General features: G+C 41.8%; 2 protein-coding genes across 3 annotated transcripts; one reads left to right on the forward strand and one right to left on the reverse strand.

Annotated features, from left to right (window-relative positions):
* Positions 1 to 10613: 10613 nt before the first annotated feature.
* Positions 10614 to 28129, forward strand: ALKAL2 (ALK and LTK ligand 2). The gene is made up of 5 exons (XM_090033004.1): positions 10614 to 11257; positions 13996 to 14049; positions 14188 to 14268; positions 17963 to 18028; positions 25153 to 28129. The coding sequence occupies exons 1-4, from the start codon at positions 10996 to 10998 to the stop codon at positions 18025 to 18027; spliced, it is 462 nt and encodes a 153-aa protein (XP_089889130.1). The 5' UTR covers positions 10614 to 10995; the 3' UTR covers position 18028; positions 25153 to 28129.
* Positions 25449 to 57089, reverse strand: ACP1 (acid phosphatase 1). 2 transcript variants are annotated; one of them, XM_090032992.1, is made up of 6 exons: positions 56971 to 57089; positions 44669 to 44742; positions 44285 to 44398; positions 35328 to 35389; positions 29542 to 29647; positions 25449 to 29406 (listed from the first exon to the last, which is right to left on the reverse strand). In XM_090032992.1, exons 1-6 carry the CDS (start codon positions 57011 to 57013, stop codon positions 29329 to 29331), a joined length of 477 nt encoding a protein of 158 aa, XP_089889118.1. In that variant the 5' UTR covers positions 57014 to 57089; the 3' UTR covers positions 25449 to 29328. The 2 variants fall into 2 exon arrangements, with proteins under 2 accessions (XP_089889118.1, XP_089889107.1); XM_090032981.1 differs by lacking the exon at positions 44285 to 44398 and adding an exon at positions 44453 to 44566.
* Positions 57090 to 60948: the final 3859 nt, after the last annotated feature.

Raw genomic sequence — 60948 nt, forward strand, 5'->3', positions numbered from 1 at the left:
TAAATAAAAAAAAAGAATGAATAAAAAATTATTTTAAATGCAATTATTTTAATAAAATAGACCAATATTATTCTAGAAATATAAGGATTTATATATAAAAAAGTTTTTAACCCAGATTTTAACTCAACATTTCCTTCAAAATAAATATTTTTTAGGATCAGCTAGTTCTGAAATTAAAAGTATAGAAAGGATGCTTTAAAATATGGTGATCTTTGGTATATGCCATTTTAACTAAATTACTAAAAACATTTAAAAAATCAAAGATCAGTTTTGCATGGTAATGAATATAAAATCTAAGTTAATGCTTAATTTCAGTTCAGCTGGGCATGAGGAAAACCTAGATGAGGATGGGAATTTTAGCTTAGGATGGAACAAAAAACTGAGATGATGCTTTTAGCTTAGGATGGGAAAAATATGAAAAAATAATGCTTAAAAATCCATAAACATAACTATAATTGTTAAAGTTTTGTGACTGACTGTAAAGCACAACCCCTTCTCTAGTATATGATGAGCAACCTTAAGAATTTTATGTTGAGAGATCATGGCATGGTAAAGTCTGTAGAAAGAAATCACAGTAATAAAAATGTTCAATATGCATATTAGAACCAGTTAAAAATAATGCATTGAGATGTTGAATTATTTTCTGCCTATCAGAGAAATTTTCTGCCTACCAAGATAGAGAAAAAAAGTCATAGCAAATGGTGAAGTAACCCTTTTAGTTTCCATGGGCTAACACTTAAAAATATTAAATACTTAAATACCATATTTACTTATATATCACATAGATCTTTTCCCCCAAAATCAGACCTCCAAAATTAGGGTGCATGTCTTAAGCAGGAAAACTGCTTTTTTTCTTTACTGGAATAGAAACAGGATGGAATAGAACAAGCAGATACTGTGACTAATGGCTGCCAAAATGGCTACCATTTCTTCCTGGGGTTGCAAATAGCAAGAGTGTCCTCTACTTTTAAGGAGCTGCAGGAGGAACAAGACTGGGGGGGGGTTACTTTTTTAGCTCCAATGGTAGATGGCTGTTCTAAAGATGTGGGTATTACATCCTGTTAATGACCCATGTAGAAGATCCTTCTGCATTCATAAAATGGAGTTTATTTTCTACATTCTGTTTAAAAACAAACAAAAACCTCATTTCATCCAAACAATGAAATATCCTTAAAAACAGTTTTATATTTAAATATGTTATAAATGGCCAGTTACTGAACAGTATACCACTTGCCATTATGGCAAACTGTTTGCTAGTATCACATGCTGACAAATCTGAAAATTGAGAGCTAGGTATATGCAATGGAAGAGCCATATGCTTTCTCAAAAATAGCTTGGGATCCTCTGTACACTGAAAGTATGCCCAGAGACATGAATAATTTAGGAAAAATTCCTCTCAATAGGAAACTTTTTCTTCATGTATACTTATTAGAATATCACTTTTTGTGGGACATAGTAAAAGAAGGCTTTCTTTTTCAGGGGATGGAAATGAACTAAGGGCAGTGCCTTGGTCAACTAGGACTGGAGGGATAATTCTGCATGTACAGATATTGTGGAAGAGGACATGGAGAAGGAGCAAATGGAAAGACTGTGAAAAGCTGTTCTGCTGGCATGGTAGATGGAACAACAGTGTCAGATAACCACTTTTTTGTTTCCCTAGGTATGATGGGTTTTAGTTTATTTGCACTGATGCAGCACTACAAAACAGCCCGAACAAAATAGTGACATCTGGCTTAAGGCCTGAGACATCAGCTGGTGCAAAATTGTGTACGGCTTGAACTTACAGGATCAGGTGTACAAAACAGACAGATAACTGCTTTTTAAACCTTCAGATGAATATCACACTACCTAAGCTGGGTGGTGCTTAGGTAGCAGATCAAAGTTCTTTGGCCTTAGTTCCATTTCTAATTGATGGGATTTTAATCTTCTTTGCATTTGTACAGGGTAGGAAATGGGGAAAGCCCTTAATATGCTCAGTTGACTTATGAATCCCTAACATCTGTTAAAGTTATATGTTCTCTGGCTGGTCTCAGCACTGAAGGAATTCTCAGTTCATCTTCTCAGCCTTCCCCAGCAGCTGTCATTGCAGTGGGCATTACTCGTGAGAGTTAGAGACTCACAGGGATGACTGAGCTACACACACAAATCTTATCTTATGCTTATGTACAATGCATCACATTGAAAAAGCATATTCAGTAAGTTTGAATGGAGAGCCTAAAAAATTTAACATATTTTTATTTATTAAAAATGTAATAGTAATTATCATAAATGCTTATACCAATGCAGTGCCTCCTAAAGTAAAATACTCACAGCAGCTGACATGCAAACCTATGCAGCTAAACTTATACTGCACAGAAAATGTGTGTCAACTATGCATGCAGTTTTGCTTTATTCATAAGTTAGCATCATTTTTTTTCTTTAATGAAAGCATTTGCTTTAGTATATGTAACTAGACGTTTGAGACAAAACTAATGTATTTGGTTGTCAATTTTTCATTTTTACAATGAAAGTGACCAAAGCTTTGGAAATCCAGTTGTTATGTCAGCCAGCTGATACCCCACTCAATGAACCAGACAGAGTTACCAGCACCTCCTCAGACTTGGCATGTAATCTGAGGAGGACAAGTATTGCTTTTCATTGGCTAGCGCTGAAACATCTATTTGCTTTTAATCCAAAGTAAAACTTTTCTTTTTAAAATTAATCCCAAGCAAACATGATGTTTTAGGAAAAATGGATTTAAAAATATTATTTTGAGGATCTAGGGTCAAGAGGGAACAACTGACACAAGAAAGTATTTTTATAGTCCAGGCATATGAACATGCATGGGAATTTTCTTCTGAGCATATTCTTGGTTCACATGTTGGTTATGAGTTTGAATCAGCTTTGCTCTGCAATCATTTCAGAAGATGCTGCACTTGCTTTTATTAAATATAGATAAGAACTCTTATGTCAGTTATAATCAGCTGAAACAAGAGCATAGTTAAAATATAAGCCTCTCAGCATGAAAATTTCACTAATCTTGCCAGAGAATATAAAGGAAAAATACATTTTCCTGTCTTCTTGTAGACCAAATCAGTAAAGTATCAAGATTTCTTTTCTTCACATTATAGCATTACATGGAATAACAGAATTGTGCATGTTAGTGATGCTGACACCCAGAAAAGAGTTACTAATGTGTGTTATTTGGTAAAGCTAAAAATACTGCATCCTGCTTTTGAACACAAGCAAATCCCAGATGCCAAATTTAGTATTTGATATGAGTACTTCTTTGCTTAGTTCCCATATACTAACTGAGGAACAGAAAAGAGTTCATCACTTAAATCAGTACACCAAGAAATGTTTGATGATAATATTATTGTTTTTATATGCTTACAAGATTCTTGTTCAAAGGGCATGGGGCATTTCTTCTAAAGACAGGGTGATTTGTTTTTTAATATTATAGATTGGTAGATTCATAGATTTCCAGGGAGAACTGTTAGAGTCCATTCCAACTTTCTATACAGCACAGGCCAAAGGCCTTCACCAAGTGGTTTTTTAATGAAGCCTGTAACTCTAACTGAGTTTTAGTATTCAGATTATATTGTGATTTATCTGTCTTCCTTTTTACATGAATAGCTTCTTACCCATTGAACAGTTCCACTGATATCAGTCAGATTGCTTGCAGAAAAGGATTTAAGTACTTTTAGGTGTTGACTCCCTCAGGGAAAATCACTGCCTTGCATTAGGTGCCTAGTCTCCCTATGTGATGTAGGGGAGAGTTCAGTGCCTCAGAAGGAGATTCACACCAGCCACCATTCTGGCAAAACTATAATCATTGGTGGAAAATACTAAAGACCTCAAATCCCATACCTCTTCAGAGCACAGAAGTAAGGGGAAGCATCTTCCTCCACTTGGGGTGCACAGCCTTTAATTTATCTCCTTAAGTTCATTACCTAAGTGTTAGAAATGGAATATTGTTAGAAATGGAGTATTGTTAGAAATGCACAGCTTGCATCTTGCACCTGATAAGAAAGAAACACTGCCAAGGACTTTTTTCCTTGCCCAGCCTTGCAACAGCTTTTCTTATACTAAATCGCAGCCTCTCCCCCAGCTTCTCCCTAGCCTTTCTCATGCAGATTACAGAAGCTGGAATTCAACTGACTGTGTCCTTGAAAGCGGGGGGGTTAAACTCTTGGTGACCTATAGTAGTCTCTGAGCATACTTAATTAGCTGATGCATATTTACCTCTCCGCCCTGCATACTTAAGTAGTTAATTATAATATACATGCGATGTATGTAGTGATGTAACCACACGTATGCTTGTATGAAACGGAAGTGAGCTGTAAGAGTTCCTGTTTCTGCACACGTGCCCAGGAGGAAAAAGATAAATACAGCCTGCAAAATTCCTTGGTGGGTTCAGAGTAACCTGAGTTTTTGACTCTGCTCTGACCCTATTTGCAAATACACCTTCTCTGCCATCTAATGAGTGTGTGTCTGTGATTTTGGTGGCCTCCAGAGAAACGAACCGCTTTAAGCATCATAAGAGTGAGGATTGTGTGTGAATGTCCAAGTATGAGCGTTGACTTCTGTTCATGTTGTTCTACTTTTCTTTCAGAATTACAAGTAGGAGTCACTCCTTTCAGAAGAAAGCTGACAGAGGAAGAAATGATGCTCCTTTTTTTTGTAAAACTCACTGGATATAGCACCCAGTCATGAATTGAACTCTTACTTCTGCCTAAAAATGTTAAACCCCCATCTCTCCCACACAAGTGCCCTAATCACCGTGCTATAGGATATTTGAAGGGTACTTTCCAAGTCCCTCCTGTAGACCCTACCTTTTGACATGAAATAATCAAACATTAATAGGATCTGTGAAACATGCTGGAAGCATGCATGATTATCTAGTCTAGCATTTAGGGCATTCACCTGGGAAATGGGAAGACTTAGGAGTCCCTGATCCAATGGATTATACCCAGTGCTTGTTTAGTACAAAATATATAAACAGTCATTAGAGTAGAAATTGGAACCCATGGACACCTATACACAAGCAGTGAGGCTGCTCTGATGAGCTGTAATTACAGTGCGCTGGAGCAAACTAAATTAATTGAGTCTGCTGGAGTATGGTAATCACTGCACTCCAGCAGACTCCAGCGCCTCATGTATCAGCATCCCCAAGCTGAAAAGTGACAGCACAGATGCTTTAACTAAAGCTCATTTGGTGGGCTTTAGTTAAAGGATCCCTGCCACCATTTTTCAGTGCGGGAACACTGATACAAAAGATGCTCCCAGCACTTTAATAAGAGGGGATCTCCAAGTCACTCTGATTAAAGTGCTCCCCTTCCCCCAGAGCACTTGTATAAATGCCCCATATTTCTATTCTCCCAAAAAAGTGCCCTAACTACTGGATTAGTGAGTGATGCTCATTCACTTTGTGGCTCAGTGAAGGTTTGAAAGCAGAACATCATCAAGAGTTGACACACACAATTGCACATTCACACATCATTCTCTTCAGAATATACTGTTGCAGGGTGAGGTGGAACCTATGGCTTTGAATCCCCTGGGACAGCAGATCTTCTTTATATATCTATAAATGCCTCTTTCTAGTTTGGGACCTCTCCCACTCACCATGAGTTTTCAAAGATGATGGCCAGTGGCCCTGCACTCACATCAGCCAACTCCCTCAGCACCCTCAGGTGCATCACGTCTGGCCCCATTGACTTGTACATGTCCAGTTTTTCTAAATAGTCCCTAACCTGTTCTTTTACCACTGTCCCCAAACTGTGCTGCCAGGTGCACTATGGGAGCTGACCTTGCCTGTGAAGACTGAGGTGAAATAGGTATTGACTACTTCAGCCTTTTCCACATAATTTGTCACTAGGTTGCCTCCCCTATTCAGGAAGGGACCCACAATTTCCTTGATCTTCCTTGTTGCTGACATACTTGTAGAAGCTCTTGTTATCCTTCAGGTGCCTTGCTAGCTGCTATACCAATTACACTTCGGACTTCTTGATTTCTGCATGCCTGCATGCCTGAGCAATACTCCTATACTCCTGCCTAGGTGTTTGTCCAAGGTACCTTTCTTGTAGGATTCCTTTTGTGTTTTAGCTCATTGAAGAGTTCCCTACTAAACCAAGTTATTTTCTGCCATATTTACTAGTCTTCCTATGCATCAGGAAGTTTTGTTCCTGTGCCCTCAGTAAGGTTTCTTTAAGTTACAAGCAGCTCTTCTGAACCCCTTTCCCCTTCAGACTGGCTTGCCAGGGGATCCTGCCCATCAGTTCCCTGAGGGAGTCAAAGTTGGCTGCTCTTCTTCCTTCTTTTCCTTAGGAGTCTGAATTCAATCATCTTGTGGTTGTTGCTGCCCAAGTTACCATTCACTTCTACGCCCCCACCAATGCTTTCTGGTTTGTGAGCAGCAGGTCAAGAATAACACCGCTTTAGTTGACCAACATTTACACCAGGAAGTTGTCCCCAACACTCTCCAAAAACTTCTGGGATTGCCTGTGCACCATTTTATTTCCCTCCCAGCTTGTCAGGGTTATTGAAGTTCCCTATGAGAACCAGGGCCTGTGACCTGTAAACTTCCACTAGGTGTTTAAAGAAACACTCCTCCATTTTATCCTCCTTGTCTGGTGATCTACAACAGACACCCACCACAGCATCACCTTTGTTGTGTTCCCCTCTGACCCTGACCCAGAGGCTTTCAATAGGCCTGTGTCCAGTTTCATGCTGGAGCTCTGAGCAATCGTATAACTCTTCTACACTGTTTATACCCATCCATGATAACACCTCAGTAGGGCCGGATTATGACATGCTGGGGGGCCTAAGCTAGGGGTTCCCAACCTTTCTATGCCACGGCCTGGAAAACTGTGGCCCACCGTGCAGAGCCCCAGAATTTCCAGCTGGCACACAAGTAAAGATACTTCCACCCCCCAGGCAGGGGAGCAGGCCCAAACCTCAACTACAGCTGCCACAGGCCCTGAAAGAGGAGTTGCAGCCTCTCCTCTGGCTCTGTGGGGCCGCAGTCTGCCAGTCTGCAGTCACTTCTGGTCCACATCCAACCCTTCACAGCCCAGGGGTTGGTTTAGAGGCCCATCATAATGTGAGGCCCTAAGCTGAAGCTTACTTCATTTATACCTAAATCTGGTGCTGCACTTCAGTTATATGAACTGTCCCATCAAGTCTCTGTTATTTCAATCATAGCAAAGTTCTATGACTGTGCAAGGACTTCCAGTTTTCCTGCTTGTTTCCTAGGCCCTGTGCATTTGTGGACAGACACCATAGGTAACTAGCCAGTTGCTGTACTTTCTCAGGAAGAATGAGGAGGCCTCCCATGTTGCCCTCTCCTACTCGCTCTTCCTCCAGGTCACCCACTTCCCCACTTACTTCAGGGCTTTGGTCTCCATTCCTTGATGAACCTAGTTTAAAGGTCTTCTCACTAGGTTAGCGAGCCTGTCTGTGAAGATACTCTTCCCTCTCTTCATTAGGTGGATCCTATCTTTCCTTGGCAATCCCTCTTCTTGGAAAAACATCCTCTTGTCAAAGAGCCAAAGCTTCTTCCAGTAATGAATGGCCACTCCCCACAGATGAGCTGCCCCAGTTGCAGTCCTGTAGCTTCCCAGGATGCAGTGTCCCCTCCCACACCCTTCTGTTTTGTGTAGACAAACTTTCCACCCCCTGAACTTTACTGCCCAGGAGGCAGTTCTGGCACCAAGCTAACTCCCCCTCTCACCCTCAGGAACTGCTCAGATGTTGATGGGTGTTAGTGCTAGCTTGAGTTTGGAGCAGTCCCACCCTGAGTCTAAAACTTTTCTCTTACTTTATTGTCACTTACAGACTTTACATCCTTAGTGATTGAGCAGCAGCAGAGGGAGAGTTTTGAGGGTCACGGTTTCAGACTTAGACACTGAAAATGGGTTTCACATGAGACTTAGGCCCCTAAGTATTTTGGTAGCTTGAGCTTTAAGATACTATCCAGCGTGAGAAAGGATAGCCTAGTTTAGTCTTTAGTTTCTCTTCTCATCTACACTTGTGTAAATCTGCAAGAACACCTGCTAAAGTCAATGGGGCTATTCCAAATGATTTTGCTTAGAGTGTCCTGTTTTTATTTGTTTGTGTAAGTATGTGTGTGTGGGCATGAATAATACACACACACACACGTAAACGATATATGGATTATATGTGTGTGTGTACAAAGCAGAATCTAACCCTTAATCTCTCTTTGTCTCTGTTTTCCTGCCTACAAACCAAGTAGAAATGTATTTATCTACCTAATTCACAGATGTCTTTTGCAGCTCAGATAGTTTTTGTAAAGTACTTTGAGAGTCTCAGCTGAAATATATATTTTGCATAACAGTTTCTTAAAATATTACTTATGGAACTCAGAAAGGACCAGTGTTCATAAAACAGGGAAATATTGCTCCAGGCAGTTAATTAACTTTAAAAATGTGTCTGACTTACAATTGTATTAATCATGTCCATTTCCAAAGAAACTGATTTCTGTGAGGGCTTGAAATCCAAAAGTAAAAGTTTTCATGGATCCCACTTCTGTGTCCTGTTAAAGATGAGTGACGCAAACTGCTGGAATTAGAAGCTACCAAGGGAGTAAAAACCTCATGGTATTGACTTGCATTCCATTACCTAAGCAGTGCATGCTTCACTACATGACCCAGCACAGTTACAGTATCAGTATTTGACATCAGGGTTCATGGTAGGGGTGATATCTTTTATTAAACCAAAAAGATTTTTGCAAAATGTTTCTTTAATTGCAAGCTTTAGGACACAAACACCTTTCACCAGGCATCAGAGAAAAGATTGTAAAAGTTCTTCTGGGTAGAAATGAAAGTTCATATTTCATAGGATTTCACAGAGGAGTCAATAGATGGAAAGCTCCTCTGGGCAGGCATTTCTTAGCTGGTAAGGAGTCTCTCATCTCTCTTGTGAGGCTCTGTGATGATGCAAATTACCTTGAACCAAGGCAGGAGCAGTATCTTAGGTTTCAGGTGGTCTCAGTTGCTTCCTACTTGGGAAATTATGAAGATTTAATTTTAAAAATTGGCTAAAATTTGATATCTTCCCTGTCAGACATCCTTTTTTTTTTTTTTTTTTTTTGCAAAAATCTTGGTCTAATAAAAGATATCACATCTACCATAAGCCCTGATTGCCTTTTCCTCTAGACCAGTACAGCTACGACCTGGAAACCTGACACATGGAAGATGTTGAATTTTAGCCAATATTTAAAATGAAATCTTCATAATTTCCCAAGCAGGAAGCAATTGTGACCAGGTTTGCAGCAGGAGGTGGAGTGGGGCGGGGGTGGAGGCCAGATGTGGAATGGGGGGGTTGCACATGGCGGTGCAGGGTGGTACGTGGCGGTGGTGGGTTGCATGTAGCACATTTGGTTGGACATGCTACTCCATGGGCTGATGACGGGCCTCACCCCTACCCAATCATAAGCCATCCGTGAAACTGGATGTGTGACCAGCTGTGTGAAAGCAGCACACGGTGGTGCAGGGTGATGGATAACAGTGGCGGCCACTGTGTGTGAGTATTGGGCCTTGGTTCAGGAATCAATCTCTCATTTATACCATTCTTCCTATAGGAGAATTGGTTCTGAGTTACCAAGTTTCAACCTAAGATGCGGATTTCAGGAACCAGTTGTGTCATAAGTCAGAGGGCAGCCTGCATTTTGAGGCAAACAGTCATAAGAAAATGCTGACAGCAAAACCAAAAGTTAGTTCTTGGTCTCTTGTGGGCTAAGATTATGTGTCTGAAGCCCATGACTAAAGAGTTTGGGATGGAGGATGCTTGCCTGTAGTATCTGGGGGCATCTGAATCCCAAGACCTCTGGGTGTGGCCCTTCAGGTAGGATGGATTTGGGAGTGTCTAAAGTCCCAGGGTGATAGGTCTGGGATGGAAGAGGCTTGCTGGTTATAGCACCATACATGGTGTTTCGAACAACTGAGTTCAGCTCAGTCAATATGATTTGGAACTGATCTGGCCAATTCGATCTGGAACGTGATACACACATATATATACATAAACACACACACACACACACACCATTATTTCAAGCCTTGTAAAATGTATGAGCAATTATATGTATCATAACACATATGAGCAATTTTATATATATATAAAATTTATATATATTTTATTATATGTTTTATATATATATATATATATATATATATATATATATATATATATATAAAATTGCTCATACATTTTACAAGGCTTGAAACGATGGTGTATATGTGTGTGTGTAACCCCCCCCCCACCAAAGTTGGTAAAAACTCCTTGAGAGTGACTTGGGTTTTACATAACGCTGCATCAGTTAGCTGCCTCCAAAAATACCGTACACTTGGAGCACTTTTACTACTGTTGCTCCTACACTGTACAAAGCTGGAAATGACGGTCCAGATACGATCGTCATCGTACACCTGGCAGCACCGGGCCTCGACGTCCAGGTCCCGCCAAGCCGGGGCAGGCTCTCCCCGCCCCCCGGGGCGGCCGCGCTCGGCTCAGCCGCGGGGAGAGGCGGGGGCGGGTCCGACTCCTTGCCCCAAGCGTCCGCCTCCGGCCGCCCCTCCGCTCCGCTCCGCTCCGCTCCCGCCCGGCCCGGCCGCCGGCGCTGCCCCGCCAGGAGGCTTCCAGGCAGGGTCCCGGGGGAGGCGGGTCCGGGCTGCCGCCGCTGCCGGAGGTGAAGGCACCTGCCGCTGCCGCGGGTTTCCGGCATGAAGCTCGAAATCAAGAAGTTGCCTGCAAAGTTTGCGGCGGGAAGAGCCCCGGCCCGGCCCCGCGGCGGCTCCGGAGGGGGCAGAGGCAGAGGCAGGCGCGGGCCGCCGGGGTTTTTAACAGCGGAGGAGGGGGCGGCGCGGAGCGGGACTCCCTGCTTACATAAGGCGCCTCGTCCCCCGTCACACGCGTGATTTCCTCGCCTGCCCACCCCGCGCGCTGCCGGCAGTGAAATAGGAGCCCAGCCCGCCCCCCGCAGCGCGGAGCCTCTCCCCGGCCATGGGCGCCCCGCGGGCTGCGCGGCTGCTGGCGCTGCTGGGGCTCCTGGTGCTGGCGGCGGGCACCCGCGCGGAGACCAGCGACTCCATGGATGTAAAGGACCGGCAGAGCCTCCTCGACCTGATCATGGAGATCATCCAGGAGCTGAAGAGCTACCAGCTGCAGGGGGACAGCGGGCGGCAGCGCTTCTCCAAGCACGACTACGGCTTGGACCGCAGGGAAGCGGAGGACTACGGCGGGTACCCGGACGAGCAGCGAGTCGGTAGGTGCCCGGCTGCGCCGCCCCGCCCCGCCCGCTCCCTCCTGCGCGGCCAACTTCGCTCTTCCCGGAGGAGAAGCCGGCGGGCGCGGGCGCGACCCCGCTCCCGAGACGCGCGGAGCTCAAAGCCAGACCCGCTGCGCGCGGAGGGGCGTAAGGAGCCTCAGGACCTCGCATCCAGTTCAGCTCCCTGCCCAAGCCCCGACTACATCAGCCCGGCACACCTCTCCGGGCAGCCGGTCCCAGGGCTGCCCTCTCCTCTTCCTCACAAAGTTTTCCCTAATATCTCTCCTGCATTCATGGGGTGGGAACAGTGAGATCGGGGGTAAGGAAACGAAGCATAAGCTCAGATCAGGTAGCCTGGAGTCTCCCGAATGAGTTTTCCGGTCCTTCCTCCCCTTCCCCTGGCTCCGGGTTTCACAGCCAAGCCCTAGCTGACGCCACACCTGGAACTTTGTTAGCAGGCTTGGGGCTGGCTTTACTAATCCTTTTCATTCTTGGGTGCTTGGACCTTTCAAATATTTGTGACCCTGTATTTATCACCCAACCCAGATTAAGTTATTTCTTTTGGAGCAGAGTGCCTACATGGTCCCAAGAACTGCATTTGCTCTTGATGCTCCCTCCAGGCTGTTCCTGCAAGTCACAGGCAGTGGAAGCAGACCGGAGCAGGGGGCAGCAGTCCGCAGCTGGAGGCTGAGTTGGCCTCGCTGGCTGCCGGGTTTAATTTGCCGCACACTGCCATCCCCAAGCCTCTGTAGTATCACCACCGCCCAGCCTTTCCCTCTCTCTGTCTAGGCCCCATGAGTGAGATTAGAGAAAGAGTTGGAAGGGACTTCAGGAGCTCATTTGGTTCAACCCCCTGCTCAAAGCAGGACCAGCCCCAACTACATCAACCCAACACAGGCTTTGTCTACCCAAGTCTTGAAAACCACCAAGGGTGGAGAATTCCACACCCTCTCTGTGTAGCCTGTTCCAGAGCTTTACTACCCTCCCCTTGTCTCAAACCTAAATTTCCCTTGCTGCAACTTGTTCTGTCATTCACCCCCACTGAGAACAGTCCAGCTCCATCCCCTCTGGAACCCCCCCTTTAGGTAGCTGAAGGCAGCTATTAAATCCTTCCTCAGTATTTCAGTTGTGCCAATTTTCAGTTTTCTGAGAGAGAGGCCATGTTTTGCCTTTTTCTGCCCTTCTTTCCCATCATCTGCTGGCTTTGCTTGGTCCTTCCCGGGACTTGCAGCTTTAACGTTGGAGTAATCAGTGACTCTCATTAAAATGCTATTTATTCTCTTGCATAGACAATTTTAACGAAGGTTTTACATGGGACTACCTCAAAGTGTCCTGGGTCCTAACTCAGGCCAATGTGAAAGTTTCCCTTACTCTGTGCTAGAAAAAAGTTACAAGCAGCACACTCTACTCTGTAACTCTAGCACAGCAAAGCAAAACAAGGTGCTTGTGGCTTGCTGGGCAGAGCTTGTGGCTGCTCAGCATCAGCAAATCCAATGCGCTGGGGAATGGGATCCAGTGAGAATAAAACCGCTAGGTTGGTACTGGACTCCCTGGCTCCTATGTGGGACATCTTATTTTTATTGTTAATAAAAGAGAATGGTTTCCAGCAAAGCTGGAAAGGCATTATTGCTTCCTTAGAGCCTTCCTTTATGTCAGTCCTATCATCAGTTTCCCAGAGGGTCTGTCCTGTGAGAAGCTTCTCAGAGAAACATGTAAGCTTTTAATGCTCTTCATGACACAATTAGGTCAAACATGATAAGGCCAATTTTACTTAGACTGACTCAAGTTAGAGGTAAATGAAAAATGACTTTCGAGAAGCGTTTAACCTCATCAGTGAATCAGATTTGAATGGAAATGTTTTCTGCTTTATATGTGATAAGAGGTGCCAGGGGAATGGAGAAGGCTACTTAGGCATTTATGGTCAAGTAAATAAAGGACCCTACAGCCTATCATACATCATACGCAATCAACACTAAGCTATCACCATGGCGTTAGTAACCGAAAGCAATCAAAGATAACTGTAAATCAACAAGACACAAGCAGGGGCTGAGGCTTAAGTGGATTTCAGTAAACCAGTTTCACTTTGCCATCTTCTGAACACAGAATGCAGGGAAGCAAACCGCAAGGGTAGGGCAGAGCAATTTGCTTGGAATATTCCTTTCCTGTGAACTTTATTTACTGCTAGAGAAAACACATACTGTTTCTATGTTTCCTGTCATCATATTGATCCAAGTTTTGTGTTCCATACTTAGTATATTATTGCTGACAAAGCAGCGGTGGTGCCTGTAGCTAAAAAGGTGCATGAAACAGCCAAAAAAGGAACATCAACCACAGGTATAGCTGTGGACTCTTTGTACTACTGAAGTTGCTACAAGTTTCTAGGTGTCATTGAATTTAAAGTGATACACCAGAACCGGGGGGAGCTAAAATACAGTGCACACTACTCAAATGTGACTTTTTGGTGGTCCTCATCTATATGATTGTTTGCCTGACAGGGAGCATCAGTTCCAGCATTGCAGCGCTCCCCTTTGCAGGGGCTGTGGTTCTTTATGAAAGACAAAGGTGGCTTCAATTTGCTCCCTTTATGCAAATGCCACGTCACCTGCATGCTTCTAGTGCCCTATGGTTCTGCCCCTCAGATGAGCAGAATTTTGGCATGCCTCATAGGTTGCCTTCCCATGTGTGATGCATGTATTTCTAGTAGGTTACAGTGAATGCTTTCTTCTTTCCAACAGAAATAGTTCCCAGAGATCTGAGGATGAAAGAAAAATTTTTAAAGCATTTAACAGGTACATGTACATTTTGCATTTGCAGTCATTATTTCATATATATGCCACTTAAAGTTTGTCTCTCCTTTCTCTAGGAGCTCTGAATCATTTAGGCTAATGACTCTTTCCTCCCTTCCCCACCCCCCCTTTTTATTTCAGGTCCTCTCTATTTTAGTCCAAAATGTAGTAAACACTTTCATCGGCTGTATCACAATACAAGAGACTGCACCATCCCAGCATGTAAGTGACACCAATCAAGGCTAACTCATTTAAGAAACAGAGTGAGGTGTTTGTTTGTTGTTTGAATGGAGTGACTCTAAACAATTCTAGGACATAACAGTTGTAATATTATGCCACTACAGTCCCTTTCTGTTAGAGTTCAGTGTTTATGGATATTAATTAAGTATACATCCTGCTTGAAAGATAGGATAGTATTATCATTCCATTTTTACAGATGGGGAAGCCAAAGCAAGGTGTTTCCAGCATATAATGAAAGTAAAAAGTTCCTTGAAATACCAAATTTGCTCTCTCCCATTGGCTCCAAATCTTCTATGCTAACTTTACAGGGAAAATGCATTTAATGGCTTGTGCTGAAAACTCAACCAAGACTCTGAAAACCAAGTGAAGCTATTTCCATTTCATGTACCATTGCTTACAGTGCAGCCTTTAAAGGCAAATGATAGCCTCTTATGTTTTGGTAACCCATCTTTTTCCTAGTAATGTATTCAGTTGGTTTACAGAAGTGTAACATACTGGAAATTAGTTAATAAAAATCAAATGATGGACACAGGTGAACCACACCTGGCTCACAGCATCCCAGCAATGTTGGTAGTGCAGTGTTAGAAGAAACAAAAAGAGTAAGATTTTTCTTCTTAAAATCTTGGTCAGCTGATATGACTCTACATATGAGGGGCAGACCTGTTGAGTAAAAAGATGCTATTTTTGCCCACTCTTTCAGAACAAAAGTAAACATTATTCTACTTTTCCAAGCTCAGCTAGTCAGTCAAGTGCGGGACTGGAAATAGAACTAAGAATTCCTGACTCACATTTTAAGAATGTTTTTTGCCCACGATCTGTTCTGCACATTTTTGAAGTCATATTTATTAAGCCTATTCCTTTTTTACTTATTTGCATGACATAAGATTGGATGTCTTGGAAAGCCAGGAAGAAGTTTCTAAAACTGGATGTCCAACTAGCAGCCCACGAAGGGTTAATGTGCAGCTCCAGACTCTCATCTGGCTACTGCTACCCTCTCCTCCCCACAATATTGCTTTGGCCACAGCAACAGAGTCTCCAGGATCCTTGCTCCTTCTCTGGCTGCTGCTTCCTGCCTTTACCCCAGGAGGCAGGGTAGCACAGCAGTGCAGAGCTGAGGGTTAGTCTGGGACTACGCTGGGGCACAGTGGTGGGAAAGAGAAGCATCTGTGCGGTATGTCGACACTTGGCCACTAGGGACTTAGAAGTTGGCAGACCTGACATAAATTGATACATATACTGAAAAATAAGCCCTAGCACTAGAATAAAACCTGACCATGTTCAGCCTATACTCAGTGATGGAAAGTTTAGTAACTGAAAGCCATTCACCAGCTTATTTTACAGAATACCTGCAGTCTGCTGCCACAGTAAGGGAAAAGTCTATCTTCTGTCACTAAAGGATGACAAAAAAAATCAACATCATATTCAGCACTAATTGGAATGAGCAACAAAGAAGCTGGGGAACAAGCTTAAATTAGACTTTTCCCCAATGGTAGTATCACACTACAGGAGCAAGGGCAGATACTTTGCACTAGTGTTACCTGTACTGTATCCATCTTGTGCAACAGTTTGCAGTTTCTAGGGATGTCAGTATGACATCTTGCACAAGCTGTAGATTTAATTAAACATGAATAAAATACCAATGGTATAATTGATAATCCATTTGCAGGTAGAATATTGGATACACATATTCCTTAAATAAATTGTTGTGGGATCTTGAAATGTGTACCATGCTTTAATTATCCATGCACAAGAGTCTGAGCTTGGTACTCAGTACTGGATTTCTGCTAATATTTTGATTTCAGGTTACAATTCACCAGTTCATTCTGTGCAGCCATTCAAAAAGAAAATATAAAACACCTGCAGTCTGCTGCCATAACAAGGGAAAAGCCTGTCTTCTGTCACTACAAAAGCAGTGTCCAGCACATTTCCTAGTGCTTTCTGTAATTTAACAGCATGATAGATCTTAGTACTTAAATTTTGTTACCAAGAAGTGTCAATCCTTGAACAATAATCTAGATTGCTAACTGTAGGACTGGAGAGAGGCTTTAAGTGAATATGTGACCAAGCTTTGACCAATTTCTTTTCAATCTGTCCTGCACGCAAAATAGGTTACCCTGCTTAACTTTGTAACCTTGACTGCCATCTGTTTCACTGTTCCCTACACTTTATTCATCCCACTAATTAGTATGTACACGTGAAGATGATGGCTAATCTTCAGAGAAGAGAGGCTTTGGAACAGCCTGTTATTAAAAGCAAGGAGAGCAAAAATCTAACCAGTTCTAAAATGGAACTAAATAAATGTGATTCAGATAATATGACATGGCTGCTTGAAATTGTAGGAGACTAGATCATGACCCAGGAAGCCCCTTCCAGCCCTGTATTTTGATGATGGTAAAAAAAACATTAAGAATAAAATGTAGGAAATCATTTTGCACTGGCATTGGGGAATAGGTATGATATAACAGATCTTTCCTTCTATAATTCTCTGCATAGGAATGCACTGTTTATCTAGTTTTCAGATTAACTCATTGAGAGTTAGATTGCAAAGATGGATGTAAACAAATTGCACATGCAAGTTTAATTTCTACTTGTTCAGATCTAGCATTTGGCACAGGCATGGCTACTTAGAGATAGTTTTTATGCACACAGTCTGCAGGCAGTTGTACCATTTGTTCACAGAAATTAGGTACACAGATCATGCACTCATCTTTGAAAAAAATGGCTTTTCATCACCTTACAGTATGTTTTCAGGCATATGGGGCCAATTTCTACCCTAGTTTAGTAGTTTCATAGTTTCTAGGGCCGGAAGGGACCTGAGTAGATCATCTAGTCTGAACCCCTGCCATGGCAAGAAACAATATTGGGGTCAAACAACCCCAGCAAGATGTTCATCTAACCTTCTCTTAAAAACCAGGGTAGGAGCCAGGACCACCTCTTGGAAGTTGGTTCCAGATCCTAGGCGCCCTGAAAGTGAAGTAGCGCTTCTTGATATCTAGCCTAAACCTTCCCTCTGCCAGCTTGTGACCGTTATTCCTGGTCACTCCTGGCAGTGCACGGGGGAACAGTGACTCCCCCAATGCCCGCTGATCCCCCTCTGACTAGTTTATAACAGGCCACAAGATCCCCTCTCAGCCTTCTCTTGTGGAGGCTGAACAGGTTCAGGTCCCGTAGCCTCTCCTCATAGGGCCTGCCCTGCTGCCCCCTGATCATGCGAGTGGCCCTCCCCTGGACCCTCTCGATGCTGACCACATCCCTCTTGAAGTGTGGCACCCAGAACTGAATGCAGTACTCCAGTTGCGGCCTGACCAGTGCCGCATAGAGGTAGAGGATCACCTCTTTGGACCTGCTCGAGATGCATCTGTGGATGCATGACAAGGTACGGTTGGCCTTCCTGACTGCATCCCCACACTGCTGGCCCATGTTCATCTTGGAGTCAATTATGACTCCAAGATCCTTTTCCGCCTCTGTGCTGACAAGAAGGGAGTTCCCCAACCTGTAGGTATGGTGCCAGTTGTTCCTCCCCAGGTGCATCACCTGTTATAAAATAAGTCTTTAGTTCAAGGCAGTGATTTAAAATTAATAGTTTTAATAGTTTGCACATCACCTTTTTAGTTTTAAAAACAGAATTACATCAGCAGTGTCAACTTACTGTATTTATGATCTTTTCTCATGGCAGACTATAAAAGATGTGCCAGGCTTCTTACTCGGTTGGCAGTAAGTCCAATGTGCATGGAAGGATAAGGTAAGCTTTTTGACAGAGGTAATAACATTCTACTGCACAGCAAAATGGTGGATTTTGCATTGAAGACAAAAAATATTCATGAGAGTGTATAAACAATCATCCTTAGGCTAAGGTATTCCCCTTTCAGTGTGTTTGACGCAATTGTCTTAATCTGGCAAAATACTGGCTATAAATAAGGAGTACCCCCTACTGGAAGGCATTATAAAGACCCATAGACATCAGCTGTGAATTATTCATAGCAGGATGCAGTTAGTAGATAGTGAATTTGTTTTTACAGAACAAAGCCTAACAGCTGTAGCTAATTTTTCTTCAAGAGTTGACTCAGTATACAATTGTATGTATTGTCACTGGCTTCTCTTTTGTTTTCAGCTGTAGAATTATTGTGTACTCTTTAAATATGGATTAATATATATGTAACTATACACATATATATTTTTAAAGGTAGATGCCATAGGTGCTCCTAAGATAATTCATTGTGTTATCACTCTAGTGGTAGCATTGATAAATCAAACTAAGTAGATTATTCAGCTGTCTTTAGATTTCAGGTGTTCATCCAAAGGGCTAGTTTTTCTTGTTGCACTTGCTTAAGTCTTATAAATTATGGCAACTTCATATGCATAATAAATGAAGAAAGTATTCCCAAAATATTTATACCTCTAAAAGCTGACATGCATCACAACTTGTGTTCTGTTCCCATCTACCCTCAGTTGAGACAAAAATACATTTATGTAATCTTTTGTGTGAGAATTTTAAAATGATCTTAGAGAAATTATCAGTTTTAGGTTTTACCACAGGTATTTATTAACCAGTGAAAGCCACCAAATGAAATGTTTAGTTCAGAATTCTGACTTTACATTAAAGCATAACAAGCTTTTTCTTTGCATTTTTATGTCACTGTTTTTTGTATGGGGGAAAAATAGTTTTAAAGTACACCCAAACTAATCCAAATTTGGCTCTGGAGGTTTTTGAAGCCTATTGCCTACAAAAATGAACTTCTATTCGGCAAGTATTACTACGAGCAAAGTAAATATCCATGGAGGCAACTCTGTAATCCAGACTTCGGCTGTTTAGGGAAGCTGTCAGAGAATCTACTTTTTTTAAACTTAACATTAGGCAGTGGTAATAAGCTCCTTGTTCTAGCTGTGTGATTTCCATGGCTGTCTCTAAACAGGGATGTGCGCTTGCAGCGGCGGCACAAATTTGTGCTGCTACTTTGGGCCTCAGTCCATGGCCCTGCAGGTGGACTTTGTTGAGGGACAAGTTGTCCCACTGTCAGCAAACTGCCCTTGCCTAGCTCCTCTTGGCTTTTCAGCCAGGGAGAGCTGAAGGCAGGGGCTGGCACAGGTGCTGGCCCTAGCAATATAAACTAGTGGCATGCTGGAGCAGCAGGGGCACAACTTGGGGAGCATGGAGGCTTGGCCAGCAGCCAGAGCCTTGCTTTGGAGGGCCAGGCCTCTATTTGTGCTAGTGCAGGCTTCTTTGTGTACTTTTTGCCACTTTTTTTTCCTGGGGTTTTTCGCTACTGGGAAATCCTGGTAGCAAGTTTTGCCACCTTGCTGCGTGGCACATGTTTTAATTGTTCACCATGTGCAGCTTGTGGCACCACAAACTGCATGCTCCTGCTCAGCTGTATGCAGAGCACAGGTCCAGAGTGCAATCCAGGAAGTAATCTATTAGTAGGATCATATTATCCCTATACTCTACTGCAAAGAACAGGTAAAGTGTTAGGGCAATTACCAGCCAAACATGATTCATAATCATATACATGGGATCACAGTTCCTTTTCACCTTTTTGCTAGAAAGCCTTTCTGCATCAACACTTCCCAATAGGAGTTTGATTTCTCATGGTAAGAAACAAAGGGCAGTTCCTTTAGGTGGTACTATCTGCTCTGAAACCAGGAGACTGGTGAAGGAAATCCATTTCACAGGGCTCATAGCCTCCAGGTCTCCTCAGAAGTGTGAGAAAGCATAATGTGCAACCTCTATTTATTCATTAGCAGCAGCATAGTTCCTCAGTGAGCTTCAGCATAGGCAAGACGTACATCATGATTCACAGCTGATCTCACAGAAGTCAAAGGATCCGTTTAAGCCTTTTTTTTAGTGTACAGTTCAGCTTCCCCAAGTAATATAACTCTTCCAGTATAGGGGGTATGGTGGCAGCTGCCATTTCCTAGATACAGCCACAGGGAAGGGGTTCTGTTTCTTTAGACCTGGCTGCTGGATCAAGCCTTTTCATAAAAGCATAGGGAAAGATGAAAGATTTGTAGCTTAGCACCAGACTGCAGAGTTAATAATTGTGGGCACTAATGAATAAACAGCATTCAGGATAACAGAATGCAAACACTTGTGGCTTATGTTATCATGTTACTATTTTATTTAAATAGATTTCATAGACATTAGGGCTGGAAGGGACCTCGTAAGATCATCCGGTCCAACCCCCTGCCCCAGGGGCAGGAAGTCAGCTAGGGTCAAAGGATTCCAGCAAGATAAGCATTCAAATTTCTTAGAAGTGCCCAGAGTAGGTGCTTGCACCATCTTTAGGGGAAGTCTGTTCCAGGGGTTGGAGGCTCAGACAGTAAAGTTTTTCCTTATGTCCAGCCTAAAATGGTCTTGTGGGAGTCTGTGACCACTGGACCTTGTCATCCCTTGTGGTGCTCTGGTGAACAGGTGTTCCCCCAAATCCTGATGCACACCCCTTATGCACTTATAGGCTGCCACCAAGTCACCCCTGAGCCTGCGCTTCTCTAGGCTGAAGAGTCCCATGGCTTACAGCTTCTCTTCATAAGGCCTGTTCTCTTGCCCTCTGATCATGCATGTGGCTCTCCTCTGGACTCTCTCAAGCTTCTTCACATCTTTCCCGAATTGTGGAGCCCAGAACTGGATGCAGTACTCCAGCTGCAGCCTCCTCAAGGCCAAGTACAGCAGGAGGATGACATCCTGGGCCTTGCTTGAGATGCATCAGTGCAAGCCAGAGTTTTGGTTGTTTTGCCAGCTGTGGTATTGCATTGGTGGTTCACATTCATCTTATGGTCAGTTATGGCCCCCAAGTCTCTTTCAGTCATGATGCTATCAAGTGTAGCATTGCTGAGCCTGTAAGTGTGATATAGGATTTTATTTCAGAGGTGGAGCACCTTGCATTTCTTTGTATTGAAGGCTATGAGGTTTTCATCCAGCCACCTTGCAAGACTGTTAAGGTCAGCTTGTATCACCAGCCTATCCTCTAGTGTGGACACTCTTCCCTAAAGTTTGGTGTCGTCAGCAAACTTACCCAGTCCACTTCTGACACCAGTGTCCAGATTGTTTATGAACACACGAAAGAGTACAGGTCTGAGAACACAGCCATGGGGGACACCAGTAGTCACTGAGTGCCACATTGATTTGGTTCCATCAACTACCACTTTCTGGGTCCAACTTTGGAGGCAGTTTCCCAGCCATCGGAATGTGGAGTAGTTGAGGCTGCAATTGCCCAATTTTTCCATAACCACATCAAGGGACACCAGGTCAAAGTCTTTTTTGAAGTCCAACTATATGACAACAACCTCTTCCCTTTTGTCCAGCTGATATGTCATCTGGTCATAGAAGGAAATGAGATTGGTCAGGCAAGGCCTACCTGCAACAAACCTGTGCTGGCTATCCCTCAATGTTACCTTCTGTTATCAAACCATTCTTGACAGGCTAATTTTTTCCAAAATCTTCCCTGGGATTGAGGTCAAACTGATTGACCTGTGATTTCCCAGGCCTTCTTTCCTCCCTTTCTTGAAGATGGGCACCACATTGGCCCTCTTCCAATCTTCAGGTATTTCCCCCAAACACCATGAGTTCTTGCATATCCTTGCGCGCTACGATGTCTGCCAGTTCCTTTAGCACTCTTGGATGCAAACCATCCAGACCAGCTGATATGTGGGGGTCCAGCCTCTCCAGATGTTCCCTCACAAGATCAACAGCAATGCTGGGCTTATATTCACCCCTCACCCTTGTCATCCAGCATCATGTTTGGCAGGGTGGTCCCTTTTAGCTGGTGAAAAACCAATGCAAAGTAATCATTGAGCAGATTGGCTTTTTCCTGGGTGTCAGTGGTCAGCTGCCCCAGCTGGTTTAGCAGGGGTCCAAAGTTGCCCTTTTCTTTTGACTCCCCACACATCTAAAGGACTTTTTATTGTTCTTGATTCACGTACCCAGTAGATCAGTTGCAGCCTTGGCTTTCCTAGTTTGTTCCCTGCAGGTGAGAACCAGTGCAGAATACTCCTCCTTATTGGTGTTTCCTGTCTTCCATCTTTTATAAGCCTTTCTTTTTAGACTTAGGAGGTCTATGAACTCCCTGTTGAGCCCTTTTACCACCTTTCCTACAGGTCAGAATCGCTTCCTTAAGGAGTAGCCACTCATCATGAACTCCCCCTCCCTGTGAAATCATGGTTGCTCAGGGCCTCAAGAACAGCCTCCTGAGCTTATGGAAATTAGCTTCCTAATGTCAAGGACTACCACACTGCTGGCTGACTTGCCCGCTTTGCAATGGATAGTGAAAGCGTCAACTTGTGGTCATTGTCACTCAGCTTTTTACCAGCAACTCAAGGGTTACCAGTAATACTGTTTATTCATTAGTTACTTACTGGTACTCCTCAACTTACTGGTAAAACTAATGAATAAAGAAAGGGTTACCACTAAGTCAAGGGTTAAGATGGTACTTTTTAAATATCAGGAACAAAATGTTATTTCATATGCATGATCTGCCTACCAACAGAGATCCATAGCCTCAGAACATTTAGAATTTAAAATGGGGGCTGGACTTGAATTGGAAACTACATCATTAATGTACAGCCCATGTTAATGGTATAATATGTTCTTCAGTCTTTGTTGTTAGTAGGTAATCTGCCATCAGTTCTCTCTGCTGGCTGTTGAGCATAATCACTATACAGCAGCTTTTGTTACCTCCATTTTTTGACTTTTTCTGTGTCTTTGAGTGGAAGACAGTCTTCTGAGCCTTCAGACAGAAAAAGGTTTTTGGCCACTGCCAAAGGCATCTTTAGGATTCTGATGCAGAATTACCACAAACACTGTAGTATTATATAGGAGTCCATGTGCTGTTGTCAAACAAATAAGACCTTTTCTTCATCCTGGGGCATTCTTAATAACCTTGTCCTATCTGCCACAGGAAAGGTTATCCATGTAGACAATCATCCTACATAGATAATGGAACCAAATTAGTTATGCTGACAATGTATCCTTGTTACTTAATCCATGCTTTTAAAAATCTTAATCATTAGTGACTCATTACATTTTTTTGCATTATTTAAGAAAGGATGAATGGAAAAGCAAGTACTTGTTTGCCTGTGTTCCCAGTAGATATTGCAACCAAATGTTTTTCAAAGTTCCCAACAGGGTAAGAGTGCAGTCATTCTGTCATTTGACGGTAGTAGTTATATGTAGGAAAACTTAATTCAGAAGTGTGACAACAGAAAAATAGTTACTAACCACTTTGAGCCTTACATGTGTTTCTGAAAAGGGAGGGAGAAATAGGAATGAAAACGTGACTTCCCTAAGCATGAAAAATCTGCAATCCTAAGTTTCTGACAAAGACAGAAATACCAGTAAATGTAGTCTGAAAACCCCTGTCTATGCCCATTTAAATTGGTAAGCAGCATACCATTCAGTACTTGTGCTTTCTATTAACAACTTAAATGAAAAATAAGCAGAATTATTGAACTATTTAAATTCTTAGTGTAATATATATTTTAAAAAGATGCAACATGTTTAGTTTGAACATTTCTGTAAGTTACTGTATTTACGCCAAGATGCAGCACAAGAGATTTCTGCTCAACTATTTATTTGAATCAGACCCTCAAAATAACTTATTAGAATTAAAAAGAACCATTTTCCACTAGAAAAAGGCAGCTTCTTAATTTAGGATTTGTTGACACATAATGAAACCAATTTATGATGATTATTAAAATTATTATTCTAGTTATTATGGTAGTACCTTGAAATCCCAGTTAAAAAAATAGGGCCCTATTATAATGGGTACCGTACAAACAAAAATGGTCTGTGTCAGGGAGGCCACATTTCTTTCATTAATTTGATGCTTTTATTTAACTGATGAGTTCAAATCAAAACTACATTTCATATTCTGATACAAGAGTGTCATCATGTATACTTGTACTGATATACGTAGGAATTTATGACATATCGCAAAAATCTCAATCAATTTTAAAGAGTTTTTGTATCACTGTTTCTTTTAAAGAAATGTTAATTATTAAAATGCATAGTTATCTATGCATTAGTATTGCTTTCTTGCCTTCAAAACTATACAACTTCAAAATGCTGTCATGAAAATAATGTCAAGTGTTGTTATGAAATTAAGGATACATTTCCATAATCGTAACCATTTTTAGATTTAACCTATTTAGATGCTAAAAGAAATATCCAGAATATTCAAGTCCAGAAGAATCATAATGTTCACTGCCAACTATTAATTACTTGATTTCAAGAAGTTGTTTTGAGAAGGCTAAACACTACGAAGCTTGTTTAAAAAGAACAAAACAAAAACAAATAACAAACCAACCAAACACAATTTCCAGCTAAAAGACCCATTCTTGTCCTCTGAATCTGCTATATTTTTTAACTATTGACCTAGACAGTCCATCTCAAACAAAAATATCCTCTTTACTCCTGATCCTGCTATCAGATTTGTAGGGGGAATACCAATAAAACTTCACTGATACTGAAACTTGAAGTCATACAACTGTTAATATTACTACTGATGTATATTCACATTTTGACTGTGCTATCACATTTAGAAATGTCTTTATTTGGAAAAAAAACCCCAGTATAAACAAATTTGAAATGGTAAGGTATGAAAATACTCTTCATTTTTCTTACTCTAAAGTTTGATGCTTTTCCAAAACTGTTACCTTACTACTGTAGTTAATCTTAACTACTAAATGACTAAGTTGAACAATGTGAACATAAATCAGGAAATCATAAGTGTACTACCACATTTTCCATAAGATGTTAAAAAATTACCTATTTTATTTACTGATTATATTCAATTGACACATGCAGTTTGTTAAGCATTTGGAATATGAAACATGATGAAAGACAACTAATCATTTCTATTTTTTAACCACCAGATGTTATTACCATAAAAAGAGAAGAAACACCAAGAACCAAGAAAAGTGCCTTGGAAACCAACAGGGAAATAGAACTTAAATACCTTTATAACATATTTCATTGTGAACAAGAGATTTATTTTTGCAGATTGACAGACTACTTCCCATAATTCTTTTAACATGTGTTTTCTATGTTGTCAACAGTGTGCAGATTCTTTACAGTAGTATAGCCACCAGTAGTACTTAATGATCCATACTTAAAAACACACTCCACATTTGATGTGTACTGCTGCCAAAAACTACACAAACACACACCCTTCACCAAGAAAATTAGTGTTTTATTGCTTAATTCTGAGACTTCAAGGAATGTTTGTATATTCAGAACTCTTACAGAATCTGCTTTACAGCAGTGGTTGTCACTTGATCTCTTTCATGCTTATGCAATTAAAGTTTGGTTAAAACAAACTTATGTTGGGGTCACATTGTACCCTGGGAGTACACATTGCATGATAAATACAAAAAGACAGTTCTGAGTAAACCCGGGTCCTTAGGACAGTGGAGCGTGGATTTTGTATACACATACAAACTACCATGAGTTTTCTTTACAATATATGTATAAAACATTCCAGCTAATGTGCAATATGTAAATACTGTAAATAACAAACATAAGTAATAAAGTGTTTGGTATTACATTGCCCTCACTGTGACTTTTTCAATAATGATTTCAACAAATTGGAACTTATTTAGATATGGTTACTCATGATTAGAGCTGGGCATGGAATTCTTGCCATTTCACAAAGCTTTATGAGATTAAGGCTCTCCTACACTGGAGATGTGATACTTTTCCTTGAACAGCCACAGCTTTGGCAGTAAAGGCAGTCACCAGGATGTGGGAGAATCGCAAACTTGGGACTGTTGGCTGCCTTGACGTTAAGCTATTGGGTATTTAGTGTGGGTCTCTCTCTGGAATGGTCTAGGACTTTATGCAGGATATAAGAAACCTTTCCTGACAAAAATCTCAACAAAACTAGCATCTTCCCACAAAGGGTACAGTTTTAGTAATAACAACAAAAAACAACATTGGTCTGAACAGGACAGAAATAATTTCATAAAACTAACCATCTCAAATCATGATGTTTTAAAATCGAAATTAATTATATTAAAATCCAACAGTTTTACTAGGAAACTAACTTACGAAGAACTTCAAATGGTGATCAGATCTTGAGGTTTAGATAAGCATTTTATGTTTCTTTAGAAGTTCCATAGCCAAACCTGTTTGATTTTATAATGGAAAAAGACATCTTCCCACCCCTGCTCGCCCTCCACCGAAGGCCTACTATTAAGCATTCCCACTAAGTGCACTCCAGAAACACACTCTGAAATTGAAACTAGTCTTTGTTAAACATCTATTTTTATTCAAATCCTTCATGTCCATATAACATAAGCCTCCAAATAGAGTACAACTAACTAAACCATAAAGGAGCCAAGGTGCTCAGCTTGATGTTAAGAAAATTTGGGTTTAGTTCCCACAAGTCCTTTCACGAATTGCCAGCTTTGGTTTTCATGGACATTAGTAAGAAATCCATGGTACATATGCCATTTATGTAATATCACTAGATGTTAACACTTCGACTATTGCTGGTATTTCCTAATACATTTATGTAAAAATCAGAGAATGATGGACTTCTATAAATGTCACAAATCTCACTGTGCTGTTAGCATATAAGCATGTACATACGCAAGTGTAGCTCGCATTCTTTGTAATCAAACATGCTTGTAACAAGGTAGTTTTCCCCCCACATCTTAGTATTGGAGTTAGATATCTAAGTCACCAGTATTTTGTCTTAGATAAAAACTTGTGGATATACTGGTGAAAAACAATAAAGATTCATACCAACTTGGGCTGAACTTGAGGTTATCCTCTGAAGCCTGAAAACAATCCATCCATCCATCCCTTTTACAGCTTGCCTTCATGGACACAATTATTGGGAGGGGCAGAAAAGAAAATATTTGCTTCTGGACCAAGAAGCATGTCTGTACTTCAGTAATTGAGATGCAAATGGTGCGACTGCCATTTATACATAATATCTTATATTGGAAATAAGAGCCAGTTAAAAAAAAAATATAACTGACAAGATTTTAAAGGAAACCATAACTGATAATTGAGTAAGATAGAAACTTCTTTAAGATAAATATAGAAGGTGCTGTATTACAGCATAGTTTCAATTGGTGCTGTATTATCATCTGTTATTCTGGATTGAAATTTGACTGTTTGTGCACAAACATTTAAGAACAGTCTGAGTTTTATAAATTTACCTGTTTTTCCAAGAAAATGCACGACATAGAATTGAAGAGAAACTTTTTTCCCCTCTGTTAGGATCTCTCTCAGATAAAGACAAAAATAGAAGAAATGTGTGTTAAAATTTTACTAAAGGAGAGGTACAACATGCCTACATGGGATTGGTTTGCTTGTTTATTTGTATATTTTTATGACATACCGAACATTCATGACAGAGTGGTCTTCCTTCCATGTAATGACCTCATATGGATACAAACAAACATGCAATAACCTCATAGGGCTGTATGGGTTCTTTTTAAACGGCTTTTAGTGCATAGTTCTGAAATACCGCCTACATGTCTCCGTACACTTTCTGATGATATTGTGTGGCTACTGAAATAACAGAGATTAGTTATAGTGCTTGGATCTGAGTATGTTGCTAAATTAAAGATTTGCTTTCAACTATATTTTTCCTGCACTGTATTTCGTTTTCCAGATAGAGGAGGGTGTAGGGAAATTACTCTATTACATTAAATGGTACATTTCTTCATGCTGAGATCTCACAAGCAAGTTCACTATGGATTTTCAGGAGGAGGAAGCCCCATCTGTACATAAAGACCTAATATTTCAGATCCAAACTTTACAGAACTTTTTACTCTAGCTAAGAACAGAATGTTATCCCTTTCCAGTTCTTTGTTCTTTTTTTTTTTTTTTTTTTTTTTTTTTTAAAATCAGCAAGTGCTGAGTTGCCAAAGAAGAAATCTATTTCTGTATTTACAGTAAACCTATTAAGATGCCTGTCTGAAGTTTGAGTGAAAAAAGGTTAAGAAGAATCACAAGATGTGCTACACCTGAGAAGACTAAGTTAAGATGAGGGACCTTTCCTTATAGGTCACACATACAATTTTAACAACTGAAAGGACAGATGAAGTGTAAGAATTAAAGAAATCAAACAAATTCAAAGATCTAAACTACATGTGATTAAGAATATGTAGTTCATGAAGATTTAAGAATACCTGTATATTTTTCCTCCCCTCTGCTTCTAGGACATTCCAACATAAAAGACATTATGGAAGAAGGTGTATGGAGATTTCAAAGTAGAAGACTAAAATAGAACTGATCACCTTGGGAATAACAAAAGACCAGAAAGGAAGAAAATGCAACGAAGTAGGAGAATGGAGTTTAGATAGGTGATCAGGCAGGCAATATCTGCCTTAAGGAAAGGAAAGTAAAGTTTAGGTACGAGGAAAATACAGGAAGTTAGTACCATTCTTCTTAGTTCATATACTGGTGAACTGATACTGGTTTTAGGATTGTAGAAATTCCCATAGCTATCCAACCTGGATGTGTTTTTAAGTCTAAGGACTTTACTGTACCTTATTACAACTGGGTTTAATTATGAGGTGCTACCTTTAGCCATACAAATGGAATAAGTCACACTAAAAATGTTTTTGTTTTTTTTTAATTAGAAAGAAAAAAAACAAAACAATTGGTATTTACAGTTTAATACTTAAAATATATACTAAACTGGGTCAAAACCTCAGCAAGCTGCTGTTACTCAGTTTTTTTTAAGTGTGAAAAACGTGCAAGAATGTAATTTTGCATTGCACAGAACGAAGCAAGACATTAATTTTATGGTGCTTGTGAGACAATAAATTCATAGATATTTATTCTGTTGTCTGCAAATGACTTAAATTACACGAATATCTAATAAAAAGGCTGATCCTTCAATTCCATTCTTAAAATGTTTCAAGTTTTTTTCTAAATTAATTCACATTACAATACAAACTAAAATAAGGAAGCTGCAATTCAGAACTACTGCAGAGGCACAATATCACCATTTTAAATACATTAATTCAAGTGAAGCTTACATAAGTCTTTAAAAAGAAAGATCTAAGTATCATTTTCTTTGGTAAGCATTAATGAGGCTTCTCCAAAAATGCTTTACAGCATCTAACACACTGCTCATAAACAGCCTCGAAGTCCTTTTCATTCCCCTAGGAAAAATATAAGAAAAAGAAAGTAAAAAAAAAAAAATCTAGCCACATAAATTTAAATTGGCAACTGCTATGTTTAAAACTGTGCTCACATTTAGCACATATATAAAAGGTCTACATGTGCACAATACTTACATAATACGGATCTTCAATTATAAGCTGTTTCTGTGGATCATAGCTTCCAAGTAATTCAATTTTAGCTTTACAGTTTTTAACTTGATTGCTTTTTCTTTTCAAATCTCTGTAAATAGAAATTTAAAACACTTTTACCTACAAATGATGACTTTTGCTCCATTTGACACCAGCTTAATTAGTTCAAGTATGCATTAGAAAGTTTACCACATGAATGAAAAAGGAAAAGCGCAGGAAAAAATGCCAATGTACTTTAAAACATTGCTGTTAGCACACCATGTTGTTTCTTATATTATAAGTGTTAAGGACATTACACACATAATGAGTATAAATGAAAATGAAAATCATGCAACCAGGTGTTTGACTGTTAGTCACTAACAAGACTTCTAAATCTTTCATCATGAGTAACTCCTCATTTTCAGTGTCTACTTTTAGCTTTTATTATATAAAAAAAATCTCTTGAACATGGTGAACAGTTGAAATCAGCTTACTTGTACCTAACAAATGCAAGACAACATGTTGCTTCAATGAGGGTTCTCTTAGGCTTTAATTCAGGACTGTCCAACTGGTGGCCCATGGGGTCCTACTCTGCCAAGATTCCTCCCATTGCTTTGGCTGTAACACAACAGCTTAAGTTTTCAGACTTCCCACCCCACTCCTCCAACTTCAGTGTCTACCTCAGAGAACTGTGTGGCACAGCACGGGCAGCTTTGGGTGAGACCATACATGTGTCGCATATGGTGCTGTGGTGGGGGAAATGGGGGAACGCATGAAGCAGTAAGTTGCAGGCACATGGTGTAACAAGGTGGTGCCCATGCAGTCTGCAGACTATGACCCCCCACTGGTGTGGCTCATGGGGTCCCCAGTAGTACAGCCTTTGGGGCATGCAGCCTGTAGCCACTTAGAAGTTGAAGCTGGACAGCCCTGCTTTAATTTATTCAAAAAAGTTCTCCTGTTGAGTTTAAGTTACACCAATTGCCAAATACTAAACAATTTTGGTGTCTGCAGTTTGGCACATACTTTTAACAACTACTGAACATCAAAAAAAGTTGTCAAAAACCCCAACTCGCTCAGATTGTTCGTGATAACAACAACTTTTCAGAAGTATGCAGACCCCATAATTATCCATGGTCCATATTCCATTAACCCACAAATTAAGCTTCAGTTTCCTAGCACCTCTAAAGAGAGACAGCTGAAATCTGTGTCTTTCACTAGGTGAATTTACTTCAATGTAATATAAATCTTAGTTCTATATCTAAAGTCTTCTCAACATTTCCCAGTTTAAGATTACATAACTTTCTGACTAATCAGTAACACATGATTTCTTTGAGACTAAGTTTTCAAATACTTACTAGTCACATTCTGCACTGATAGCTTCGTGTTAATCTTGATTCTAGTGGATAGAGCAATAAACTGGCACTCAGGAGAGCTTTGGCAAGTTACCCAGTTTCCCTGTGCCTTATTTTTCAGGCCCCTCACTACCCCAGCATCTATAAAATAGCAGTAACAATGTGCTCTGCTTTGAGACCTACAGTTTAACAATTGAAGAGTTTGAAAAAGTCTTATATGGTAGTTTTCAAACTGTTCTGTGGAAGCCTGGGCTGGAGATAATGGAGGAATGGGCTGGGAGGCCATGTCCCACCATTATTGGGCTGGGTCACCTGGTGCTACCTTGGCTTACAGGATAGAGGTAGGGAATCTGTGGCAGAAGTCATCCCACAAAAGAGTTCTGTGACTTCAGGAAGTTTGAAAAAACACCGGTGTAATACAAGTACAGAGAATGACAACCAAAATGATCAGGGTCCTGAAGAAATTTGCTGTACAAGGAGAGAATAAAAAGGCTAGGACTCCTCAGTTTGGAAAGGAGAAGGCTGAGGAGGTATACAACAGAGGTCTATTAAATCATTTAGAGTGTGGGACCAAGTGAACAGGAAACTGTTGTTCACCAAGTCCCAGAATAATAGAACTAGAGGGCACCCACTAACTAGTAGGTGAATTTTAAAACTAATAAGAGAAAGTACTTTTTTAAACAACACTTTGTTAATTTGGGGAATTTACTTCTACAGGAGGTGACAGAAGCAGACTGCAAACCAAGTTCAAAATTCACAGATAAATCATGGATGACAGATCTATAAAAGAACAGTTGGAAAGGCTTCCTCTAGCATCTCTAAACTAATAAGTGGTGGATGCCAGGAAGAGTACTGAATAGGGGAGAGATCACTAGAGTTATCTGGTCGCTGGCCTCCCTGTAGAGCATCCACTTTTGCCACTGTCAGAGACAGGATACTGAGCTAGATGAACCACTGGTTTGACCAGTATAGCACTTCTTATGTTCTTAAAAAACAATCAGAGGAAGTCACTGTTTTGCCTCAGATGGGTTGTAATCTTCATGCAAGTGTCATCTGAAGTATGGAGAGTTTGTTCCAACTTTTTTTTAATAAGTTACCCTTAATTAAGTTCTTTATTCCTCCATTAATTTTAATTATACATATATAAGAACAGAGGCTATATTTTAAGCAACCAGAATAACTACATATTTTTCTATCAATTACTGTTCAAAAGGACTAAGAAATAATTTTTGCTTAAAGATTAAAGTATTCTTCATGCCATAGGGCAACCAATCATCTTACATAAAACCCCACCACGTTAGTTTTGCCTCAGTTGCCTCCTACATCAACACACCTCCCAGCAAGCTTCAGAGTTCCCAAGGAAAGCTCAGAAATGTAGGATACACCTCCCTACCACTACTGGTAGCGTGCCAACAACTAGACTGAATTTGCTCCTCCCAGGCATTCTGATTCAACACCACAGAGCACCATGGGGATGCTGTTTGGAAGCTGGACTACTGAGACAAACATGGGGGAGCAGGCATGCGTAGGTGGAAGTGTCTTAAGATAAACAGGAAAAACAGTTCTCTCCCAATGTCTTATTTCTGATTTTTTTTTTAAATCAACAGCCAGACTGAATTTTGCCTTCCAGAACCCTAAAGTCTTATGAATTTCTAAACAAGCAGGTTTGAGACTTCTTGTTCTTTCCTTGCTTCTATTCAGTTCTTCTAGCTCTACAGCTACTATCATGCAAGTTGTCAAAGATAACAATATAAATTGAGCTAACAGTTTAAAAAAGTTAGAAGTAAATGATATAACTAAGTCCTTTACCTACTAATATATTAAGTATTAGGCAGATCATTTGCATGCCTGCATGGTAAGAGAGGCCAAAGTGCTTAAAAAGAGCTATGATGAAAAATAATTGTTTTATTTCATTTTTATTTTGTAGTATGTTGAAGTCAGATAACTTAAACATTGTGTAGAATTTTGTACCTATAAAAATGGCCACATTAGAATTGGTTCTTTACTACTACCTAATTCACACTGGGCATGTGGATCCCAGTTATGCAGAAATTTTGGTAATGCTTTCCAAATGACTAGTTAGGGAACTACTGCTGTGAAGCCTGATTAAACTAAAAAATGTCCCCTGGGATACACGTCACTAAAATCACAAAAAAATAGGAACAAAATAGTCAAGTTTTTACCACAAGATAACATACTGGCTTTGAGTCCAATCTCTCTATTCCCTGTCCAGTCCAATCTCTCTATTCCCTGTCCATGGCAATGAAAATCCATTAATACAAGGGTTTTCAACCTTTTTTAACAAGTGTAACCCTCCTGCCTCAATTTCAGCTCATGTACCCCTTTATATTAAAATTACTGGGGGGGCTGAGCGCACAGATGCATGCTTGCATCCTCAGCAAGAAAGCTGGGGAGGGGAGGGGGGCAGATCAAAGCCCCCATGGTGAGGGAGAGATTGGGACACAGACAGGGGTAGAGTTGTGGGACAAAAATCAGAGCCCAGGCTGCTGGTCCTGGGGTGCCAGAGGGCTCCCACTGCTGCACGCACCCTGGTGGAGGCCTGGGGGCACGTGCCTCCCCAATCTGCACAAAGGATGGAGGCAGCTGCTGCTGCGCACTGGGCTTTGCACCACTGCGGCTGCCTTAGGAGCAGTGTGATGCCACACGCATCTCACAACTGGGCAGGCAGGGGGCATGTTGTAGCCCAATGGCGGCAGGCACATGGTGTCACACTGCTCCCGGGGCAACTGCAGCAGTGTGCAAAGCCCAGTGCGCAGCAGCAGCCACCTCTACCCCACATGCAGCTCGCGGGGAGGGGGAGGCACATACCCCCCAGACCTCTGCCAGGGTGTGCGCAGTGGCTGGAGCTCCCCCGTATCCTCCATGATCTTTTTAAGTACGCCTAGGAGTACAAGTACCCTCAGTGACAACCACCGCATTAATATATTTGGTAGCTCTGGAAAGCTATGCTGCCTATCAGTACATATGTAAATTCTCTCACTGAAATCTGGAAAATATCTGCTGCTGCTAAAAGGTGAACCAAATCATCCTGGTACACAATCAGAAATTATCTTTTTTCCGTAAAACAAATTAGCCTATTTAATTTTTTTCTAAACATTAAGCAGAATACTTCTTTGTATCCAATTCACAACATTTCTATCATCCATTTAAAGTTTTAAAAGTTGAAATCCAACTCCTTATTCATAACTATGGAAGTTCAGCTGATCGCACAAAATGAGGGTTGGAAGGGACCTTAGCAGGAGGTTGGACTAGATGACCTTCTAAAAGCAGGACCACCCTCAACTATATCATTCCAGCCAAGACTTTACCCAGGTCTTAAAAATCTCCAAAGTTGGATAGTCCACAGCCTCTCTGAGTAGCCTGCTCCTGTGCTTTACTACACTCTTCATGGGAACCTTTTTCCTAATATCCAATTTAAACTTCCTATCCTGCAACTTGACCTCCATCCTCTTTGGAATTAGCCTCCAGGTAGTTAAAGGCTGCTATTAAACCCCGCCTCAGTCTTCTCTTCTTCAGACTAAATACACTCAATTCCCTCAGCCTCTCCTCAGAAGTCATGTGCCCCAGCCCCCAAATCATTTTCACTGCTCTCCGCTAGACTCTCTCCAATTTGTCCACATCCTTTCTGTAGTAGAGGATCCAAAACTGGACAAAATACTCCAGATGTGGCCTCACCAGTGCCAAAGAGAGGGGAAGAATCATTTCCCTCCATCTGCTGGCAATGCTCCAATGATGCAGCCCAGTATGCTGTTAGCTTTCTTCACAACAAGGGCACACTGTTGGCTCATATGAAGCTTACTGTCCATTGCAAACCTCAGGTCCTTTTCTGCAGAGCTGTTGCTTAGCCATTTGGTTCCCAACTTGTATCAGTACTTGGGACTGTTCTGTCCTAAGTGCAGGATATTGCACTTGTCTGTACTGAACTTCATGAGATTAATTTTGGTACACTTCTCTAATTTGTCACGGTCTCTCTGAATCTTAGTCCTATCGTCCAGCGTATATAATAATCCCCCCAAGCTTGAAGTAATCTGCAATCTTGGTGAGGATGCACTCCGTTCCATCTTCAAAGTCACTGATAAAGATATTGAATAAAACTGGCCTCAGGACCAACCCCTGGGGCACTCTACTTGATACCAGCTGCCAGCTAGACATGGAGCCACTGGTTACTATCCTCTGAAGCTGGTGATCCAGCCATTTTTCTATCCAGGTGATGTCTCCATGACTTTAATCATGTATATACAAATAAAATCCACCAGTTCTGGATCAGAAGTAATTCTCTCCCACAAGAACAGAACCACAAAAAAAGTTATAAGACTTACTATTTTTGAGGCTTCGATAGCTATACCCTGGGTTCATAGTCATGCAAAATTAAAATTTCTCAAATAAGAAATATTTACAATCCATGCTTCCATACATTACCTTAGATTGCTTTCATCCATGCAAAGTATATAATCGAATGTTAGGAAATCATCTTTAGTAACCTAGAAATAAACAAATTTTCTTTAATCCAGCAAAAGGATATTGCTTACAATGCATAAATAAAATTAAAATTGCAGAAGTCACATTTTCACATTTCTTACTCATTATTCATAAAACAGGGATATGTATAAAAATTGACTTGTCAGGAAACTTGTTAGCAAATTCTGAGCAAAAACTATCCTTCTGATCAGTGGTAAATACCATAATAACAAGTAAAGTGCAAGTGAGATTGAAGGATGCTGTTGTTTTTGTACAGCATTATTTTTAAATGTTTTAAACCAATTTCTTGATATATACGTGAACATGCTATGTCTTTTTTGCAGTTATAAAAATTCCATCACACTCCCAAAATTGAAAAAAGACTAGAGGTTTTTTGTTTTTTTTTTAAATCTCTTCTGAAAGACTGTCACTACTATAAAAGGAACCAGATCAAAACAGACATGACATAAAATGTCAATTTCTTAATTTTGCTTTACTAAAGCTTTGGTTAAGAGTGAGAAGAGACGAATCTTGGTAAGAAAAAATAATTTCTATGCTTCTATGGTTTTAAGCTAAAATTCAATTACAGTTGTTGAATCAAACTGAAGTCATCTTACAAATATTTTTTCTTATAGAACAAAATTGAATAAAATTGCCCAATACAACTGTACATAAATAAAACATGTCGTTGTAGACTTGGAGGTATCAAGTGAAGTTTGGAAGCCAGGGAGGGAGGAAGGAGAGGAAGAAGAGGTGGTCAGATTAGAGTCTCCTTAAAATTTTGCACTTGCCTAATGGGCCTGGAAGTATAAATTAATAATGTACCAGCCAGGGATAAGAACACAGGGAAAAGGCAATCAATCTACTGTAAAAAGGTATACTTCACTTTTCTTTCTATAGCTTAGTCTACTGCCTCCTGGGCATTAAAACCATACAGAATAAACAAACCGTGTTTAGAGGTACGTGGAGAAGGTGTTTGGGGTAATTTAAATGGTAAATGGGAGAATCACTACACTCACCTACATTAAGAAGTTATACTGGTACGACCAAGTTGATTTAGTTTGACTGGTACAAATTCATGAATTAGATTTAATGAAGTTATAGAAAAAAAATTTAAACAAGGATTTAGATCAGTTTTACTGATATACAGATATAGTTCTGTGTGGATACTCTTGTCTCAATAAAGCAATGTCTATTTCTATTTAATATCCATCTCTCCAAGTTAAACAAAAATGTCATGCTTATAACAAAATACGACTGTCTAGATGGGTTCTATCTGCATATCTACAAACATTGACATCTTTGCTAAACCCCAAAAAGTTCCAAACAGGCAAGGCTTTATATACACTGCATGGTCTCTTGATTAAGGGCTTTGACACATTTACATGATGTAAATAGGAGAAGATAATGATAAACAGCTGTATACTTGTGTAACTTATTTGAAACAGAAATTTGGAATCAAGAAAAATTGGCATCAGTTTAAACTTCATGCGTCTGGAGCTATCCCAAATTATCCGTTAACTATAGGCAAACTAATCCCCACTCCTACTTCGTCATGAGATGCTATAAATAAAGCCTATTGGAAGCCACTACCCTGAAATTGCTGGTTATCTGTCCACTCCAGACCCCAATGTAATTCATATTGGCATACAATACTGATGTAAATTACACTGGTGTGGATATGTATTGTGTCCAGGCCCTAGATTAGGTGTTTGCATCACAGTAACTACAAACACAGATTCACAATTAGCTAACATACATATTGCACCAGTGTCTCAAATGCAACATCATAACCAATAATCTTAGGAGGCTTGTACAGTACATTGAGGAAGGAGTGAGGCAGAGAACTGGTGGCAAAGGAAAGGAAGAGTGTGGGAAAGCTTTCCCAAAAAAAATAAGGCTGATGTTTAAACTTGTAAGAATTATGCTTTCCCAAAAACAAACCCTCTCATTTTTAATAGAAAAAGGTACTTAACCCCCCCCAAAAAGCAATGCTTATATGAGCTATATAGATTGACTAGATATCCCTATATACTGGAGACAATAGAGGCATCTCTTGACCGAAACCAAACAGGAAATATTTCACTTCCCAGAAGGTTGAGAGCACTAAGAAAAGAGTGTTAAAATGAAGTCAATGTAATAGTATCTCAAGCTTTTGCTAGTATAGAAAACTAAAGCAGAGACCTGTTTATTTTTGCTGTAAAAATATTTACTGTATTCATGCTGTGCTTTTGACCTATAAATATTTTCATGGTGAAAGCAGCTCTGCTCTTCTCCCAGCTCTCACAGAACTGCTACAAGCTTACCTTAGTGGCTCTCTGCTGCTAAATCCCTGTCTGTGAAAATAACCTTACACAAATCTCGCTCTACTTAGGATAAAAATGTAAAAAACTAATGGATAAACAAAGATCTACTATATACTAAAACTATTTTTAAAAATTACTACTATATTAGAGTAGCATTCTCAGGGATGCCAGTCCAGCCCTAAAAACGGGATTTCTGATTAGTTCTCTTACATTCCCTTATGGCATTTAGAAGGATTCAACACAGTGTTAAAACAACTCCAATTACTTTATTAAAAGTAAATGAGAAATGGAAAAACTGGGAATGGAAATTTCTAAGGCATGACATTAAGAAAATAGTTTGCAAAAGGATCATAGAATCAATGAGTCGGAAGGGACCTAGACAGAACATCTAGTCCAACCCCCTGTCATGGACAGGAAGGAGCACTGGGGGGTGGCAGGGGTCATAAGACCTCAGCCAGGTGCCTATCCAGTCTCCTCTTGAAGATGTCCAGGGAAGGTGAGAGCACCACCTCTCTGGGAAGCCTATTCCAGGTTCTGGCCACCCTTACCGTGAAGTAGTTCTTCCTAATATCTAACCTAAACCTATCCTCCCTCAGCTTGTGGCCACTGCTCCTGGTGACTCCAAGGGGGGTCCTGGTGAACAGACTTTCCCTGAGTCCTTGCTGCTGGCCCCTGATAAGGTTGTAGGCAGCCACAAGATCCCCCCTCAGTCTCCTCTTGTGGAGACTGAAGAGATTCAGGTCCCTCAGCCTCTCCTCATAGGGCTGGCCACGGAGGCCCTCAACCATACGAGTGGCCCTCCTCTGGACCCTCTTCAGGTTCTCCACGTCCTTCTTGAAGTGCGGAGCCCAGAACTAGACACAGTACTCCAGCTGCAGCCTGACCAGTGCCGCATAGAAGGGGAGCAAGACCTCTCTGGACCTGTCAGTGATGTTCCTGTTGATGCATGACAGGGTGCGGTTGGCTCTGCCTATTGCTCCGTCGCATTGGTGACTCATATTCATCCTGGAGTCAATCCTGACTCCAAGATCCCTCTCTGCCTCTGTGCTACTGAGAGGGGCAGCCCCTAACCTATAACCATAATGCTGGTTCCCTCTCTCCAGGTGCAGCACCCTGCACTTGTCCTTGTTGAACTGCATCCTGTTCAGATCCGCCCACTTCTCTAACCTATCCAGGTCTGCCTGGATGCACTCCCTGCCTGCTGATTTACCCCACAGCTTGGCGTCATCACTGAATTTGAACAGGGTGCTCTCTACACCCTTGTCCAGGTTGCTAATGAAGATGTTGAATAGCACTGGCCCAAGGACCGAGCCCTGGGGGACTCCACTGCCCACACCCTCCCAGGCTGACATCGACCCGTCCACCCCCACCCTTTGGGTTCACCCCTAAAGCCAGTTTGCCACCCATGTGACTGCATTCGTCAGTACCGCAGTCCCTCAGCTTGCCCACCAGAATTGGGTGGGACACTGTGTCGAAGGCCTTCTGGAAGTCCAAGAAGATGACATCGACTTCCTCCTTCCCATCTAAGCTCTTTGTTACCTGGTCACAGAAAGAAACCAGGTTAGTCAGGCAGGATCGGCCTGGCACAAACCCATGTTGGTTACCCCTCAACATCACTTCCCCTGCAGGGCTCTCACAAATGTGGCCCTTGATAATTTTTTCAAAGACTTTCCCCAGGATAGAAGTGAGGCTGACTGGCCTGTAGTTGCCAGGCTCTTCCTTCCTCCCCATCTTGAAAATAGGGACCACATGGGCCCTTTTCCAGCCTTCAGGGACTTGGCCTGAGCACCAGGAGTCCTTGAACAGCCGTGCCAATGGCTCCGCAATGACACCAGCTGATTCCCTCAGCACCCACAGATGAAGGTCATCCAGGCCCACTGACTTAGACACATCTAAACCCTCCAGGTAATCCTTAACTAGGTCTGAACTAACAGTCGGGGGACTCGCATCCTTCCTGGGCCTCTCTACGCTGTCACCCGAGAGCACCCCATTGTCAGCAGGCAGGAACACGGAGGCAAAGAACTTGCTGAAGATTCATAGATGCTAGGGTTGGAAGGGACCTCAATAGATCATCAAGTCCGACCCCCTGCATAAGCAGGAAAGAGTGTTGGGCCTACATTACCCCAGCTAGATACACATCTAGCCTTTGCTTGAAGACCCCCAGGGTAGGGGAGAGCACCACCTCCCTTGGGAGCCCGTTCCAGACCTTGGCCACTCGAACTGTGAAGAAGTTCCTCCTAATATCCAATCTAAATCTGCTCTCTTCTAGCTTGTGGCCATTATTTCTTGTAACCCCCGGGGGGGCCTTGGTGAATAAATACTCACCAATTCCCTTCTGTGCCCCCGTGATGAACTTATAGGCAGCCACCAGGTCGCCTCTCAACCTTCTCTTGCGGAGGCTGAAAAGGTCCAGTTTCTCTAGTCTCTCCTCGTAGGGCTTGGCCTGCAGGCCCTTAACCATATGAGTGGCCCTTCTCTGGACCCTCTCCAGATTATCTGCATCCTTCGTGAAGTGCGGCGCCCAGAACTGCATGCAGTACTCCAGCTGCGGTCTGACCAGCGCCCGATAGAGGGGAAGTATCACCTCCTTGGACCTATTTGTCATGCATCTGCTGATGCACGATAAAGTGCCATTGGCTTTTCTGATGGTTTCATCACACTGCCGACTCATGTTCATCTTGGAGTCCACTAGGACTCCAAGATCCCTTTCCACTTCCGTGCCACCCAGCAGGTCATTTCCTAGGCTGTAGGTGTGCTGGACATTTTTCCTCCCTAGATGCAGCACTTTGCATTTCTCCTTGTTGAACTGCATTCTGTTGTTTTCTGCCCATTTGTCTAACCTGAGACAAGAGTTCTGCCTTCTCTCGCGCGTCCGTCACCAACTGCCCTGCCCTGCCTCGTAGGGGTCCAATGTTACCCCAAGACTTCTTCTTGCTACCTGTATACTTGAAGAAGGACTTTTTGTTATCCTTAATCCCAGAAGCTAATCTAAGATTTCGCCTTCCTCACCAAATCCCTACAAGCTTTAGGGAAAATATGGTAAGCAAACCTACCAATTTTGGATGTATATGGTTAGATAAAAGAACTTGTCTAGGCTTATTTGGCAAATTAATGTGTCAAGGACGTCTACAGACAGAATGCATTATGGTCCAAATCATGACTACAGTCATGCGTGTGCATAAGTGTTTAATGAACCAGAGATTTTCAAAACATATGTCCTATAAAAAGAACCTGAAAACAGTCGTGGGTGGTAGTTCTCCAAGTGAATGAATTTAAATTAATGAGAAGTGCACCAACATGATATGGACAGATGCATCAGCACCAATAAAAGTAAAATTTACATTATTGGCAATCAGCTTTTCTTTGGCTGAAGGGGCTGATAATGTCACCAATAAATGCTGTATGCATGAGTGCAGCCACAACACACACACAGCCAGTATGGCAGCTTGGAAACTAAAGTCCGGCTGGTAAGTCTGTTAGGAGGGGAAGGGGCAGTGGGAGGAAACAGGCATGGGCACAGATCAAGGCCCCCTGCAGTGAGGGAGGGAGTGGGGCAGGGGCAGGGTGCTGGACAAAGCTGCAAGCAGTTCATTTGGGAGGGCCAGCAGCTCCCACCGCTGCATGCACCCAAGGGAGGCATGAGGAGCATGTGCCCTCTCGGATCGGTGTGTGGGGCGAGGGTGGATTGCCTGCTATGGGCTGGGGCAGCACTGGGCTTTTCCCCATGTTGGGGGAGGGGAGGGGGGCTGGACCAGGGCTGCTCTACTCTAGCCAGGCGATGCTGGCAGAGGTCCCCCATAGCCACTCTACCAGTACTGCCACTGCCACCTGCTCCAAGCACAGCCTCAGCCTAGACGCCCCACTATGTCAGGAAGAGCCCAGCGCCAGCCCTAAGCACACAAAGGGCAGCCAGCCCTCACCCTGCACACAGATCCAGGGGACATATGCCCCACCATGCTTTCCCTCGGAGTGCACGCAGGGGTGTGAGCCACCCCCCAGACAAGTTACCTGCAGCCTTGTCTGACACCCCACCCTGGCTGGGCAGCAACTCCCCCTACTCCAGTCCCTTCCTCACCGCAGAGGCCTTGATTTGCACCCCACCCTCTTTTCCTCACTTCCCCATAATACACCTACCAATAGGATGCTGCTCTCCAAACTGCCAGGCTGCATATTGGCAATTGGCTTGGTATCGGTCAGGATGGCTTATTAATAAAATTGGCCATTGGTATTGACCCAAAAAATCCTTACCAGTGCACCCCTAAAGATAATCACTCTCCTAATCTCATGTCCATGACAACAGCACATGGAAACAAGTGAGTTATGCACAAATATTTTTTTTCAGCCTCAGTATGTAATAATATGAAACTGATGAACATCTGCCCACTTATGAGTGTGGTAAGAATTAAAGGAACTGAAACATATGTAACAGTTTATAATCTGAAAAAAAAAATTCTCTCCACATCTTACATAGCAATTATCTTCATTTATAGTTTTGCTTTCCCTACACAACCACGAAAAGGCAGCTAGCTTACTCGCTACATATAGTAATTCACAGGTTTTGTGAATAACTTGTGAACATGCAGACAGATAAAGATTTTGTGTAATTGTGAAGATGTCTTGTGCAATGAACTGGAAGGTACTCACCTAAGCACTACAGGTTTTCTGCAATGGTGGCAAGGGTTAGTTACACAAAGTAGGCCACCATTAAGGAGATAAGGAAACAAAAATTATCCTTAACATAATGTTCAGTTATACCTTCCTTGAATTTGAATGTACACACCAACTCAACAACGTTCCTATCAAACTCCTTCCATCAGTTTGGCTGCTCCCCAAACACTACCATAACTTTGATCTTATTTTTACTGATCAGGCACAAACCACCAGCCCCTAATACTCTGTCAGTGAAACTGCCACCTACTACATGGCAGGGGCATTTCCAACAAATACTTCATATCAATGCATATGCACATGATTTTCTTTAGCAACATGAAAAACTGTTTCATCAAATTTCTATGTTGCCTTGAACTCTTTGTTGTAGCCTTTGCTGTCCACTTCACAATTTTGTTTGTCTAGATTCTTTGACAAATGTGATTATGGCTGAATTTCTGAAGATAAAATTTGCCCAAGATAAGAAGCAGCCACACAACATAAAGGGGTAGAAGTTTGTGACTTTCCATTCCCCTTTTTAATATGCTTAACAAGAGCTCTAGAGTAGATTTCCTAGGCTTCCTACTTCACACCAATGATTAAACAAATGTGACAGAAGCCAATGATTGTGTGAGCCACTGACCTAGGATAATGTTAAAATAAAAACACTGCATTTGCACACAGTAAGAAAATAACTGGTATTAATAGAAACAGATCACAAGCTAGACAGTTTTAATATCAAAACAGTCAGTTTGGAATATAGCACTGTGCTCAATTGTTTGCATTATTATGTAAAGGAGATTAGAGACAGAAAAGGTCAGTGAGGGCAACAAGTGTGATTGAGGGAATTTGGCCAGAAAGGTTAGAAGAATTAAGTGCGTAGGTTCTGCCAAAGAAAAAAGAAAAGAATGATCTCAATAAGGTCATGTAAGATTCTGAAGGAAAAAAAGAAAAACAATATTTAAGTTTGTGTAAAATGCAAGAGTAGTGGCATGAACTCAAACTAAGGAAGGTCAGAGCCTAAAGGAATACATTATACAGAGAATAATTAATCAAAGAGCGTTATGTGCATTTATCTATCTGAATCATTTAAATTAGATGCAGTCATGCTATATTCCAGAGAGATTGTCATTGAAACAAACAGCTTGAAGCTTAGCTGATTTTGTCAAAATCAAAGTGAAGTGAGTTTTTCCAAGACTCACACAAGGTTTCCACTTGGTTGAAAGGGACTGCCCAAATTTTCAGTAAATCATTGTTCCAAACACAGAATTGAGGAATTTTTACTTGAACTTCTTTATTGGGATATATAACCAACAGCAGTTTCACTCTAGAATCTGAGCTATTTAGTGAGGATCTGGAGTTCTCCAAACTCTTACGGCATGTTTACACCAATTCAGTGGGATAAAATATATCCATTACCTTCTAAACTAGAATTGACATAGCTAGCTTAGAAGAAATGAGCATATGGCAACAAGCTCCAAGACTGCTGCCTGACATGCTCCAAGGTGCACCAAGTAAGCTATGTACTTATGGTTTGGGAGGTACCATCCCCACTCCATATGCAGGGTCTCTAATCACTGGACTTCTAAGTGACATACTTGAGTAGTATAAATATACACAGAAATAATTTTGACCCAAGGGGATCAGTTCTAGAAGAATTAGCCAACTTCTCCAACAGATCGATAAGATATGTATTAATACTCTAAATACTAAACATCTGAAAGATATTCAAAAGCACGTGTTGAACTAATGGTCTAATTCAAGAACCACTAATGATGACAGTGAAACTCATTTACTTCAGCTAGAAGAGTTAGGCAATGGCTATTCTTTTTACACAATCACATTAAATATTTACTACACAATTTTACACTAACTGTACACCAGGCAAATGTCTGTTGTAGTTACTACAATTATTGCTGAACAAAGAATTTATTCTGTCAAGTAATAAAATGTACTCTTTTCTACCTGCCGTGCTTTATGGGCTGTCTCAATGCCATGATTTCTCAGACAGCTTAAAGCCCTTGCATCTGGGCAGCACCCCACGTTCCAGTCAGAAACAGCAGCACTGTCTGTCATCCACTGCAACAAAACACACGCATACAACACATTTAAAAGAAAGTAAGAGTACAGTACCTGCCTGGCAATATGATTCATGTTAATGCCATGCTTCTTCATACAAGCCTGTCCTCGATAGTCAGGAGGGTTTCCTATTTCATAGGTAGATGTTGCTGCACTGTCTATCCTCCACTACAGAAAAACAAATTTAAATATAAATATTTTTCTTCCCATAGCTGACATAAGACTGACTGACTAAGAGACAGTATATTTGGCAACAACAGAAAAGTTTACCTTATTTTCAACATTTTCATCTGTTACAAGTTTTCTAAAAACAGCTTCAGCTATGGGTGATCGGCAAATGTTCCCTATAGAAAGAAGAACCTGAATTAAGCTTGGCATCATGTTTTTTTTAAAAGCAAGTTATTAGTTTAAAGGTCTGGTTCTGGTCAGAATTGTTGTTACATCCCCTCAGTGAATCCACAGCAGTGGAGCCACATCATGACCTCTGGAGAAATCTCTTTACTTACATTTCACCACAATGGAAGTAAAGGTACAGCCCAAAGAGGTGCCTTAACAAAGGCTTTTGAACTGTATCCAAAGTTTTCTATATTCTGTCCCACTCATGTACAAAGTAACTATGTAATCACACGACTATTCCCACCCCCCCCAGCCCAACTCCCTTTGTGACCATACTGAAAAGGGCAGAAGTTTGAAGGTGTGCCCATGCATCTCAAATGAGAGTTAACTGTGATGTTTTCATGTCTTTTGACATCATAGTTTTAAATGGCAAAAAAAAATTCAGGAATTTTTAGGTCGCTTCAATCCACAATTAGCAGATTTCAGCTACAATCTGCTAATTTAGTGGTGGCCAAGCTTTTAGGCAGGTGTGCAGCAATTTGAGCCATTCTCTCTTTCCCAGTGCCACTCTGATCCCCTTCCCCTACCCAGTCTCCCACTTCCCAAACACCGTGGCTGTCCATGCCACTCGGGGCATGCATACCACTAGTTGGCCAACCATGTGTTACAGAAACGAATCACAACGTTTCCTAAAAAAGGGCCAAGATACTACACTTGATTTGAACCTTCAAGAGACTGAGAAGTGCCAATATTGCCCGTGTTGTTCAATATCTTCATTAACAATCTGGATGATGGGACGGATTGCATCCTAAGCAAGTTTCCAGATAACATCAAGCTGAGTGGAGTAGCAGATAGGCTGGAGAGTATTTAGTCTAGATAAGAGAAGACAGAGGGGAGTTGACAGCAGCCTTTAACTACCTGAAGGGTGGTTCCAAAGAGGATGGAGCTAGACTGTTTTCAGTGGTGACAGATGAGAAAACAAGGAGCAGTGATCTTAAGTTGCAGCAAGGGAGGTTTAAGTTGGATTTTAGGACAACTTTCTTACTAGGAGGGTGGTGAAGCACTGGAACGGGTTACCTAGACAGGTGGCAGAATATCCGTTCTTGGAGGTTTTCAAGACCAGCTAGACAAAGCCATGGGTGGAACGAACTAGTTAGAGCTGGTCCTGCTTTGAGCAAGGGGTTGGATTAGATGACCTCTTCAGGTCCCTTCCAACCCTAATTTCTATGATTCAATAATCGAGAGAGGAGAATTACATTAAAACCCATGCAAATTAGAAATGAAATAAAGCAGAGGATAGGATAATATAATATCTGCCTACGCTGTTTCACTCCTTTTTTCAGTACACTTCCACCATGTAGTTGGATTTATTTGTGGGGAGTATGACCTTTTATAGTTTGTTGCTACCTTCTTTAACAATAGCAATTTGACCTCATCTAGTTCTTTTATAAGACAACTTAAGTAAGAAGTTGTCCAACAAACTTCACAACTGCAATAGGATTTAGCTAAGATTTAGTTTATACTATGAACTGGATAGAATTGAAACCTTTGTAAGCTCAGTTACCCTTTGCTATTTAGTTCAATCTGGAATTAGTTCAGGAAAAGTCCTATGGCTGTTCTATATAGAAAGTTAAATTAAATAAGTATTACATGGGTTGGCTTGGCAGAATTCAATTTTATTTATTTATTTTATAAATTTGATGGGAGGGAATAAATCAATACTTATTTTTAAGCATCTCTTTCGATTTTTATCAACCAAAATTTTGGGACCGTATGAAATTAGGTTGTGGGGGGCAGACAATTTAGTAATGACAGGATGCTGTTAAAAGCTTTACAAACGTCACACACTAAAATATACGAAAGTAAATATCCATAAATCAATAAAACAAATATGCTTTAAATCATTCAGTTCATTCATCAGAAAAAGAACTGGGCTGGCAGGGACCAGAAGACAAGTGGAGTGGCACTCTGGAGCTCTGGGAACATGGGGACAGAAAATAGTTCCCTACTGCTCACAGCACCTTAAGGAGCAAACCCCACCTGGGAGACACCAGCAGAGATGTGGCCTGGCCCCTTGATGGCCAGACTCCCACCCCCCTAGGCAGCAGAGGGGCTGGACCCCAGAGAGGCCTTCCCTGAGCACATAGGGGCTGGGCCAGGCAGGAACTCTGGGAACACAGGGACAGGCAGTGTGACTGGGTGCCTGTGCCAGATAGGGATCTTCTCCTAAAGGGCCACAGATGTTGGGGAACTGCTTCCAGGCCCACACTGAGAGGCTGCTGCCTTTCTCTATGGTCCCAGAGCTCCTGCATGATTAGGGCAGGAACCAAACTCCTGGTAAGCCCCAGTCATGCAGGGGCTGGGCTGGGATTGCCAGGAGTTTGGCACCTGATCCCTAGCTGGGACCTGGGCAGAGCAAGCAGCTAGCAGCACTGGACTCTCAGCCATGAACGACATATGCCCCTGGAGCTGGCGGGGGGAGGCGGGGGGTGGAAAACGGACACTTGTCCCTTCAATCCCCACCCCTCCACACACACCACAGCCCCTAGCTCCTACCATAACAATTGCTGCTGCGTGCATGTGTGAGTGGGCAGCGCCCAGCCACGGCTTCTGTTATCCCTGTCCCAGATTTTATTATTATTTTTTTTTTCACATCTTCTTTCTATACATTTTCATGATTACTAATGAAAACATTTTTCCGTTGGTCTGTGAGTGACCGGTGAAATCAATGTTTATGAATGATTATCCATAAAAACGGAATCCTGCCAAGCCTATGTATGGGTAAAGAAAAAAAAATAGCTGGAGTAATAGAAAAAAACTAAAACAGTACATAACCAACATTAGTTCCAGAGCGAAAGGAGACTGAAAACAAAGAAGCTCAAGTATGTAAGTTACCCCTAAATGCTTCAATAAGTGAAAAGCAAGGAAAAAAGCAACATCTAAAACAACAGAAATATTCAAGATTTACTTCTATTACATAACAAAGCAACAACAATTTCAAAAAATCATTTAAGGGCCTGGGTGATGGTAATGATTTGTTTAATACATAAAGCTCCATTAACAGTTTGTCATGGTGTGGGGTCCCCCTGATCCACTGGTTTAAAAGACAGTAGAAAAAACAAGCCCCTGGGCTACAACAGTAACGGAAGCCACACCGCCCCTGTAAGAAGGTAAACCTCTCTCTTATTCTTGGGTGCTTCCTAGCCCCAGGTATCTTATGAGCTTTATTCATCTTCCAGGCAGCAGACTAGGCCATCAAACATCTGTAAGCAGTTCTTTCCTCCAAGAACTTCTTCCCTTGGCAGCTGCCAGAAAATTAATTCCTGCCAGACCCAGCCCTGGGACTTGTATGTGCTCAGGGTCCTGCCTCCTCCTGGTCAACTGACCATGTGCAGGTGCCTGGTAATTCTCCCATTAGCTCATTAGCCTGCTGCCTGGGTACCCTGCAGCTGTGAAGCTTCTGCTCTTAAAGTAGAAGGATTGCTTTAGCGCCCTGCACCACAATCAGTTAAAAAAAAAAAAAAAAAAAAAAAAGAGAAAAAAGTGTCACATCAGTCCATCCTGGACTAAAGAGAATGGTAGGATATATGCTGAACATACTCAGCACAGATTTAGAAGGAACTTCAGAAAAAGATATCCAACAACTTAAACTGCAGACAGTGGAAAAGATCCCCAAAACAAATGTAGTCTTTAAGCACTTATTCCGATTCATTTTCATGCTGACATTTGCAACAAAATACTAGAGTAGATACCCAACTGTTGAAGAGAAAGATACTGCTATGACATGTACATCTAATATTCTTCCATCAGTAATACCAATCATAACAAATACCAGGTGTGTAAATGATAAGTTTACTGTTACAGTTTTAAAGAAGGTGAAGACCAGCAAATTAGTAGAAGTCACTTGATAAACACCTGGAAGACATTTTATTGAGCTGCTTTGATGGAAGTACAGGCATACCTCGTTTTATTGCGCTTCGCTTTATTGCGCTTCCCAGATATTGCATTTTTTCACAAATTGAAGGTTTGTGCTCATTTACCATTCCGAAAATCCTAGGGCCCTTAAGAATTATGCTAAATCTACTCTGCCTGTGCTCAATAAGTGAAACAAAGCCTGGATGACAGCACATCTGTTTACAACATGGTTTACTGAATATTTTAAGCCCACTGTTGAGACCTACTGCTCAGAAAAAAAGATTCCTTTCAAAATATTACTGCTCATTGACAATGCACCTGGTCACCCAAGAGCTCTGATGTAGATGTACAACGAGATTAATGTTGTTTTCATGCCTGCTAACACAACATCCATTCTGCAGCCCATGGATCAAGGAGTAATTTCGACTTTCAAGTCTTATTATTTAAGGAATACATTTTGTAAGGCTATAGCTGCCATAGACAGTGATTCCTCTGATGGATCTGGGCAAAGTAAAGTGAAAACCTTCTGGAAGGGAGTCACCATTCTAGATGCCGTAAGAACATTCGTGATTCATGGGAGGAGGTCAAAATATCAACATTAACAGGAGTTTGGAAGAAGTTGATTCCAACCCTCATGGATGACTTTGAGGGGTTCAAGACTTCAGTGGAGGGAGTAACTGCAGATGTGGTGGAAACAGCAAGAGAACTAGAATTAGAAGTGGAGCCTGAAGATGTGACTGAATTGCTGCAATCTCATGATAAAACTTTAACGGATGAGGAGTTGCTTCTTATGGATGAGCAAAGAAAGTGGTTTCTTGAGATGGAATCTACTCCTGGTGAAGATGCTGTGAACATTGTTGAAATGACAACAAAGGATTTAGAATATTACATAAACTTAGCTGATGAAGCAGTGGCAGGGTTTGAGAGGATTGACTCCAATTTTAAAAGAAGTTCTACTGTGGGTAAAATGCTATCAAACAGCATCGCATGCTACAGAGAAATCTTTCGTGAAAGGAAGAGTAAATCTATACGGCAAACTTCATTGTTGTCTGTCTTTAAGAAATTGTCACAGCCACCCCAACCTTCAGCAACCACCACCCTGATCAGTCAGCAGCCATCAACATCAAGGCAAGACCCTCCACCAGCAAAGAGATTACGACTCGCTGAAGGCTCAGATGATGGTTAGCATTTTTTAGCAATAACGTATTTTTTTAATTAAGGTATGTACATTGTTTTTTTAGACATAATGCTATTGCACACTTAATAGACTACAGTATAGTGTAAACATAACTTTTATATGCACTGGGAAACCAAAAAAATTTGTGTGACTCGCTTTATCGCGATATTCGCTTTATTGCGGTGGTCTGGAACTGAACCCGCAATATCTCCGAGGTATGCCTGTAGTCTGTTTGCATCTGGAAAAAAGGCTGTGCGCTTAATTTAGCTTAGCTCACTCCAAGTTGAGAAAGACAACAATCTCTTTCTCCAGTCTATGAAGACAGTTAAGGTGGAAGAGAATGGGATGCGCAGAATTGAAAAAAAACCTGAAAGGACATGGAGAAAAGCAGCAATTGCTTACATTTTTTTTTTGTTTAATAAACCATTTTGATATTTGAACCAAAAAATTTAAAACCTGAATACAGAATAGAGGCCTGGAAAAACTTCCTTGTATCCTAGGCAAATGTTACACAATCCCTTCCTTTGCCTGAGAGTCAACATTATCCTTATGGAAAACTGAAACAAAGTTTCTGGGCCACACCTAGATTTTCTTTAAGCTCAGTCTCATCCTCATTGTACAGTGTACCCACTTCTGTCTTTGTGCTGTACATAGTTTTTAAATTTAAATTAATTTTTTTTTTTTTACTATGTTTTATTTTCTTTTGCGAAGGTTTTAATCACAGCTTCACTTTTGCTACATACAAAACTGACTATGGTTCCAATGAATGAGGCAAACTGTGAGCAGCACCCATGAATTGCCAAACTCCAGAAAACACCAAAATCTGTGGATCCTGCAGCCTCTGGAAACACCAGCTTGTGTGCTCATGGGCTGTATGACTGGGCAAATGACACTCAGAGTAGAAGAATGTCAGCTCTGTCCTTGCAAAATGATAACAACTCTAGGACACAGAAACAGACATACTGACAAAATTCAGAACCCCCAATTTATATCTACCCATTTGTAACCTGAATTGCAAATTCTGGATTAGATTGAACAGGTTGCCAACTGCTAAAATGGCAGTGATGATGAAGAAATTCAGCCTGACCTGATTAATTAGGATGACTGCAAAGCAGATGATCAAACACTGTGGGGGAGAAATCTGAATTCACAGTTCATCTCCTTTATCTGTAATCCTCCAATCTTCTCTTCCCTGAGTTTTTGTCAGGTGTCACACACAGCTTCCACCTGTTACCCAGCCAAGGATAATGCATCCCATAGCTCCTGGTAATTTTCCCTGCTGGTGCTCTCTCCCCCCTTTTAGCATCTACCCTAAAAAAAAGAAGGCAACTCCCACTTCTCAGAATCCTTTTTACAAATGCCTGTGCAAGTTACCTTTTCTGACCCTCAATCATTTTACTGCTGCCCCCCCAAAAAATATCAAACATATTTAATGTAGTTTTCTTTAACTAAAAAAGTGCTACCAGTATTTTAATTACATTTTCATTTCCATACATTTGACACCTGTACAATTTGCAGGCCAGCAAAAATTAAAGAAAAAAAATGTAAGAAATGGGTCACCTGTGATTTTTCTAACACATTAAATATTAAGAAACTGAAGAAATATATGTTAACCTATAGAACTGCTTTAAAAAAGACTATCCCCTGGTTTACTAAAAAAGTAACTAAATACTGACACGCTAAATTTAGTACAAGCCAACATGCTTTAATGGCTATACCGAACAAGAACAAATTTGTCTTTAGGAAAAAAGTAAAAATACAAAACAAGATTAAAAGTGATAGTTTAAAAATCAAAATTCCTTACGTGTTAGCCCATCCTAGAAAGAGCGAGTTTAAATATTGAACAACTGTCTGTAGGACTGGCCTGCAAATCAAAGGCATACTACTGGCCACATCCTATGCTAAGTAATTCAAAATTTTTGAGAAGAGAATGAAATATTCTGATGTGCCATTAACTGGAATAAGTGTTTTGTCACAATTAAAATTTTAATTGATTGTGAAGTGTATTTCATTTTTAGCCAATTGTACATATCATCATAAAATGGACTAAAGTTCTATAACCTGTTGTATTACGAATAAGGTCCTCTCATTACACTATTACCAAATATAGCAATTCAAAAATGTTACACTGGATGTTCTGGCAAAAGATGACATACAATAATTTCATAATAAATCTATTTCTCAGTATTTATGGAACACTAAATTTAACTATGCCACGGTGATTTCATGAGAAATGCAAGAACAGAGAAGAAACTGAGTACAGTAAAGCTGACTGTACAAACTATGCCTACAGTTTCACAAAAAGTACACTGTGCTGAACCTACCTACAATGACAGTAAACAGAAATTGGTAGAAAACATAATGTAAATGGAGAAAACTTACTATAGTTTGTACAATCAGCTTTTCTTCTACTACAGCCAGTTTTCTCCATTTACATTGTTTTCTATCAATTTGTTTACTATCATCGTAGACAGGTAAAGCAGTGTACTTTTTGTGAAATTGTGGGCAGTTTGTATAGTCAGCTTTTCTTTCACTATGTCTGTACAAGTACATTGTGATAATGAACCTATTTGTACAGAAACCAAACAGAAACTGTGAGAAAAGAATAGATGAAACTGACTCTAGTCAAAGTACAAACATGATTGTACAAGCTATGCATAAAAAATAAACTAGGAGTGAAAGAAAAAAAACCACTTTTTTAATCATTCAGCAATTGAACGGGTACCACAAAGGTGAGGAAAGTGTAAATTTTTTTATGTTGCACCAACAACATAGATGTGTCTCATATCTGAAATAATGGGACTGAGGCCAGAGGCAAAGCTAACTGATTTTTGTATTAATAAACTTAATGGAGACATTGTGGATAGAATACACCTAAAGAAATGAACTACTTTTACACGATCAAGTGGATTTTTTTTTACTTCACTAAGGAAAAAGGAAAATTAATCAAGACTGAAAGATGGAGCCTGGGCCAGGTAGGACTGAGACACCCACTCTGGGCCAGACAAAGTCCCTTTGAGAGCTAGATCCGGTCTGAGGGCTGTATTACGTCCATCCTTGATCTAGCGCCATCCTCTTTGGAACCACCCTGCAGGTAGTTAAAGGCTCTTATCAGATTCCCCCTCAGTCTTCTCTTCTCCAGACTAAATAAGTCCAGCTCCCTCAGACTCTGCTCGGAAGTCACGTGCTCCAGCCCCTTCACCATTTTCATTGTCCTGTGCTGGACTCTCCAATTTGTCCACATTCTTTTTGGAGTGGGAGGCCCAAAAATGGACTGCAGATGTGGCCTGACCAGTGCAGAAGAGAAGGGAATAATTACTTCCCTTGATTTGCTGGCAATGCTCCTACTAATGCAGTCCAGTATGCCATTAGCTTTCTTGGCAACAAGGGCACACAGTTGACTCATATCCATCTTACTGTCCACTGTAACCTCCAGGTCCTTTTCTGCAGAGCTGCTGCCCAGCCAGTCAGCCCCCAGCCTGTACCGATGCATAGGATTATTCTGTCCTAAGTTCAGGACTTTGCACTTGTCCTTGTTGAACCTTATGAGAGATTAAATGAAATTCTCTCCCCTTATCTTCATCTAACAGAAGTCTAAATCAAGAATTATTTGTATTGGAAGGTCTTGTCAAGTGAATTGACGAAAAAAAAATTATTTACTTCAGCTGCAGTCCCATATACATAAGACTCCTTTAATGACTACATCAAATTTGATGCTTGTGGCCTATACAAAACAAGCCAATTAATATCAGTAGAGCCAAAAAATTACAAGTGAAGAATAAAATGGAAGAGATCTAATTTACAAAAGGTGAAAAGCAGGTGGTCAGATGAGACCATTAAACACATATATATTACAGACAATTACACTTCACTAAGATACCCTATATTAATTTTAAAAATGTTAAATAAAAGTATTTCAGATCTCAAAAGACTAAACTGCCAGTTACAAGTAAGAGAGACTGGAACCCAAGGCCATTAAAATCTCCTTCTCTGACATGAGACAAAACACGCAGATAATGATTTATATATACCAGCTATCCCTCGATATGAGGATGATGTCTGCCAGGGGGAGGGGGGATTATTGGTGAGTTTTAAGGTGGCTGAGGAGTCGAATCTGTGCTCTGCAAGTTTTTCCACAGATATGACAACTGGTACCTTGGAGGGGGACAACTGTTGGCCAGGATGTTGCACACTTTGCTTCCTCCTCTGCTGTTTCTCAGCTTCCTGAGCAAGACGGTTCTCTTCGAAGTGGGTTGTAGCTTGATGTATGGTGCAGCACCGTTGAGACCTGATACCAGCCAGCCAACTCAATTTGTAGGGTTGATGCCACCTTTCTTAAGGTATGCTTTCAGGGTGTCCTTGTAGCGCTTCTTCTGTAGGCTCTGTTACCATGACTAAGGGCATTTATACATGTACTCAAAGAGGCATTGGGGGCACTTTAATTAGCACAGCTCCAAGAACTGCGCTAATTAAAAGTGCCTGAAGCATCACATATATCAGCATTCCTGCACTGAAAAATGGCAGCAGTGAATGAGCTTTAGTTTAAAGCACTCCACAGCCATTTTGCAGCACGGGGACACTGATACACATGATGCTGGAGGTTGCTGGAGTGCGTTAATTTCCACACCCCAGCAGCCTCAATTAATCGGGCCTGCTCCAATGTGCTGAAATTATAGCATGTCAGAGCAGGCTCCCTACATGTGTATAGGAGCCCTATACTGAGAGAAGAGGATTTGCTTCAGGAGATGAGTGTCAGCCATCTGCACACAGTGGTGTTGATGTTTCATGATCTTTGCCTCAATGCTGGTTATGTTAGCTGCAGAGAGGATGTCAGCATTGGGGCAGTGGTCTTCCCATCTAATGCAGAGTATCTTCCTGAGGCAATGCTGATGGAACCATTTCAGGCACTTAAGATGGCTTCAATATATCACCCACACCTCGCACTGGTTTAGGAGTATTGGGTAAACACTGCATTGTAGACCAGAATCTTCATTTCTATTTGCAAATCTCAGTCAGCAAAGATGCAATGAAGCAGCTTTCCAAAGGATATGTTTGCACAGCAAGTCCTACGTTCAAATTTCTACATCAAGATTGATTGACTGGAAGAGGTGACTGTCAAGGTATGAAAAATGCTTGATGTTGTCCAGGGGTTATGTGGGGGGCAGCTTGAGCTGGGGCAGGCTAATGGGCGGGGGAGGGGGTGTGTGTTGAGACAGCCTATGTTTAGGGCATCTTTTCTAGCCCCTTCCTATTCAGGGTGAGCAGAGGGGATCCTAAACAGGACTGCTCAGTCACAGCCGAACCTGACTAACTATACTTCTGTCTTGGTAAGCGCAAAATGACCATCGCATAACCGCCACCTACATGCAGATTTGTGACCAGGGACCCCAGACATAACTGTTCCTGTCCCCAACACCACTTCACCACTTGACTATGACCACAGGACTTAACATCTCCCCACAAACTCTCTCAGCAAGTAAATACACACTGCAGAGAAAAACAACAGACCTGGGATCTCTGCTAATCTGACTGAAGGAAAAACTCCTTCCTGGCCCCATATTCAGTGATCAGTTACTCACCTAAATGGAATTCTCTGTAGCACCAGAGATCAAGGGCCCACTTCATTCAATGTCCCCATTAGGAATGTAAATAATTTTAAAAAAATCATTTAACCTCCTGTAAGTATACCAGTGAATAGATTAACCAACAACACAGCAGACTGGACACAGCTGCTGCTGGGAGCTGCTTGGGCTCCTGAAGCTCTTTGACTGTAAAAGTTGGGGGGGAAAGAGGAGGCAAACTCAGGCAGACAATGCAGCCCACCTGAAGCCCTGCCCTACTAGGAAGGAAGCACCTGTAAACAAGAACCTAATTGATGAGCCCTTAGGCTGCTAGGTCTTTTGCTCTTAAGCTATGGGTACTAGTTGCCCTCACCCTTTCCTCCGTTTCCTGCTGGGGCACCATGAAGTTTCTCTTACCTGCTTCCCTGACAGACTGTGCTGCCTGGGAGCTAAGGGATAATTGTAAGCTAACTGGTTATCACTGCACTTATCAGTAAACAATTAATCCTGTAAACTTTTATGAGGTTGAAATTGGTTGCTTATTCCCAGTTCCTTATTCTTGGTTCCCAGTCCCTCTCTCAAAGGAAATCTAGACCCCATAAAACCTTATTATTAATGAATTACACACCCTAAACCAGGGGTAGTCAATTATTTTAGCAGGAGGGATGCTCACTGAGTTTTGGCAAGCTATTGAAGGCCACATGACAGGCAGCCAAGGGCAAATAAATATTAATTTTCTAAATTTTTGGGGGGCCCCACGGGCCAGACAGAATAGCCTGGCAGGCCACATTTGGTCAGGATTTTACCCACTCCTGTCCTAAACCAACAGAATTTCATTAGCTATGAATATTTACTAATTAATACATACAGTAATAACTAGTAAGTATTCATAGCTAATAAAATTATCTGTTTGGATGTGTAATTCATTAATAACAACTTTTACAGGGTCCAGATTAGTTTTGAAAAAGTAATGGGTTAAGCAACCAACGTCAGCCTCAAACTTCCACATCCCTAGTTCCCACCTACATTTGTGGCTAATCTGATGCTTCAGAGGAAGGCAAAAGAAACCCCAGCCAAATCTGTACTATAAGAAGCAATTCCTTCCAAGTGAACAACTAAACCTTAAACTGGCTTATCATCATGGTCTTAAAACAGACTTGCAAGTGTCAGGAACAACAGCAAGTCCCTAACGTGCCCTCAGATACGGCCAGGGGCAACAGGAACTTCCACGTTGCACTTGAAGGCCATGAAGGAAGTGAGAAAGATTCCCTGCGCAAGGCCCAATGCCAGAAGGTCAAGACCATCCCTCCCAGGGGCTCTGCAGCGCGGAGGGGCGGCTATGACGGGGCCAGAGCGCGGCTTTCAGTTCAGAGACCGAGTCCGTCCAGCGGGGCAGACCCCCGCCCCGGCCCCGTGGCGCAGGCGGGCGGCAGGCCCTGGCCTGGGTTATGCCCCGTCCCCAGGCCGTTGGTGTCCCGCACTGACGTCACGGCAGCGCCAGCACGACCTTCTTGTGACAAGAACTGCTGAGATCAGCTACGTCATCAAAGGACTCGCTCCCCCCAGCCCCGGCGCCCCCTCACCCAAGCACACGAAGAGCACGGACTTGACTTCCCTCGCCGCCATCTCCACCCGCAGTGCCTGCCCCACAATCCTTCCGGCTGTCGCGCCAGCCGCGCGGCGTTTTACGGCCCCTCCCTTCCCGCCTGCCCTCAGCCGCGCCTGACTGGAAAAAAATATATATTAAAAAAAAGAAAAAATGCACGCCAAGATTGCGGGCCCGGCCACAAACTTCCTCTCCTCGGTAAACCCATTGGTGGTGCGAGATAAAAATCAGGCAGTGGGGTAGACAGCCCTGCCCCTCCCAGCCTCACCTGGCGCAGGTGAGCGGAGGCGGTGACGCGGAGCGGGCTGACGAGCAGTGAGTGCGGGTCCTGCGCAGCGGGAGAGGGGGGTCGTGTGTAGCGGGGCTGCTGCTGCCCCCGGGGGTGGGGATGGAGCGGGGGTGTAGGCATCAGCCGCCTCTGCGATGCCCTCACAGGGTCCGCCCCAGCCTCTGGGCTTTGCCCGCAGCCACGAAATAATCAGTGGCAGCCGAAGGGGGTAGCAGGGGTCGCTTGTGCCTTCCCTGGTGTCCGGGCAGGGTGGGGTTCATCCAAGCCCCCTTGAAGCCCCTGACTCGGCCTTGCCAGGTGTACGATCATAACCGCATTTGTACAACCATTTCAACCCTTGCACGATGTACAACTGATAATAGTAAAAGTATTCAGAATGTATGACAATTTTTGAAGCAGCGAATTGATGCAGCGTATGTAAAACCCAAGTCACTCTCGAGGAGTCTTCACTGACTTTTGCGTTTGCTGCCAGTGCTTTCTTATGACTGCTTGTCTCTGAAGAAAGAAATGCTTTAGCTTTGACCCAGTTCTCACTTGCCCACTGGTGAGTTATAGTTTTTCAGTTAACACAATCATTTTGAGCCTTCCATGTGATAATTTCATATTTAAGACCTGGCGACACTGCTTGGACTTCTTGCTCACGTGATGCTGGTGGAAAGCATGGGACTTGCTGCCCCTAGAGGTGGCGACAGCTGCAGCTCAGCTGGTTGTAAGAAAGAGCTGGACAGGCTGGGGGTCACTTCGGAGCAGGACAGTGTGGGGTCCAGCCTCCGAATTGGTGCTTTTTAGAACAGAAATGCTGGAGGCCGGAAGTGAGAAAGGAGCAGCTGTGGGAAAACCTCTGGTCAGGCCCAGCTCACTCCCTCTTTCCTCATCCGTTCTCTGCTGCTGTGTGACACACACAGGCCTTTTGATATGCCATTGGGACGGTGGAGCAGAGCCCACCAAGTAAAGCTGTAAGCCCTGCTTGGTGATGGGGGCCACTAAGGGGATATCACTGATTACAAACTGGGGCAAACATAAATGAAACAGGGACAGTATTGAAGGTCATAAGTTTATGAGGAGTGCATGGAGTGGGAGGACACCAAGCACAGCACACTAGACAGCATCCACTGACCCTCAAGCAAGTCCAAGGACCCAGTGATACTCTGCCCAGGAACGTGAACAGACAAGGGAGTGTGACACAAACCTATTTGTGATCGTTCAGGGGGTGGGCCTAGGCCCACCAAGTAAGTTATTGGCCTCCTTCAGGCAGGGAGGCTACAGGAAAGGTGACAATTGATTATTTGGGACAAATAATAACAAAAACAGGGACAGGCATGGAGGTCAGAGGTTCAAATAAGAGTGCCAAGGGGGAAAACCAAGAATATGGATATGTGAACAGATGAGGGAGTGTGACATACGCCTTATAACACATCAGGGAAAGTCACGGGCCAAGATTGCCATGGGAACTATAAGCCTGCTTTAATATTGGGGGTGGGGGGGTCACTAGTGATGTGTTACAGATTTCTTTGGACAAATAATATTGAAAACAGGGACAGAAATGGAGGTCAAAGTTTCAAAACAAGATTGCCAAGGGGGGACACGGAGCAGAGCACACCGGATGGCGCCTACTGGCCATTGAACAAATCCAAGGAGCCAGGACAATGCCCAGTGATATTCTGCCTGGATATGTGAATAGACAAGGGAGTGTGACATAGGAGGCTGGGCAAGACAGATCTACCGTCTGACCCAATAAATGGCAGTTCTTATGACACTTGGCCCCTGCTGGAGGTTGGGTGTGGAGCTCTCATCTCTCTTTCCTGGTTTCGTGATCTAAATTTAACACCTCTGCTCTACTCAGTAGACTGAGCAAAAGGCAGGGCAGGATGTCACCTTTTAGACTAACCAGTTCAAAGAAGCAAGAGCCACCACAGACAGTGATCTGCTTGGTTGGACACTAGCAATGGAGTGCATGCTGCAGCAGCCTATTCCCAGTATTGGATGAAGCAGGCTGTTGCCTATGAAAGCTTCTGCCTCTTTGAGCCAGTTTGTCTAAAAGGTACAGCCCTGCTTGACTTTCTGCTTAACTTCACATTCGCATGACCCACTGACTCTGTGTTGATCAGTTAGGACAGGGGAGTCAAACTCATCTGGCCCCACTGGTAGGATGAGTGATGCAAGGCCAGTCCACAGGCCAAGTCTAGGTGATGGGCCCACAGACTCCCCCCACTCCCACCCAAGTGCTGGATCTAGCTCCCACTCCAGGATCTACATTGTATACAGCATGTGTGCTGGAGTGGCTGGGCAGGCGCTGCATGCAGCAGAGTTCGCAGAGCAACTGGGGCAGGTGCTGCCAGAGTGCAGTATAGCAGGGGAGGTCAGGACTGTGTCAAGCAGCACCTGCTGCTGCCACAAGTGAACATTGGCAAAACAACCAGACAGTCATAATGCATAGATATCATGTTAGTCATCCCTCTAGGCTTTAGACCTGTAGCCTAAGTAAATTCTGGTTCTTCTGGTGCTAATCAGTTGTCTTAACCAACCACTTATATTCTGGCTAAATTTGACTGGCATTCTGAGTTGAAAGAGGGGGGTCCCTCTCTGGGGGAAAGGGGTTTCAATCTCTGGTGATGGGTGTTTTCATTACTGACAGGTGTTTCATGTTCAGCTTCTAGGAAGGCACACACTTATGCATGCTCACCTTTCATTTTTAACATTTTTATAATAAAGGTTAAAAAGTGCGTGAGGGGAATCTCTTTTTTAGATTTTTTTTAGTTAAATTATGTAAAAAAAAAATTTTTCTTGCAATGCTAACATAATTGATGGTATACGCAAACCTGAGACAGAAAAGCAAATAAGATAAGCATTTTAACACCTAATTTGAAAAGTAAAACAAAAACAGTAAAGAAAGTATATGTTAAGATGATGGGTAGACAGAAAAATGTGTGCTTTTAATATTTTTGTGTGTATGTGGGATAGAGAGAGTGGAAACCTGTTTATAGAAGGCTTGAAGCCTGGAAGACCTTATGGTAGATTCCATATACAGCCCTACTTTATAGGCATTCATTTAGTAAACATTTACCCACAACATTACCTAAGTCTTGGCAAGTTTGAATTTAATAGGACAGTGCATAGGATTAAGCACGAATACCTTGCTTCAGTTGAGAAGTAATTTTAAGAGTTAGTAGTATATATTTTCATAGGAAGAAAAATACATGTTATCTCATATTGCTAATGTGCATTATTGGAGCATTTGAACTGACAGTCTATTCAGTTTGCCACAATTTTTTGTTCTTTGTTCACAGCAATAAGTTCTGGAGCAGAATGGGATGGCAAATCTGTGCTGAATAATTAAAATATACTACCTTGTTCCTTTTGCTTTTATATCTGTTGTGTTTTGAATGGTTAAGGAACAGGGAAATAATTAAAATCCTTGCTCTTTGGTTTAATTATTAACATTTGAATAAATTTGATTTATGTTCCTCTGATGCTGTTTAAAATGCTCTCCATTTTTTTGCACTTGCTTTCATATCTTGAGTGTCGTTAATTTCAGAAAGTATCTGTCCTAATAGGAGGGTGGTCAGAATTGCAGTAATTTATGGGCGTTGGCTCTGGGACAGGGGAAGCTAGAACTAGTATGTGAAGATGGAATGCAGAGACTGAAGGGAATGTGTGGTGATTTTT

Source organism: Crocodylus siamensis, chromosome 1 (assembly GCF_052110815.1).
Source record: "Crocodylus siamensis isolate JL-2025a chromosome 1, ASM5211081v1, whole genome shotgun sequence".
NCBI lineage: Eukaryota > Metazoa > Chordata > Crocodylia > Crocodylidae > Crocodylus > Crocodylus siamensis.

Bases quoted from the DNA above. Each gene is read 5' to 3' on its own strand.
- ALKAL2 (XM_090033004.1), top strand. From the start codon at position 10,996: ATGGGCGCCCCGCGGGCTGCGCGGCTGCTGGCGCTGCTGGGGCTCCTG. The intron at 11,258-13,995 runs GTAGGTGCCCGG...TCTTTCCAACAG, and splicing joins CCCGGACGAGCAGCGAGTCG to AAATAGTTCCCAGAGATCTG. The intron at 14,269-17,962 runs GTAAGTGACACC...TTCTCATGGCAG, and splicing joins AGACTGCACCATCCCAGCAT to ACTATAAAAGATGTGCCAGG.
- ACP1 (XM_090032992.1), bottom strand. From the start codon at position 57,013: ATGGCGGCGAGGGAAGTCAAGTCCGTGCTCTTCGTGTGCTTGG. The intron at 44,743-56,970 runs GTGAGGGGGCGC...TTCTTTCTATAG, and splicing joins CGTGCTCTTCGTGTGCTTGG to GGAACATTTGCCGATCACCC. The intron at 44,399-44,668 runs GTAAACTTTTCT...GTTTTGTTGCAG, and splicing joins ATGAAAATGTTGAAAATAAG to TGGATGACAGACAGTGCTGC.